The 71,595-nt window shown below is 42.7% G+C and overlaps 3 protein-coding genes across 4 annotated transcripts in view; 2 read left to right on the forward strand and 1 right to left on the reverse strand.

The window, feature by feature from the left end:
• The first annotated feature begins 1,863 nt into the window (after positions 1 to 1,863).
• Positions 1,864 to 44,331, forward strand: LOC147905091 (coatomer gamma-2 subunit, putative / gamma-2 coat protein, putative / gamma-2 COP). Its single transcript, XM_087390121.1, has 18 exons — positions 1,864 to 1,995; positions 2,133 to 2,230; positions 2,344 to 2,394; positions 2,480 to 2,593; positions 2,676 to 2,876; positions 3,043 to 3,144; positions 3,256 to 3,363; positions 3,466 to 3,699; positions 3,855 to 4,105; positions 10,989 to 11,160; positions 11,325 to 11,480; positions 11,609 to 11,659; positions 35,849 to 36,217; positions 36,329 to 36,457; positions 36,694 to 36,864; positions 42,175 to 42,243; positions 43,652 to 43,822; positions 43,919 to 44,331. Exons 1-18 carry the CDS (start codon positions 1,947 to 1,949, stop codon positions 44,111 to 44,113), a joined length of 2,691 nt encoding a protein of 896 aa, XP_087246247.1. The 5' UTR covers positions 1,864 to 1,946; the 3' UTR covers positions 44,114 to 44,331.
• Positions 44,332 to 50,839: 6,508 nt separating this feature from the next.
• Positions 50,840 to 51,681, reverse strand: LOC147905092 (17.4 kDa class I heat shock protein-like). The gene is made up of 2 exons (XM_087396791.1): positions 51,471 to 51,681; positions 50,840 to 51,179 (listed from the first exon to the last, which is right to left on the reverse strand). Exons 1-2 carry the CDS (start codon positions 51,679 to 51,681, stop codon positions 50,842 to 50,844), a joined length of 549 nt encoding a protein of 182 aa, XP_087252917.1. The 3' UTR covers positions 50,840 to 50,841.
• Positions 51,682 to 61,896: 10,215 nt separating this feature from the next.
• LOC147905093 (RPM1-interacting protein 4-like) overlaps positions 61,897 to 71,595 on the forward strand; it is a 17,040-nt gene continuing 7,341 nt past the window's right edge. The window contains exons 1-2 of one of the 2 annotated variants that reach the window (XM_087390134.1): positions 61,897 to 62,425; positions 63,112 to 63,678. In XM_087390134.1, coding sequence (XP_087246260.1) covers positions 62,420 to 62,425; positions 63,112 to 63,678 — 573 coding nt within the window. In that variant the 5' untranslated portion in view covers positions 61,897 to 62,419. Of the gene's footprint in view, positions 62,426 to 62,497; positions 62,701 to 63,111; positions 63,679 to 71,595 lie in introns of those variants that run through there. The other variant, XM_087390141.1, reaches the window with a different exon arrangement.

Here is a 71,595-nt window from a genome sequence, read left to right on the forward strand (position 1 = left end):
AGTATTGTCAAAGCCCTATTGAATATTCAAAGAAAAATAAAGAAGTAATGATAAGAAATAAAATACATGAATATAAATACGTACGTATATTCATAAATGCAACATTATCTCGCAATTTTCATATATGCAACATTATCTCACAATTTATATAAGGGGTTAGATTAGTTGTATCGGTAACCTTTGATGGCTTAGATAAATCTTCTATCATGGCTTGAAATATCCAAACCTTCTATCATGGCCTAAAATCACTAGCCTTATCATTCAAATCAAAACCATCTACCATTACATGCCTACTACATCCTCATCTTACATTTACTAAGTGACTCAGCTATCATTCCTTAACCAGTCCAATTGGTAAGTCCAAAGCATCTAGGTGTTACTAAATGGTCATGAGCAATAATGCTATCTTGCTATAAACCTCATCTCTCCCCAACTTCCATGTCACGATGTTAGTAAGTCTTAACCAGGACATTGTGACAAAATATGAAGAGGGGAGAGGAGAAGAGTGGAGATAAGGAGAGAGGGCACAGCTAGAGAGCACACCACAAATGACTAACTGTACACTAGATTTAGTTGAAAATGTAGAATATATACAAACCCATTTAGGGTTAGGGTTAGGGCATCTAACCCTTTCCTTTATAGCACTCTATTAGGTTAGTGCTATGCACATATGATCACATGATGATGCTATGCACATGTGACCACATGATGTTGAGCATGAACTCTCAACACCTTCTCTCAAGATCAACATCACGAAGTAGGCCTTCCCTCAAGATGATGATTCTGGGGAATCGAAGAAGGACTGAGCATTACATTCCATCACACCCATTTAATGGGAATGTCCTTCCTCTACATCAAACCAAGAGCTAGTCGGTGTTTCTCAAAAAGCTCTTTACCGAGTGGTTTGGTAAAGATGTTTGCAACGTTCTCTTTGTTATCACAATGCTATAATGTGATGTCACCAAGCAACACTCTTTCTCTGATGAAGTGCTCTCTGACATCAATGTCTACTGGATTCTTGGCCAATGCTTGAGCCGATTGGTTATCACAATATATTGTTGTTGGCTTTGATTCATCAAAGTAATTTGCACTATGTTGTTCAAACAAAGATGTTTACATGTGACAAGTGGTACAAAATAGCTAGGGACTCTGCCCAATTGGTAAGTCCAAAGCATCTTGGTGCTAAATGGTCGTGATTTCTTGTTATGAACCTCATCTTTTCCCAACTTCCATGTTATGATCTTAACCAGGATCTATGTTGTTCAACAAGGATGTTTGCATGTGACAAGTGGTAAAATAGCTAGGGAATTTGTGTGATCACCCTTTCACTTCTACTTCTCCTTCATCCTTCACAAACAAGCATCACTTGTCATGATGTTGGTAAGTCTTAACCAACATCTATGTTGTTCAAACAAGGATGTATACATGCGACAATTGGCACAAAATAGCTAGGGAGTCTGTGTGATCACCCTTTCACTTCTACTTCTCCTTCCTCCTTCACCAAAAAGCATCACTTTAACACATGTATGATCTTGGGTCCTAGTAATGAGCCCTTTGGCTATTCCTGAGGGGAAATTGATGGACCACGAGGTAGTCTTATTTAAATCGAGCTCTTGGCGTTTAATTGAGTTTTAGCATGGTGAGCCTAAGGCAAGTCTCACATGCCCGGGTCAATCAAGGTCCTGGTATCTTCTCTACTCTTTGGTTAGAGGAATCCACACTTGAGGTGGAATAAGGCAGGGGGAAAGAATTCTCCATGAGATGTGTGGTGAATGCTGACCCTAGTTAGCATGGCGCCTAGTTGCGTTAGAAGGACCCAATGCCATGGTAGGTTTTATTCAGATGTGTACGTAGAGTTGAAGTTTTTGTGCATTCTTCTTCTTCGTCTTCTTCTTCTTCTTGTGCAGGAGCTCTGCCTGCCATCGCCAAGCTCAGATCCAGCCACCATGCTCTCCCAGCCCGCCATGAAGAAGGAAGACGATCACGATGATGAAGGTTAGTACTACTCCTCGCCCATCCCTCAATTTCTCCGTGTCGACGCCTGGATCTCTGCAGATCCCTACAGTTCTGTTGCTCGCAATGCCGATCTCCCTAGCTCGCCTCCCGTCTAATCTGTCTTTTCCGCCCGTCAGAGGAGTACTCCCCGTTCCTTGGCATCGAGAAGGGTGCTGTTCTCCAGGAAGCGCGGGTGTTCAATGATCCACAGCTTGATGCAAGGCGTTGCGCTCAGGTTCGTGTTTCGCCCTTTTCGCTTGCGGATCACTCATTTAAATGATCACCGCCACCAGCATTTTGATTCGAGAAGCAACTCACTCCATTGATGGCTGTCAATCGGCGATGCAGGTCATCACAAAGCTTCTTTATCTCCTAAATCAAGGAGAGGTTTTTACAAAGGTGCTGCGCTGAACCTTGGAACCAAACTTTTTTTCGAGCCTGATCCCACAAAAGGCAGGCTAATGCATTCTTCTATTTCCTGTAGGTGGAGGCTACCGAAGTCTTCTTCGCAGTGACGAAGCTTTTCCAGTCTAAGGATGTCGTGTTGCGTCGCATGGTTTATCTGATGATCAAGGAACTTTCTCCTTCAGCCGATGAGGTCATCTCTGGCCTTAAATTTGTTTTGAGTGTCTTGGCGTTAGGTTTCTCGTTTGACAATTCCGGCGGAGTTTGTGCCACAGGTCATCATAGTGACGAGCTCGTTGATGAAAGATATGAATAGCAAGACGGATCTTTATCGTGCAAACGCAATCCGAGTGCTGTGCCGAATTACCGACGCAGCATTATTGGGTCAGATTGAGCGCTACATCAAGCAAGCTCTAGTCGACAAAAATCCCGTTGTTGCAAGTGCCGCGCTTGTCAGCGGAATTCATTTGCTGAAGGTATGAAAGGGCCTAATAGGATCTGTTTTAGTGGAAATTGAAAATTTGTATGATTGGACATTCTAGTCTTACAAAGGTATATCTGTTTTAGTGGAACTTCAAGGCATCCTCGGAAAATTTCAAGCTTTTTATAAGTTGAATATCTTATTTCTCCCTACACTGGCAGACGAATTCAGAGGTTGTCAGACGCTGGAGTAACGAGGTACAGGAAGCAATTCAGTCAAGAGCTGCACTCGTCCAGTTCCATGCCCTTGCTTTACTTCATCAGGTTCGTATCCAATTCAGGGAAGAAGTTGGAGTTCTCTTGGTTAACCTTGCCTAGAAGCGTAACTCAGTTTTCAATCTGCCTTTACAATAATTTAAAACCTGATTTTATCAGATACGCCAAAATGACCGACTGGCTGTCAGCAAGCTTGTAACAAGCCTCACTCGTGGTTCTGTTCGATCTCCACTAGCTCAATGTCTTTTGGTTCGATACACGAGCCAGGTAAGTTACTAACATTTTGAAGACAATAAATGTACTTTTTATAGGAAGAAACGATGTTTGGTCTATGTTTGAAGGTTCTTACAATGATGTTTGGCCTGCAAGGTTATTCAAGAGACAGCTTCACATACTCAAACAGGCGATCGTCCTTTCTATGATTTCTTGGAAGGTTGTCTACGCCACAAGAATGACATGGTCATATTGGAGGCTGCTCGTGCCATCACTGAATTGAATGGTGTGACTAGTAGGGAGCTGACACCTGCAATCACCGTTTTGCAGCTGTTCTTGAGTTCATCAAAGCCGGTTCTGCGCTTCGCTGCTGTTCGAACCTTGAATAAGGCAAGATATCTAAGACTGTCGTTGTTGGACATGCTGCCAATTTTTGTGTGTACCAACACGTAGTAGGTAACAGTATGTATGTGCCCCGCCTCCCCCCCTTCTCTCTCAAAATATATATGTATGCTGGGTCTTAATTATCTACCATACTGCTGCAGGTGGCGATGACTCATCCTTTGGCTGTGACAAATTGCAATATTGATATGGAAAGCTTGATATCAGATCAAAATCGCAGCATTGCTACCCTTGCTATAACTACACTGTTGAAGACAGGCAACGAGTCAAGTGTGGATCGATTGATGAAGCAAATTACAAATTTCATGTCTGACATAGCTGATGAATTTAAAATTGTTGTTGTGGAGGCAATCCGATCTTTGTGCCTAAAGTTTCCACAGAAGTATCGTACATTGTAAGCTTCTGCTGGTGTTTTCACCTTTGCAGTCAGTCTGATTTATGTTATTAAGATGGCAAAGGAGGGAAAGCCGGTTTTGTGATTGTGACTGTGACTCTGTGTGCTCATAGTTGTGACGATAAGTATGTGAGCTTCGTCCTCTACCATTTTGAGCAACTTGCAGACCCTTTCTTCTTGGTTGTTCTTCCATTGGCCAGTTTCCACCTCTCTGTATTCTTATGTGCCATGGGCTTGAACGCAGTACATAAACTGACTCCAATGGAATCGTCCTCTGTGGCTGTCCATTGTGTGCTTAGTTCTTGAACCAAGGGTGCCACCTGCCTTAGTCTTAAGGGCTTTATATCTGGCTGAATCTGCTGTCTGCTCTTACTAGAAGCTTGAAGGCTGCTTTGGCTGAGGCCTTTACAGAGGCTGCTGCCACCCCCTATGTTAGGGTCTAAACTAAGGTTGGACTATCTTGGGTCAAGGCTGGACATCGAGGATTGGATCTAGGCTTAGGGCGCGTCTAACCTGAGATTTGAAATAACCTAAGGAGGGGTGGGATTGCAGCTAGCATGAAACCATGGATAGAGCTGATCCAAGTAATGTAAGCCTTCTCCTTTAGTGCTAGCCTTTGTCACGGCTGAGGATGCCCTTCACCTCCGGAGTACTGACAGACGAAGACCTTTGTATAAATTGATGCTCCAGTATGTGTGCGTGTGTGGATATGTATCTATGAGAGCATATCTTTATACGATGGTCTACACTGACCGTTGGGTGCTAATGACGGTGCGGATGTCATAGTGGCTAGTCGCCATGCGTGATGAAGTTCATGGTTTTCAACCTGAGTGACTGTCAGGAGATTGAATTTGCTTTCTGTTGTTTTTTTAGAGGATGAGTTTATGGAAGTAAAGCTACTTTATGCATGAAGTACTAAAGTTAGGGCTAGTTGCTAAAGAGGATGTAGATCTGTTGAATGATTCTGTATGTAGGATGGTCGATTAGTGCAGAATGTATGGGTGAACAATGGATGAATTGCTTGCAGTGTAGAGACAAATTTATTGCGATGTGTGGACAAACTCATGGCAATCTATGACGTTGCTGACACAGATTTGTAGGGAAGTACGCCTGACTGCCATACAGTGCACGGTCAATTCAATGCAAACTGTACGGGCAGGTCACGTTTGTAACAGTAATTGTAGAAGTGCAGTGATGGAGAACATGTATGGCTTGTATGACAGTGATGTTCCGAATGCAGTCTGGAGCAGCAACATGACCACTGTTGCAAGACACTGATATGCAGGCACAAGAGCAGTAAAGTGATGATTCAATTCTTGTAGGTGGGGAAATGGGGAGGAGGCTGGATCAACTCCTGATACCACTGTTGGGTGTAAGGAGCGAAGATTTTTAAAAAAAAAATGCATTCCTATAAGTTTATGGATAGAACACGGAGTACTTGCAAATGGATAATGAGAAAGTACGTACTAAGTGGTGGCCAATATATTGCCTCAAAGTCAACCACAAGAGTTGACCAATGAAGTCAAGCTTTGACTGAATCCTAACTGGCCTACAAGACCATACCAAGGCTAAGTGCGAACATCCTTTGCATGGTTTTGTCCAAAAATGGCAACTCCACTGTGTCATAAGCCTTCTCAAAATTTAAGAAGAGGACTGCAATAGGCTGAGACACTTCCTGTGCCCAATCCATTGTCTCCCAATAGGTGAAGGTGTTGTCCAGGATGCTACGCTTCTAAACAAAACCAGTCTTGAGTGTCATATGATGTCAGCAAGATGGGGACAGCGCTATAGGCTCAAGCCCTTAGCTAAGATCTTGTAAGGGTATCCAGATTGATTAGGCACCACTGGCGGATATCTAGCTGGCCTCTTTGTTTTAGGATTAGACAGACGCAGCCGTGATTGAGTGATTGGGCGAGCAAGCCAGAATCCAAAATCTCCCGGAAGGCCAATCGCAAGGAGCATGAATGCACTCCCAAAAGCACCTTAGAAGGCCGGGGTTAGGTGGGCACTTTTGCGGTGATAGGGCCTGAATGCCTCCAAGACCTCCTCATTTGAGAATGAGGCATCTATCTATCTCCTCACGCCTTGGGAGAGCACTAGAGGAGTATGTGCCCACATTACCTGTGGGGTCTCCTCCTTCAACTGGAACAACTAGTGGTAGAAGGACGTGTGGCTTCTGAATCTTTCGAGGGTTTGAGCGGATTTGGCCAATCTGGTTGCGTAGCAGCTGGACCTAGGTCCTTGTTGATTGTGGACGAGTGGTTTGGAAAAATTGCGTAGTCATCATATCCCCTATTGGACCTGGCGTGCTTTGGAGGAGTGGTAAGAGAACTCTCCTTGGCGGATCTCTGTGGCTTGAAGGTCCAGGTGCGCACTCTCATACTTGTCCGCAAGCCACTGGGAGGTTGGATCCAGCTCCTCGAGTCTCTCTATGGAAGCCAAGTCATGCCTCTTAGCTCTGTCTCTCTCACAAAGGGAGTGCCATGCCTGTGACAGTAGCTCCTTGCTACTTCTTTGATCGTTGCTGTTGCCCAACTGGCCCAACTTTCCTAAGGGGGCAAGACCTGTTGTTGCCGAATCATCACTCCTATGACTTGTTGAACAACCTCCTCCTGCAACAGTACATTGGGGATTTGCAACCCCTTTTGCGGGAGTTCGCGATAGGGTCGCTTTAAGTGAGGCATTATCGGGGAATGATTTGACATCGTCGTCTCGGCTAGGATACATGTGGCTCCTCCTCTATCCATCACCCAATATCCCAGATAGAATCTGTCAAGTCGCTCTAGCAAGTCATCATGCTGCCTTCTCTTGCAACAGTGCATCAAGGATTTGCACCCCCTTTTGTTGTAGGGTCCGCGACAGGGTTGCTTTAGGTGAGGCATTATCGGGGAATGAGTTGACATCGTCGTCTCAGCTAAGATACATGTGGCTCCTTCTCTATGCATCACCCAATCTCCCACGTAGAATCTGTCAAGTCGCTCTAGCAAGCCATCATGCTTCCTTTGACCAAAGGAATAGCGGAGGCTGACCGAAAGTCTAGAAATCTGTGTCCTGCCGCGTCTATTGTAGTCACTAACCGTGAAGATGAACTACTTCCACAAACTCTGCTCTAGTGAGGGCATTGTTGAAAAAGAGGCTTCGTCTTGCTTATTCTCCTCACACTCTAGAGTCTAGATTGTTGAGGCCTCCAACAACAATTCACAAGTCCACGGCTTGGGGTCATTCAGTGAGACGTCTCGAAAAGGAGGGCCGTTGCTATTGACATGTGGGTGCATAGACGTTCACGATCTCAATTGGACCCTCCCATCTTCAAGCCAATCCAAACTGCCAGTTCTATGAGCTCACCTTGATCATAAATGCCCGTGGCCAGCTCCTTCCCCTCCTGTCCCAACTACTACTTTGTCATATGGAACATCTGGTCCTGCATCATAAGGTCAAAGAGAAGGGGGGTCCGCTTCTTCTCTCCCTCGGCTGCAAAGTGGAAACTGCAAAAAGGACAGGAGGGGCTACCAATTGCTCCAATGGAACCTTTTTTTGAAGTTGTTGGATCAAGACCGACGTCTCCAAATCCATCAAGTGTTCCAAGGCCCTAGCTCCCTCGAAGGAGGCTGTTTGGATGATCTACCGGTGACTATCTCGATTAAGTTGTAAACCTGGAGTGATAAGTCACTCGGATCTGAACTAAAATCGAGAGATTTATGTGCTATGGCAATGAATGAAAAAATAATTGGTTACCTTTGATGGCGTCTATGGATTAGTAGCCTTGCATGGATATGTGTGGCTTGGACTCATGTCACAATTGGCATGCTTGAGAATCTTTCCAGTATCTTGAGGATACAAGGAAAAGATTGAAATTTAACCTTGTGAACAAGAATACTCATGTGAAAGCATAGACTGAGTCTTATGTCGGGGTGGAAAACCAGATACCTCGAGTTTGATTGGCAAAAACTTCTTATGATTTTAAGGTGATCATATTGATCCAAAATCAGGATATCCAACAAAATTTTTGATTATTGCCTACTCAACCTCAGATGAGAATTGACAAAGGGAGTCATAAACGATGTCGGAGACTTCTCAATATATATCTCGGGTGGTAATTGAATAGATTCCAAGATTTTTCAGGATACTACATTATAGATACTATTATTGAATGAGAAGCATAAGTCATTGGCCATTGATTATTTTTTCTATGCTGAGCATTAAATGAGAAATATAGTTTTGGATGAGAAGTACAGTTTGAGGATCTTTGATTATTTTTCCTACCCTGATTGATATCACATCATAGATGCATTTTTAGGGGTGTGGAGATTGTTTTATTTATAATCGGACTGGCTAGGGTCTAACCAAATGACCATCTAGGTTCAAGGTCCGGCTAACCTAAGATGTAGGATTGGATCTAGGGTTAGGGTGCAGTCTAGCCTGAGGTGGTTAGGTGGAATTGGAGCTAGCATGAATGCGATTTAGATCCCGTGGATAGAGCTGATCTGGGAAAAGCTAGGCTTTAGTAGAAAACTAGAGGCCCTTGTGGAAAGTAGAGCTATTTTATGCAAGAAGGCTAGCTGCTAACTAGGCTTATAAATACAAGCCTGAAATGCAGTTTTGGGAGGATGCTTGGAGTTGGATGTAGACCTATTGGCATGGGAGTTATAGCTAGGGGAAGGGTCACGTGGTATGCGATGCATGATACTGGCCAGCTCTTGTGGTGGTCTAGACCTTAGGCCCGGGGATGTCTCAAAGTATGCAGTCCAAGTCTAGGAGGTGAGCTGCTAGCTCAAAATCCTAAAATCCAATGGGTTGCTATTCAGTGATTTGCTTAGTGATGATTCTAGCTCAAGGGCTACATCAAGGGCTACACCTTATCGATGTTAGAAGTGACTTGACCTGGTTGGGGTTGTTCCACCTTGGCTGCTGAACGATTGCATAGTTTGCCTGTTTGCCTTAGTTGTGCCAGTTGTATTGCTGCTCCTGTCCCTTGAGTTTGTGTCCAAGTGGCGATCAGCTGTTCAACTATATCAAAATATCTTATGTGGGTTCAGAAGCCCCCATAGCTACAAATTATTTGGTCTTTAGAACACCAAAATCTGAATTTGTACGATTGGATGTATTCTAGTCTTACAAAGGTATATTTTTCTATCACTTTAGCAAACATGCAAATTTGAATTTTCATCCCAGTGGTGATCAGCTGTTCAACTATATCAAGATATCTTATGCATAAAATTTGTACAATTGGATGTATTGTAGTCTTACAAAGGTATATTTTACTATCACCTTAGTGGACATGCAAATTTATTGAATTTTCCTCCAAGTGGTGATCAGCTGTTCAACTATATTGAAATATCTTACACAGGTTCAGAAGCACCAACAGCTACTAATTATCTGTTCTTTTGAACAACAAAATCTGAATTTTTACAATTGGATATATTATTGCTTACAAAGATATATGTTTTTGCTGCTTCTATTCTTGCTCCTGTGTGTGGTTGTGTGCATGGTAGCCCTGTAGATCTTCATGTTAGTTTCCTCTAGTCAGTCCTGACACTGCATCCAAAAGAGGATTTGCATAATGGGCGCACACATGCTTGTGTGCATAGGCACATAGACATATTTTTGTATGTCACTTGTGTGTATCTGTACAATAATCCCCCAGATGTGTACATATATACATATACATTGACATAGCCTATGTATGCATAACACACACGCACACGCACACAGAGAGAGAGAGAGAGAGAGAGAGAGAGAGAGAGAGAGAGAGGTCTCAATGTCTGCAGAAGGCCAAAAGGACCTATGAGACCAATAACATAATGCATTGTGAGATCTCCACTGGTACAACTGGGAATTAGAATTACTTAGTGCACCTCTAAAGCTGTAACAAAATCCTATCATCTAGTGCTCACATGGTGTGGTAGAACAACAAACATACTAAAAATCCACTTCACAGACATCAGTTGTAGCCTGAGTGTTCGTAAATAAAACAGGTTGAACTTTGAAGTCTTTGATAATTGCTGATCTGTTACAGTAAACAGCCCATAGTTTCTGCTTTCAGTTGAGCTTGGGTAAGATCATGTGATATCTAGACCTTTGTGCCTTTCAATTTCTTAGCTTGTTTCTCGTGATTCAAACGTAACATTGGCATGCATATTGACTTGATCGGTGCTTAACTATTTGATTGGAATCCACTGTTATCTCTGGTACGACCTCCCTTGGATGCAAGTGGAGAAGCTTTCTCTGTTGTATTGATCATCTACTAGGAGGCTTCCCATCCTGCATTGAGTGCCTTCCACTTCCTTCCAATTCTTCTTCAACTTCTTTGTGTACTTTCATGTCCATTTCCTTGTGAGTAGCCTCCATCATGTTTCCATGATTGCATCTTCTACATTTTTTCCGATTTGAATAACTTTGTGCTGAATAACTCAGTCAAGGTGAACTCTAATTGGGGTGTTGTAGAGGAAATGCATTCTTGGACCACCTCATATTTGTATTAAACTAATTTGCATCCTACATCTTCTTGCTTTCTTGAGACTTGCCTCCAGTAGCATGTCGCAAAGAGAAGAGCATCGACACAAACCTATCGACCCCTTCTTTACTAGCTATAGTATATGTGTGCTCCATTTTCTTCTCTATTTGTTGTAGACATGATTAAGGTCTGCACTCCTTGTTGCAGTGAAATTATATATTCCTGCATACTGAGTAGACTCATATTGTGTATGTGGAATTTTGGGGGAAGGCCTCAGAGCTTATGTCAAGCTGCATGAGATTTGTTTGAACCATCAATTTGCTTGTGTTCTATAATTTAGTATACATTAACAATAAAGGAACAATTGCATGCCCCTTTTATGTGAGGGAATTATTTTTCTCAAATGGGTTCTTGCTTTATGTGATGCAGGATGAACTTTCTTAGCAACATCCTTCGGGAAGAAGGGGGTTTTGAGTACAAAAAGGCTATTGTTGATTCTATTCTAATTCTCATTAGAGATATCCCTGATGCGAAAGAAAGTGGTCTATCCCACCTTTGTGAGTTTATTGAAGACTGTGAATTTTCCTATTTGTCTACACAGGTAATTTTAGGGATTTCTTAAGCTTTACATACTTTTCTGCACAATTTGGTCTTTGTCAAGCTTTGGTATGTATTGCTAATGCAAATAACTTTGGTTGCTGTGGATGGCAGGATGGTGACATGTCTTGTGCTAAGTTGACAATGCTGTCTCTTTTGTTTCTACAGATCTTACATTTTCTAGGAAACGAGGGACCCAAGACAATGGATCCAAGCAAATATATTCGTTACATACATAATCGTGTTATTCTTGAGAATGCAACAGTAAGGGCAAGTGCTGTTAGTGCATTGGCAAAGTTTGGTGCTCTTGTTGAGGCTTTGAAGGTGAGGCCATATTTTTGAAATTTGGAGTGTCTCTTTTTATTTATAAAATAAGAAAGTGATTTTTTTCCTTGAGTTGGTCTGGTGTGTGCTAGCTAGAATTGATCTTTATGTACACCTTGCATGAACAGCCTCGCATATTGGTGCTTCTTAGGCGGTGCCTTTATGACAATGATGATGAGGTTAGTTACTAGAACTACTTTTGTTACTGATTTGAAGTATTTTTACGTACCGATTCTGTAATTATATCAATGGCAGTGTATCTGCTGTGTTTAGGTGGCATTATATTTACCTATCTGTTTTTTGGTAGCATTATATAAAGGAGTGTATCTGCAGTGTTTTCTTTGTACTCTATTCTATTTTCATTCCATCCGGTTTGGATGCCACAACTGCTGTATTCTTTATAACACACTGCTGGCACATGTCTCATAGTTCAGGGGTAGGACGTGTGAAACCAGCCTCAACAACGTAAAGGGTGGTAGGATCCACTTAATTACAGCATACACAGTAAATAGACAAGTAAATATGCACACAAAACAAATCACAGGGGAGCTAGAGCGCTCCTACTCAGAAACAAGGACACCGATTGGCCCCAAACGTTGGCGCTCCTTGCGGTATTTATTTAACATTCATTTGAAGCTAAGCGGCTTATTACAAAGGTCTCTGGGAAGCTACACCACAGGCAAACCAACGCTCGCAGACTCCCGTCCAGCCCACCTTGTAATTCCCTGCTCAACTTCAAACGGTGAATGGCATCCAATCATTGGACAATCCTGTATCCTCAGCCAACCAAAGTATGCAACAAAGACCCCAATAGCATCCACTGTCTGAGCCACACCTGCAATCGCACAACCAAGTGCCCAACCAGCCAAACACGGTTGAACAACTGCAAGACAAAGCCCTCAACAGCTGAACTTTGGTGCAATCAAACAACCAAAACACTTCCGAGCGGGTTACCTCAATCTATAGCCTCCCTGGCCACTGCCCAACAGCATAAATCGACCCTTCTTCGCGAGGAAAGAAACCCAAATGCAATAACTAGCCAGCAACCAATTAGGGAACGGCAAAAGTAGGCAAAGACAAGCCTTCTTCTACCCGGAATCCATAGCAGAAAGGTCACCTTGGCTAGAAAACTCTAGATCCTGCGGAGATAAGTTGATTTTGCTCTGGCATAGTCCCAAAAGTAGCTTAGAAGCGAACACCCACGCTTGGAAAGGTTAAGAACCTTAACTAGTGCTCCCTAACTGGTAATGGGAGTAGGCCCTAACATAAGTTGCCACCTCATTATCCATCTAGAATCGGATGTCAAAAAGAGTGGCAGACTCTGCCATACAAAATTCTTTTTACAAGTACTTGTATACCGCGCTATACAAAACCAGCCGTAAATAACCCGCTTTGGAATTAGGAACTCTTGCCCTTTGGAACATTCAGTGGCTCATCCATGCGACTAGCCGGCTCCTCCCTCTTACGGTTGGGACAATCTTTGGACCGATGTCCCTCCTCTTTGCAAATAAAACATTTGTCAGCTTCATATAAAGCGCGTCGTTTCTCTGGAGACACATCCTTTTGACGATTGGCTTTCCTATCAGACTTATCCCCACGAGATCCATTCATAGATTCCTGCTTATGTCCACCTTTGAACCCAGAAGTCCTCCCCTGCATCAAAGCATATGCCGTGCTAGCATTCTTGATAAGCTGAGACATATTGGAGACTTGAGTCTTCGTGCAATAGTCCCTCAACTCCCCCTCAACTCCTTAGGCAGCCCGCAACAATATTTCTCAACTTGCTCAGTGAAAGGAACAAGCCGGTAAGAGCTAACGGGCAACAAAGCCGCCCAAAAGTTGCTGCTATACTCCTCTAAATTGCGGCAATTAATGCAATTCAGCTCATGCCAAGCAGTCATGATATCTACTTCAAAAGTCGTGGTAAGCCACGTAGCTGAAAACACCTGCTTGAAACCTACCCACATGTTTGGTGTAGTGTTTTGCATAAGCATAGTGGTCCATCACTGAAGTGCATTCCCCTTTAGGAAACTTGCAGCCCGGCGTACTTTGGATGACACTGAAATTCCCTCCTGTGTAGGCTGCATCCAACATTTGCATACTTCATCTTCTGTCCCGTGGGCTGTAAACTAGGCTGAAATCCAACTGTTTGACTAGTAGGCATACCCGAAAATTGGGCTTGTGGGCTGACCATAGCCTGAAACACTGTACCACCACCAAAATAACCTGGCTGAACCGGGTTTGCCAAAACTCCTTGCTGTCCGGAAGCCATGGACTGAAATTTATTAGCTTGAGTCGGCCCCAGAATCGTATTAGATTGCTGCTGACCATAGGGGATTTGAGAGGGCTGATCCTGAAAAGTGACATGTGGTCGCTTGTTAGCTTCAACATCCCTATCCCCATCATCAGGCTTCCTTTTCTTCGGCTGCTCATTTGAGTTCATCATCTTCTGGAAGCGAAGATCCTGTGTGAACTGTGTAAAAGCACTCATGAAGCTCTGCATCTGTGCCTTGAATAGTTCCACATCCTCCTCATCCGTCCAATCATCCTGATGCGCTGCAACATCTTGGGTCTCCTCTCCTTCACCCTGGTCACCTCCCAAGAGACTGAGACATCTACTCTTCCTCCTCAGTAAGGCTCATGGATCTCTCCTTGTGACATATTTACTGAATAGTATGCTGTCTTCTTCACCTAGTCTGCTGGACTTGCACCAAGCCAACCACAGGCTCCTCTCTTGAAGAAGTTAGGTGGATCCCGGCAATGGAACCACTGAAACCAGCCTCAACAACTTAAAGGGTGGTAGGATCCACTTAATTACAGCATACACAGTAAATAGACAAGTAAATATGCACCACAAAACAAATTACAGGGGAGCTAGAGCGCTCCTACTCAAAAACAAGGACACGCAGTTTACCCGGAGCAGCGTGGTCAAGTCCAGAACTCTTGGAACAGCCCTAGAACCAATCGCAGGCACCTAGAACAGCCTGGAAGAGCCCAAAAGCAAATTGCAAACTGGAACAGACACCTTGCAGAAATCGCCACCTGCAACAAGCTCCTGGATCAATTGCGATTTGCTCTGGCAGGCCCTGGATCACTTGGAACTGCCCCCTGGGTAAAAACGAATTTCCCTGGCAGGCTTTGGATCACCTGAAACTAGCCCCTGGGTAAAAAACGAATTTCCCTTGCAGGCTCTGGATCACCTGAAATTGACCCTTGGCTAAAAACGAATTTCCTTGGCAGGCCTTGGAACCTCTTGGTAAAAAGCGATTTGACTCTAGTAGCACCTGGTAGGCTCTGGCAGCTCCAAACTAATGATTTGGCTCCTCTGGAACTGATTTTGGCCAACTCCACCTAAAAGAAGGGCTCCTCCTCCCCTTTTAAAGCCCTATGCTCCCAAAAGCAGTGTTTTTTGCCTAGTAACTGAGTGCACATTCAATATTTCCAAGGGGTTTTGTTCTATGTAATGTTCTAATAGGTATGCCTCTCTCTTTGGCTCTCTTTGATCCAATATGTTTGCATTGTTAAAATGATCTTGGGGTGCACCTTGTACCATCTCAAGTTGGGGTTCAATGGAAGCTGCATGGGTATCTTGGTGAGGACTTGGGTGGTTGGGATTGTTGTAAGATTCTTGTAATATGGCTTCAGATTTCAAACAAACTTTCCAATTCGTTTCTTTATTTAGGGATACTCCTTATATTTGACATGTGTTTATGCTTGTTTGCCTACTCAATGTACTTATCTATGTCTTACAAACTCTAGCCTCTGTTTATAATATTAGCATCATAGACTTTGTAGTTCGGAAGTTAAGCTGGCAGATCCAATCATCCTATTTTAATCTTAAATCAACATGGTTTTGATACCATGTTGTTGCAATCATCGTATGTGAATCAACATTGTTTTGATACCATGTTTTAATCATTGAGTTTGAAAGTGTGTACAAGGCTAGACTAGTTCTGTAGATAATGCCGTGGCTAGGACATCGTCTTTTCACATCGAAGACACGGGTTCGATTCCGAGATAGCCTTAAATTGCCATGAATATCCCAAGCTTGAAACCTCAAGACATGGGTGAAAACGGAAGAATAATTACAGAGCCAACACCTCAAGACATGCGCGAAAACGGAAGCATGGCGACGAACACCAAAGACGATGAACTCAAAATTGATCATAAAGATACTATTGCAAAGCAGTGTGAAGTACAAGGTTGAAGATATCTACTGCCTGCGAGGTGAAGAGTAGCCGCGAGGGAGGCTCATCATATAAACCACACGCATCCCCTTTGGCTACGCCATGACCAACTTGGCAGAGGAGCCCAGGTGGTGAGCAGACCGCAAAGGTGCAGAAGGGAAGCTGACAGATTTTTTGGGATTGTCCCATCCTGAAGTCCTCAACAGAGGTGTGTAGCAGAGGGAGAGGCAGTAGATGAGGGCAACATCTTGTGTGGTTTCAATTCAAGCAATAGTGGTTAGTACCCCACTGTCCACGTATTGTGGTTTGTGAGGTGCACCATTTTGAAATACATTTTGGTTCCTTTCTTGGACGTTTTATTCAGCTATTGGTCGCCATATCTTGCTATCTATTCCAGATCTAAGCATGGTTTACATTTACATGTATGTCTACACATCTCTGAATAGGATATATATTTCCAAATGTGATCTCGTGAGCAACTTAATTACTTTCCACTACATGTTCTTACATGGCTAGAAGCTAGGGTTTGAGCCAGAACTACATGGGCAGATACTCTAATTCCAACTCCAACTACTCTTGGAATGGGCCTAAAATGGTTCTAGATGGATCGCATTTAGTGGACCTTGAGTGGAAAATAATCCTCTCCAAGATGTCCCATTGTATCTTTTTGGCCCACAAGGTATTAACTTCAAACAATTAAAACACGAGGTTTCATGGTAGAATGGAGGACATGGCAGGTAACTTGTTAACACTGGACACAACCAAATAGATCCATTCTAGTGTGGAGCTCACCACAAGCATGATTAGAAACAGTGTAGGTTAGCTACATGTGTGGAAGAGAAGTTTGTATTGCTGTGAGTACTAAGCCTAGGATAGAGGCTAAACATATTGATGTAACAAAGCCTCTCATGCCATAATTTGGACTTTTCTTGTCACTGATTTTGTAGAAAAAGGTCTTCTTAAATCCCTCATGCACCCAATAGTGATAGTCTTTGAATTTGATTCTTCATTATCCTCCTCCTGGTCCTCTTTCTTTTTTTTGCAACTCTTTGCAAAGTGGCTAGGTTTGTCTTCTTCTTCTTCTTGCTGCCGTCTTCATCCCCTTGCCCAACTTATTCTTATGCTTGCCTTTGTCGTCGCTTCCATCAACATCTTCTTTGCGACTTGCTCCCACAGTGGCATTGCTCTCATCATTTCAAACATGAGTGGCTTGATACACTCTACTAGTGCCATTGTAACAAAACACAAAAGTGCTAGCCTTCATCATGGCTGAGTTTGCCCTTCACCTCCGGAGTTTCGACAGAAACTCAGTACAAAGACTTTGTATAAATGGATGCTCAAGTATGTGTGGGTGTGTGGATTTGTATGTGTGAGAGCATATTTTTATACTATGGTCTACACCCACTGTTGGGCGCTGATGACGTCAGTGGGGATGTCATAGTAGCTAGTCCCTGCTATGCATGATGGAGTTTATGGTTTTTAACCTTGTGAGTGACTATCATGAGATTGAAACTGCACTATGTTGTGTTTTTAGAGGATGAGTTTGGGAATGTTCTTGGATTCATCTAGGTATATGCTTCTGCCGTATTAGCGGACATGCAAATTTCACCTTGTGAAGTTTTCGTCCAAGTTGCGGCCTGCTGGTATTGTGATAATTCTTTCTATCTTAAATGGTGCATTGCCCTATCAGCTAGATTTAGATTTAGATGCTCGTTGGGGAGAGACTAAAATGAAAATGTTTAGACTTCACAAGCAGTTGTAGCTTGAATGAAGAGATTTTGGACTACCTTTTGATTAGCCTTCTCCTTTAGTGCTAGCCTTCATCATGGCTGAGTCTGCCCTTCACCTCCGGAGTGCCGACAGAAACTCAGTACGAGGACTTTGTATAAATGGATGCTCAAGTATGTGTGGGTGTGTGGATTTGTATGTGTGAGAGCATATTTTTATACTATGGTCTACACCCACTGTTGGGCGCTGATGACGTCAGTGGGGATGTCATAGTAGCTAGTCCCTGCTATGCATGATGGAGTTTATGGTTTTTAACCTTGTGAGTGACTATCATGAGATTGAAATTGCACTATGTTGTAGAGGATGAGTTTGGGAATGTTCTTGGATTCATCTAGGTATATTGAAAGTTTTGTTTTGAGACTTACTTTTATGTCAACAAGGTGGATATAAGCAAGCTAGATGCAAGGAGCAATAAGTCCATTGTAGGGAACAATGAAGAGTCCAAAGCTTATTGATTTTACAATCTAGAAACAAGGAGATTGCGGTGAGCAAGGACAGTGTCTTCTAGAAGATGGGTACTAGGTGCCATCACCACCCTTGAGAGCATGTAAATTGGTTTCTGAAGAGAAGGAGGTGTACCAAATGAGGACTAAAGAATTAGCAAGAGAGAAGCCAGAGAAGACTCTTGAAAGGTAAAGGAAGAATCCAGAATGTATTTGGAGACCCTAGAAGATTCAAGGGCTAGGGGTTTCCTTCTCTATGTATTGATGGTTCACCTTTCAGAACTCAAGGGCCTAGGATCTTTGATGAAGCAATGGTCAGCTAGTATTGAGAGTTGTTGTGTGTAATGAAGGCCAAACGTTGGCGAAGTTAGTGGGGGTTAGGATTATTAGTACTTGTGGACGTTTGCAACCCACTGTTGGGTGTTGATGACGTCAGTGGGGATGTCATAGTAGCTAGGCCCTGCTATGTGTGATGGAGTATTTAAACCTTATGAGTGACTATCATGGGATTGAAAGTGCACTATGTGTTGTGTTTTTAAATGATGACTTTGGGCATGTTCCTGGATTCATCTAGATATATATATGTGACATGTCCTAGTTGGTGGATAGTACCATTATTGGCTTACTCATCAATTGTGAATTGGGGTTGATATGCCCAGCTCTCATCCAGACTTTTGTTATTTTCAAAGGCTATTGATTGGTATACATACAATCCACGATAGGATATTGTTTTTTGATGTGGTCAAGTGTAATTTGTGGCATGGTAATCGGTTGATCTTTCTTGGATAAAGGCGGAGAATACAAAGTGGCTTACACAGCACTCAATGAGTTTGTATGGATTAGATGATTATGAAGGATATGGAATGGCTTTCAAGAAGATCCAAGATTGATCTTGGTGACAATTAGAGTTGCATTATGATCTCCAAGAATTTGGTGTTTCATCCTCGGTTGTTGCACATGGAGGTGCAATATCATTGCATTAAGGTACTGATTCAAGTTGAATATGCTGAGTTGGTTTCTTCTTTGATCGCTAAGAAAGCCTCTTGTATGTTTAGAAAGGTTCTTATGATGGGCAAGTGGAGCTTCTCATTTGATGCATGGGGATGGGCCTATATTGATGTTAGTGAGAGGTCGTCTTGGAAGTCACTGTCCCACTTTGCAGCCCCAATATGAGGACATAGTATCCTTGGGTAGGAGCACGTGCTCAGTATAGGGCTGTGTGGCTGACAATGTTTTTGAAGGCAGGGAATAGGGCTATATATAGGCCATTGTTTGGGACTAGATTTTAACCAAATTTGGCCACTTGGAGACTTGGACACCCCTATAGGTTGTGAAATAACTCCATGTAGTGGAGGTACATGGAAATTGTGTAAGCATGTTAGAATGTTGGGAAGGTGGTAGAGTGTGTGCTTCATGAATCATGAGCGAATAGAATGACATTGTGAGTATAGTGCAACAAGAGAGATGCATCAATGCTTGCATGAAAGGTTACAAGACGTATACGCTATCCAACTAGAGTGGGACTTGTCCATTTAGTAGGCACCCCTTAGGGAAGAGGTGTTAACCTCGCATTTACGACCTGGTTTTTAGCCATTTTAGGCTAAAATAGGGTCTCTCGATCATGTATGCACTGCTGATACCTCCTAGGTGCCTAATGCATATGAGTGCATTCTTTATTCATTATAAAGTGCCCTTAAATGTTCACTGCACTAATGGTTCAATATCCCATTAGGGCCATAAGGTCTCCATCAAAACCTTAGTCAAAATATATTGATAAACGTGAGTGAGAGAGAGAGAGAGAGAGAGAGAGAGAGAGAGAGAGAGAGTCTATTAACGTCCACTAGAGACCAAAAGGTCTATGGGACAGCAAGAAGCCCTCTAGTACATCTGCTTTAGGGAGGGCACATGGCAGCTCCCAAGGAGTGCAAAAGCAACCCCCATTATTTAGAGTAACTACGTAATAGTCTGAAAGACTAAACAGCCATACATCAGTTTAAGATTGAGACTCTTTTGGTTTTGATTTAAACTCTCTGATTAGGGCTACGCCGTCACAGTAAACTGCCCATTTTCCATCCTTTCTGGCAGCCTTGACTTTAGTTATAATTCAGTTGCCTTATTCTTGAGTTGAGCTTGTGTCAGCTCTTGAGCTATCCATACTTTGGTACCCTTCAGCCCGTAAGATTGTAGAAGAAGCTTGGTCCGCATATCTTTTGCTTTCAGTGTAAGGATTGCATGACCTTTATAGTGCGTAATAGAAGCTGCTTGGAGTCGTCATCATCGTGCTCATCATCATCCGTCCATTCAATGTTGGGCAAGCCTGCTTTGATCTTTGTCAATATTTCACTATATGTGTCCTCTTTGTACCAATCTTTTGGGAGTCCCCCTATTCTAATCTTCAGCGCATTATCACATCTAGCTTCGTGTTCTCTTTAATCTTTGCTTGAATATCAGACTTACTTGAATCACTTCTTGCTTAGTAGTTTGTACTTCTATGTGAACAAGATCTTTGACTGTAGAGACTATCTGTCGCGTAGGGGGGGGAATTTTACAGCCCCATCTATTACTGCCTGCTTACTAGGCCCTTCCAGAATGTGAAGTTGAGCCTTTATTTCGGCCAGTTCCAATTGTAGCTCTCTCACGGCTTGCTGTAGATAAAAAATCTGACTTGTTGCCCAAGGATGGGTCGTTTTGAGCCTTCTTGTTGGTAATTGCATGCATATGGAGAGGGTGTCATGGCTGCAATTGTAGAGTACCGAGTCTTGATGGAGGTTGAAGGAGTTGAGGGTAGACCAGCCATCATTGGCTGTCTGTTGAACCCCCTAGTTGAACCTAATCTTGGGTTGGGTTGGGGGTTTAGCCCAACTCAGGATTAGTTTGCTGCTAGCTGAGGCGACTGGCTGACGGGTTGCTGATGGGATGACGGATTGCTAACTGGTTGACGGGCGACGGGATGACAAGCTGAGGCTGCGAGTCGACGGACTGAGAGAGAGGGCTACGAGTTGACGGGTTGTACGGATGTCGGGAGGGAGAGGTACGGCCGACGGGAGAGAGGAAGAGAAGAGGAAAGGAGAGAGCAGAAAGAGGAGAGAGAGAGAGAGAGGGAGGGAGGGAGACGTCCTGGGGAGGCTTCGTGGGCCTTTGGGACCAAGTACATCAAGCAGACATAACTCATACAAGCCTCGGAGGGCTGAAGCAAAGGGCGCGCTAGGTGGGTTGCGAGGACGTCCTGGATCTGCGTCTGTGGAGCTGCCTCGCGCTGTGGGGGGGACGTGGTCTCCTTGATCTCTGGATCTGATGGGCTATGTCAAGAGTGATGCCTCGTCTCTATCGGTCCCCTTTGAGGAGAGCTGAGATAGTAGTCCAGACACACTAACACATCACATCACCACACTGATATCTCCAACACCCCCCCTCAGATCAAAGAGTGTGAGACCCAACACGCAAAGAGTAGACCGATTCCCCTTCCACCGCAATACTGCAAAGAGCAAGTCCAACTATCCCCTCAGTCAGCTTGTGACCGGCAAGGGCAAACCATCCCTCGCCATCCCTCCTTACTTAGAATTGGGTGGTCAATACCATCAACCAAAGTAAAAGACAATACATTCATTTTTGGGGGACAACCTAGGGAAGAGTACCTCTTATTGACTCCAAATACATGCAATTTAGAGGGACAACTCAAGGCTGAGGACCTTTTTTTAGAGAGCTCCGTGATGTCATAGTGAATAGTCTCATATGGGTTGTGCCCTTCCTTGGTGACTTCTCGAGCATAAGATGTATCTGGGGGGGAAGTAACAACCGCAATGAAAATCAGACGTGTATCTGGTAGCTGAACTCGCACCCACATATGTCGTGCGTGCTCCTCTCTCTGGATCACATATATGAGTGGTCTCAGGTGTGCTCTAAGAAGGACAACCATGCCTCCCTACCCCCGTATTCCATTATCTCCCCTCATCTCCTTCCTATGGGCTGATTCCCAGATATATCCCCTCATCTCGGTGTAGAAGATCATGTCTCTGTCAGTGTATGTTTCCAAGAAACCCCCTGGATCGGACGACAGTTTACCATTGCAATTCCACACTGCTACTTTCAGCTCCCTTTGTGCACCAAGCCTATTGGTTTGACATCATCATAATTCACAGTCTTCTTTTTCCCCCCTGTCTACTCTCTCCCTGATGATCACTCTACCATCTCCGTAGGCAGCCCATTTCCATGATGTCCAATTGATTCCTCATCTCTCCTTGGTACAGCAGCCCTCTTCCCTCCCCCATCTTGGAGCAGCCAGCCTCCATTTCAGGCCCTCTTGGTGGTACAGCAGCTGCTGCCAGGCTTCTCTCTCTACAGCAGTTTCTCTCTCTACAGCTCAGGCTTCTCTCTGTGAAGAAATCTTCCCCTTCCCCTCTCTTCACCTCTGGAGCAACAGCAGCACCTCTTTCTCTTACCCCTGCCTCTGAGCAGCATCAACAATCTCTCTCCAAACCATTACTCCATTCTAAGTCTTTCTCTTTCTAGCCTGCATCACTTTTTTTGAGTTTCTCCCTCTCCAGCTCCAAGATCTCACCCATCCAAGAAAGAGGGGCTGCAACTGCACCAAGGGCTCCACAACCAAGGGAGAAAAAGTGGAAGGGGAGTTGGATTATGAGATTTGCTTATGTGCAGTACATTTTTTCATTGAAAGTTCTGCCTTTTCTAAGGATCTTGTGCATGCAACTAATGTGGGATGAAGTTGTGATTATGCAGGCATCTTCCTTGTGGATTGAGGTGCCCCTGGAGTCTGATTCTCACTAGCTCTAGTTTTTGAGTCATTCCTTCTATATAGCTCAACTTGAGCATTCCTGTCTTGCAGTTATGTCTATGTCCTCTCTTTCAAGGTTTTGAGTCCGAGTTTGTAAGGTGCTCTGCACCTTGGTTTTGTATCTCCATTTGAGCATTAAAAGAAGCTTGGATAAGGGGGGATCCATCTTCGCCCCTCAATCTCAGTGCAAGTTTAAAAAGTTCTGCACATGCAAAATTGCGTTTATCTCTTTGTTATTACTCATTATTGAGCAATCTATGAAGTTTTGCAAATTCTTTTTTTTTTGGGCAAAGAAATATTTGATTATATTATAACCATATCATTTGTACAATGAAGTCCCAGCTGAACAAAATATTCTCCTCTAAGGAGGAAGATCTATTCTGAAGACAAAACTTCCACTGCTCAGAGGGAGGAAACAAAATCTCAGATTCACAGATCTGATCAGTAGTGCTTTGAAAACAGGCTCTGCCCCATTTGTTGGTAGGAAAAGTTTATTGCATCACCTAGATAGAGAGACATGCTCAGTGTATTGCAGTCAGTTTTCTGGTTCCTCCCGAGTCCCCATACCCACTCCATCTGATGGCACAGAAAAGGTGGTATCCATTCTCAACTCAAGATGGAAGCTCTCTGATAATGAGAGAAAATGGAATGTCAGATTCTCTTTGATCTAGGAAAAAAAGATTCCAGAAAAATGTCAACTCTCTTGTGGTTAATTCTCCATAAAGCTGTTAACTCTCTGGACCAACTGCAGGAGCTTGGTAAGGGATAAAAGAAGACATTTTTCACTTATTCATTACCTGTCCCAGAGCTAGGAAGGTCTTTGATTGCAAGAAATGCCTTTCAGTTTAATGATGAGTACTTATGTGTTGAGTAGTTATTCATAAATTGGTATGGAAAGAATGCAATTGTACTTGCTAACTTTTTTTATCTTTTGTGGACCAGGCTCATCCATAACTTTAATGATCAGATTTCTCTCTTTCCAGTTTTGCAAATTCTCATTCATGAAATCTTCATTCGAACATGCATGTATGAGGATCTTGAAAGTCTGCAAGATAAATCTGCAAATTCCTTTGGTCCAAGTTGTTAAGAAGCACAGAGAGGTTGCATTGGTATCAAAGCCTACGTAGTGGTCCGATACTTTGTGCTTTCTCTTATCGAGTCCTTTCTTATTCGTTCCCTATTGAGTCAATCCGCCATCATGGCAACTCATGGTCCTGATCCTGCTTCTAACCTCCTTGAATTGAGTTCTCTCTTGTCCAAGATAGCCCAACAAATTCGAGTTTCGAAAAGTAACCAAGTGGGAACTCATGAATTAGGGTCCCAATTGCGGCCTTGCATTTGCAAGACGGTGCTGCAGTTTGGTGGGCCGCCATGGCAAGTACTGGAGAGCAGGCCCATACCTGGAAGAGCTTCAAGAAGCAGCTGCAAGACCACTTCTTGCCCAAAGAATTTAGGAGGGACATGATGGTCTAATGGGACATACTCCGCCAATGACAGGAAGAGAAAGTGAGTGAGTATGTTACTCATTCTTGGGATACTTTGTTAGCACTGCCTTCTAGGCAGCGCTCTACTTACACTTTCATAAAAAAGTGTCCCACACAATTTTTTGCCACATGGATTCTCTCTCTCTCTCTCTCTCCCCTCGCCCCCCTCTCCCTCGTGCACTACCAGCAGCGTCACCTTCGGCTCGCAGTCCTCCCCACTATAGAGAAACGATAGGGTTTGCAGTGGAGCGATCAAAAATAGATAATACTCAGACACAACTGAAGAACAGAACTCAAAAAACATAGTGCCTGTCGGTAATATGAAAAACTGAATACAAGAACCTCAAGCTGTCGTGTCTCAAGGACCGTGGCTGAGGTGAATCAGAAAGATGATTCCATGTAGAGAGACAGTAGAAAAGATAGCAGCAGAGGGAGCGTAACGCAGTCCTCGGCGTAGCTTAATGATGACGAGGATGATGAAGGGCTGGAGCTGCCCTAGGAAATGGCTGAAAACCAGCATGCTCTGAGGAAGGAACCTTCAGGCTATCTGGAATAGCAACATGATGAAGAAAAGGAGCTGATCTGGGGCAGAAAGAGCTGATCTGGAGCAGAGGAGCAGAAGGGGACAGATCTGGAGTAGGATGGGACAGATTTGGAGCAGAAGGAGTTGATCTGGAGTAGAGGATCAGAAGGAGACAGATCTGGAGTAGGATGGGACAGATCTGGAGCAGAAGGAACAGAGCTGAAATAGAGGAGCAGATCTGGGCAGAGGAGCAGAAGTTGGGACAGATCTGGAGGAGAGGATGGAGCAGCCAGGAGGCAGGAAGAAGAGGCAGAAGAGGAGGCAGCAGAGGAGGCAGCAGTGAAGGCAGATCTGAAGAGGAGAGGCAGATGGAGCAGGCGGGCCTGTAGCAAAAGATGGAGGAGATGAGGAGCAGCTGCAGGTCCTATCCTGTCCCATGAAGTGTGAGGGCAGAAGCCTTTTATAGGCCAGACCTAGCTGGTCGGCCAGCTGGTGGGCCAGTTCTGGTCGGCCAGACCAGTTGGACTTTCTGGCCATTTGTTTGGCTGAGATGGCTGGCCTTTTGGCTGGCCTGTGATCTATTTGATTGCCCCGTAAATTGGGGATTGCTTAGTTGCTGAATACCCCCTCTCAATTGCCAATTTTGAGGGGCAAACATTGTGTGCTTGGAGCTTCGTGTAGGGATGTCGATGGTGGTGCTGGCTATCCCTGTGAAATGCCCAAAAGGAGATCGCAAGAGGAGTGCCCTTGCAAGGGAATTGTTCACTTCCTCAAGTGTCGGAGTTACACGTATGATACCATATAGAAATAAGAACACTGTGAAGCTTGAGAGAATAAGCCACCCCCTCTCACCGCCGAAAGGTGGAGGAAAGAGCAAAGGTAAAGAACAAATTTGTCGTAGCAGTACTGCTAATCCAGAGAGGTCGTAGCTGAACAGTGAGCCAGTGTGTGTCCGATCTTGGACCTCGGGAGAGAGGAGTCTATCCCCGCCTCCATGCAGGTAGAAGATTCGAAACAACAGTCATCTAGACACATGTGAACAGAAAGGGTCCCGCCTAGGGAGAACTTGTAGATCCTGGAAATCGATGCCGATGGAGGTAGAGGTAAAGGATCATGACCCCCTCTTTCGAAGGAATGGGGAGTGTCAAGCCAGAAACCTATAAAAGGAGGGAGGGATGGTAGTAGAAGATGGAGGTAAGAAAGGGAGGGAGGGATGGCAGTAGAAGATGGAGTTCTCTCCCTTAGTGCGCAGCGGAATGAAGAGGAAACTGATATGTTCATAGGAGTGATGCTCCCTGTACCTATGGCCTCCATGAAGAAGCAGGATCTTTAGATCACCATGGCTCTGATACCATATAGAGAAACGATAGGGTTTGCAGTGGAGCATTCAAAAATAGATAATACTCAGACACAACTGAAGAACAGAACTCAGAAAACATAGTGCCTGTCGGTAATATGAAAAACTGAATACAAGAACCTCAAGCTGTCGTGTCTCAAGGACCATGGCTGAGGTGAATCAGAAAGATGATTCCATGTAGAGAGACAGTAGAAAAGATAGCAGCAGAGGGAGCGTAATGCAGTCCTCGGTGTAGCTTAATGATGACGAGGATGATGAAGGGCTGGAGCTGCCCTAGGAAATGGCTGAAAACCAGCATGCTCTGAGGAAGGAACCTTCAGGCTATCTGGAATAGCAACATGATGAAGAAAAGGAGCTGATCTGGGGCAGAAAGAGCTGATCTGGAGCAGAGGAGCAGAAGGGGACAGATCTGGAGCAGAAGGAGCTGATCTGGAGTAGAGGATCAGAAGGAGACAGATCTGGAGTAGGATGGGACAGATCTGGAGCAGAAGGAACAGAGCTGAAGTAGAGGAGCAGATCTGGGCAGAGGAGCAGAAGTTGGGACAGATCTGGAGGAGAGGATGGAGCAGCCAGGAGGCAGGAAGAAGAGGCAGAAGAGGAGGCAGCAGAGGAGGCAGAAGTGGAGGCAGCAGTGAAGGCAGATCTGAAGAGGAGAGGCAGATGGAGCAGGCGGGCCTGCAGCAAAAGATGGAGGAGATGAGGAGCAGCTGCAGGTCCTGTCCTGTCCCAGGAAGTGTGAGGGCAGAAGCCTTTTATAGGCCAGACCTAGCTGGTCGGCCAGCTGGTCGGCCAACTGGTCGGCCAGTTCTGGTCGGCCAGACCAGCTGGACTTTCTGGCCATTTGTTTGGCTGAGATGGCTGGCCTTTTGGCTGGCCTGTGATCTATTTGATTGCCCCGTAAATTGGGGATTGCTTAGTTGCTGAATACCCACCCCTTACCTTTCCCTCCCCCTCCCTCCCAAGTAGTAAAGGCTCCTGTAGTAAAGGCAGTGCTCTCGAGTACTTGTACTCGCTTGTTGAAAGTACAAGCATTCAGTAGAAAGGATAAAAAGGAAGAGCAAAGAAAGTTCTAAGCTTGACTAAGGTATACCAGTCAGTATGGAGTAGATATCAACTTTCCTATTTCTCTGGAGGACACCATCAATGTGGCTTTGAAGGTGGAGAAGAAGCAACTCTTCTCCAACAAATGCAACCCCAGAGACAAGAACAAGTTCCAGAGAGACTCTTAAATGGAGCATAAGGGGAGAGACTTTCTAAAGGAGCAGAAGGGGTAAATCAGCCTCCTTCCAAGAAATTAGAAAGATCCTTCTTCTCAGCAAAAGCAAAAGTACTACTCCGAGGGAGGGTGCTTCAAGTGTGGCGAATGACCTTCCCTTGGATACTTATTCATGCAAGGAAAATTATGCATAACAAAAGTGTTGGAAGAAAGTCATAATCCACCTTGTGATGGCCATAGGGGCATTGTTGCTACGCTTGCAGCCATGGATAGACATATCTATCGCCCAGACATGAAAAAGGACACCGGTGCCTACATTTCAGTTTATCATGTAAAAAAGCCAAGCATGACAGAGAAAACCCAAAGGCTTGCTACGGCCTTCATTCATTCCTGAAAGACCTTGAAACATCACCATGGATTTCATTACTGGAATTCCCAAGACAAACCAGGGTCATGATATGATTTGGGTAATAGTGGATCGTTTCAACAAGCAAGCTCACTTTATTCCGTGTAGAAAGGACGTCAAAGCATGTGAAGCTGCACTTTGTTTTTTCGACACATCTTCAGGCACTACGGGCTGCCCAAGTCCATAGTTTCAGACAGAGATTCTAATTTTACAAGTTTGAAAATCTTGGAATAATTCTAAGTTTTTCTTCAACCTTCCACTCCCAAACTGATGGCCAAACTGAAGTTACAAATAACACCCTCTTGGATTTGCTTAAAATTTATGTTCATGATCAGCAAACCATGTAAGAAAAGTATCTCTTTGTGTAGAGTTTGCCTACAATAACACTATTCATTCCTTCACTGGAAAGACCTCTTTTGAGATTATTTATGAAAGATCCTTACCAACTCCTCTAATGCAAACTAAAGAGAAGATCTTTGCTACTGATCCATTCGTTGAGGACTATGACGATACTTGTGCCGCGGTCTGTACAGTCATTCAGAAAGCTCAGTAAAAACAAAGGGTAGACATCAATAAAAGACGGAGGGCTTTGCTATTGATCAATTCGTTGAGGACTATGACTATACTTATGCCACGGTCTGTACAATCATTCAAAAAGCTTAGAAAAAATAAAGAGAGACGCCAATAAAAGACGGAGGGCTTTTGAAGTCAAAGAGGGACAATGGGTGCTACTAAAGTTTGATAAAGCCAAGTTAAAAACTAAGACGGGCCAAAAGAAAATATACCTAAAACTCTCTTTCAGATATTAGGGACCCTTTAAAGTGTTGTTGGTATTCAATAACGTCACAGTTCGGTTGAGCCTTCCTGCCCACTGGAAGATTCACAATGCTATGCTTGATTAAAGCCTTTGTTGGGGAACCACCTCGAGAGCCAAGTCTTGAAAACCCACCCGACAATGAGATACTTTTGATTCTAGAACAGATCATCTTCCACAACTTCACCACTCGAAGACGAGAGCAAAATGGATAGACAGAGCTATGTTTTGGGATTTTTCTCACATCTTGGATGCTTATGAGAAAGCTGTTCAATTGAGGACAATAGAATGAAAGACAGAGGATTTGTCACTCATCTTTAAGCTTTATCTACTTGCTTTATTTTACAATATTATATTTTGCAAAAGAATGAAAATGTTTTCCTTCTATTCAGTTTAGTCATGGGGGCTAGATCTAGCATTTGAAGGTGGACCCCCTTGCTTGGGGCATTAACGACCTGCAAGAGTGATGTCCTTCCTTAAGAGGGACATCAGATATCACATCCCACTTAAGTATCCATTTGTGGGACCAATCAAATGCACAGATTGCAGATCGACGAAGCAACCATCCAAGAGAATGTCTCAGGGCCTTGGATGTGAGCTAGGAAATATGCCAAGATGCATGTGCCATGGAGATACAAGGTAAGATGACAAACCAAAAAGTTCTTAATTGAGGTGAATTAAACTAAAAAATGAGATATCAGAGCGTGCGCCTTAAGCTCCAAGATAAGGAGGTTAGGCGGGTTGAGTTCTCCTACCACTCCACTCGGGTCTTTTGGGTACGATCGGCAGGCACATAGTTACATCGTTCATGGGATCCGATGGGCATTATGCACACCGATCCATAGAGATTCTAGAGTTGACCACAGTTTTCTACAATCAGCTCTTTCAGGCGGAGAGGGTGACTCCAGCTTGCCTTGTGGCCCCTGAGCTAGTTTGGGACCACGTTGCGAAAGTAGTCTCGTGGGATTTGTGCAGGAGTCTGGAGGAGCCTTTCACGGATGAGGAGCTCTAGGAAGCCCTCAAGGGCTTCTCGATCAGAAGTGTCTTGGCAAAGATGGTTGGACTTGGAGGGCACTATGCAGAAGTTGAGTTTCTTAGACAGATGGATTAGAGGAGTCTTTGCGCTATGCGGGGAGTTCTAGTGAGATGCTTGTCAGTAGACACACAAGCAAGGCCTTGCCTCTCTCTCCCTCGGTCTATCAGGGCTGTTCCCTAGCTCCCTTTCTTTTCCTTTTTGTGGCGAATGCATTGGGCTACCACTTGAGATCGCAGGTGGCGGGTCTCACAGGGTTGAGGCTCCCAATCAGATAGTAGGAGTTGCTAGACTCAGAGCTTGCAAATGACACAGCCTTGTACGTAAAGGGCACCGTAGTGATCTTGGAGAGAGTCGGGGGAGCCCTGGCTATCTATTGCGAGGCCTCAAGTGCACGGATCAACTGGACAAAATCCATCAGGTTTTTCACAGGCTTTGAGGAGACACATGAGATTCAAGAGTAGGGGAGTGCCTTTGGCTTTTGTTGGATATCACGGAGCCAGACAGGGAGATACCTCGGATGCCAAGTGGGTATTGATATTACAGTAGAGCTTCAGATCTCGCCCCAGTCCTCGAGAGTGTCCGACGCAAGCTTCTCTACTGGAGCTCAGTCAAACTCTTCTTAGCGAGCTGTGCCTTAGTGGCAAACCAGGTCCTTTTTGCCATAGCCTAGTACATTGCCTTCTGTTGGTGTTTTCACAGAGGGTGGATTGGATAGCTCTGACGTTTGGTTCAGAATTTCCTTTGGGCAGGATCGGACGACACGAGGAATACCAGAGCTCGGGTCGCTGGGCAGACGGTGATCATGCTGCAGGCATTGGGAGGCTTGGGTATCATTGATCCGGAGATGAAGAGTAGAGCCCTCTTCGGCCTCACCCCTGGCGCAGAGCCTTGGAAGCTCCTCTTACAGCGAGGGCTTCTCGGAAACACCCCATGCATTGGGGGATAGTGGTAACATTCACATAGATGGATCTTTTCAGAAGCCCCCCTAACGGGGAAGGGTTCCCCCCATGATGAGGAGCCTCCATAGGGTCTGGTAGAGATTAGCAAGGGGCCTCATCCATGCTTAGTCCCGTTGTGTGTAGAGAGGAGTTCGAGCATTAGTCTCTCATTTGGCACTCGGAGATCAAGGATCAAGATGGACGTATGCTTGGGAAATGGACTCACATTGAATGGGCACAGTGGGACAGTGGCCAGGACGGCTTCTTTGGCAGATGGAACAGATTACCCATGGAGGCAAAGGTGAGGCTTGGAGCCATAGCGCATATGCAAGGGGTAGGGCAGCGGATGAGAGAGATTGACCTAGCCATCCTTGAGTCTTGGTGGGAGGGACTCTGCATGTGGATGGACATCAGATGGTTGGGTCAGTTTTTTGACACTGAGGTCTCCTTGAGGATGATGATTCAGTGAGGCAACACGCATCATGTTTTCTTCCGTGTAGGGCCTGGAGGCCATCTTCAGGCACTCACTAAGAGAGACAGTGAGATGGACAGGAGTCTGGATGGCAGATGATCAGAGTTGTGGGCCGATTGGGGAAGTAGTGGCACATCCATCCTCCTAGCATCCTAGAGCAGGATGCCCCCAGATGGCGCCTCTGGCGTTGGGAAAGTAGGTCCCTAAGGGAGGTCCACTGGGAACTGAGAGAGTTGTTTCGGCCTTCCAGAATCGGCCTCACCGAGCAGGCGGGCGAGGTGCCTTTCTTTTCCTATACCACTTGGATTGGCATGAGGCTTCACATGGACTCTTCGACTTGGACCCCTTCGAGGAAGAGGCATTGGGTGGCCTAGAGGGTGTCCCAAGAGGTCCGTTCCAGGTTTTGGACACGTCTATGGTCCAGTTTGCGGCCGAGGAAGATCTCCTACTTCTTTTGGCTGGCCGCCATGGAGGCTTGTGCATAGGCCTGTGGTTGGAGTAGATGTAGGTGGAGGGGCATAGACGACCCCTCATTGCCTCTGAAGCTCTTGTGGCGCAGTGAGGATCTGGGTGGGAGCCCTCACGATTATGACCCACATGCATAGGCCTTCAGAGGGACTACACCTGGGGGATGGTGGCCTGGTTGACCAAGGGTGGTCACGCGTTCGAGATTGATGAGGTCTCTCCAGCTTAGCGGATAAAGGGTCAGAGCATTCAGAGGATAGAGCTCTATGAGGTGGTCCCTCTTGATATCTCGGGTCCTCATTCCCCTCCGGAGGAAGGATAGCGTGTGGGAGGTAGTAGCCAGTATCATGGCGTGAAACGTTTGGGTTGTTAGCTGTACTCTGGTGATGGGGGAGCATTCGGTTCCACCTGTAGCTTAGTCGCCCATCTAGTAGGACATCATCTACACCTTGCGCTCCACCTGGGAGCGGGGGACCTTGGGCTCTAGGGTGACTGTCGCGAGGCGCACACATTTTTGCAAGGCTTGGCCTTGTAGGAGTTTTCTACATATTCACTCCGTGAGGCATTCATTGGTTGTATAGTCCTCCCACGTGATGTTCGCCCCTGTACTAGAGATTCCCTAGGCAGTGAGCTTGGTTTCTTTGGAACAGGCTAAGTTTTCTTCTTTCAGACTAAATCCCGACTACTCAACACCTTTGGGGCTGTTGTTTTGTATGAAAGTTTTTCAAGCATTAATAGAAAGTTCCTTTCTTTGCAAAAAAAAAAAAAAAACGCAAGGAGTAGACCGATCCCCCCTCCACCACAATACTACAAAGAGCAAGTCCAACTATCCAACAGCTCGCATGTGATAGTGACATCTCAGTTAGCTTGCGGCCTGCAAGGGCAAACCATCACTCGTCAGCCCCCCTTATTCTGAACTGGGTGGTCAATACCATCAAATTTGTTTTGAGAGCCGGCTTTGCTGTGTAGGCACTTGCACCCACTAGACATCTCATGGAGAACTCTTCGCCCCACCTTAATTATTCGGCACCACCTCAAGTACAGCAAAAGACAATACATTCATTTTTGGGGGACAACCCAGGGACGAGTACACATGCATAGCATAGAGGGCCTAGAAAGCCCAATCCGTGTCATATGGATCCTCAAGAGAGAGAATCGTTGCTGTAGCTGCATGTATCTCCTCAGGAGGCTCTTGAGAGAATCAGGGACGAGTACACATGCATAGCATAGAGGGCCTAGAAAGCCCAATCCGTGTCATATGGATCCTCAAGAGAGAGAATCGTTGCTGTAGCTGCATGTATCTCCTCAGGAGGCTCTTGAGGTTCAGCTTGTTCTTCAGCAAGGAGATTGGCATGTTGCTTCTCTTGTTCCCGTTACTTTTTCTTGAAGCAATGCTTCGATGTGTTCTTTCCTTGTGCAAAACCTGCAAATAATATCTTGTTGGTCTTACATTTGCATGTGGAAGCAAATGCTATTGGATAAATTGATGTTTAGGGGACACACTTATGGACATGGTCATGTGGTGTGTGTGTGTGCCAGTGTGCTAGTGCTTGTGTAGGACATGGTGTGAGTGCTAGTGAGCACCATGGTAGGTGTGTTAGGTGACTCATCAGTTAGGTGTCACCCATCTAGGTGTGATTGAGATAAGTTAGGGACTTGGTGGCCAGTTTGATGGAGGACTTGGGGGTGTTACTGATGGAGACAATCAGGGAGATAATCATGGATCTAAAGCCACCTACCCAGGGGCATTCCACTATATGTAACTCTACTCATGAATGAAATCAAACTTGCTATTGCTCTTGCCTTTGCTTCTATCTCGTGTACTCTCTTCCTCTACAATAATCTCCATTATGTTCCTACAAGTGGTATCAGAGCCATACTACCCTCCATAGCCTCCCTCATCCTCAGCCTACGTCTCTTTCACTGCGACATTCCTTCCAGCAACCTCTTCATACTGGTGTTCCTTCTACTGGTCACCATTCCACCCTGATTCTGCGTGCTGCACCCGTGATCTACAGCAGACTATTTGCTCTACGTAGCTATGCTCCAAATGTAGCTCTACTAAAAGAAGCGCTGCTGCCTACGTAGGTCTGCTGAAAGCTGCGCTGCTGCCCACGCCAGCACCTCAGTCCACCATTCTTCTCTCCCTGTCATTCTACCTCGTCATTCTCCTGGCTGGTTGAACCATTGTCCAAATCCTCTAGAAGCTGGGCGACTACAAGCAAAATGAGCCACTTTGCAAGGCATTTGGTAGAGAAACGAGGGAGATATCATCATTTTTTCAGTTCAGCTTGAAGGAGTTCTCCCGGGTACAGCTGCGCGACATTGCTGGATTTGCCCGCTTGAAAGCTTGGTAGTGCCGTCTCATCTGAATCAAATCCCTGATGCGGATTTCTCGTAAGCAAATAGCAGAAGAGGAGTGTGCAACCAAGATACCATGGAGGAATTGATCCACTACAATCGAAGTGGTGGTGATTTGTTCTAGACAATGGGGCGTGTTGTGTACAGAAGTGCTGTGACGAATCTCTATAGCGGACTTCATCTACAGCCTACTTTGAGCAAAAGTTTCCTTATTATTCATTTTTTACTTTTAATTTTGATCATATCCTCATATCATGTCTTCTTTGCATCTATATGGAGATGATGTAATGATAGTTTTGATGAGTGACCATGAGGAGTCACAAGATTGGGTGCCTAAGAAAAGGCATGGTCAATTCAAGAAGAGCACGAAGACCTTAATCAAGGACAATTGCAAAGGGTCCAAGACAAGGAAGAAAGACTACAGCTCCAAGAATATTGATAAGGAGGCGGACAACAAGACAAGGGACAAGCACAATGGGTCCTATACAATGGTGGCATGGAAACGAAGACGCAAAAGGACTTCCATCAAGGGGGGAATTTTCCCCATATATTCAAATTAGGCATATTTATGTGTGTGTGGTCAATAAGGTGCTCTGCCATGGATAGTCCATCCTAAAATGATATGTTATTTCCATTTTAGATAGTCATGTTTGCTTGCTTTGAGTCATATGTCCTATTGTGATACCCAAAGACACATATTCCAAGTGGACTCTCTTATGGTAAACCGAGGTAACCTGATTTGGAGTGAGATCATGGTGGAGCTAGGGTGTCCACATGAGTCTACTACCGATGCAACTAGAGTGAGAACAAGGTCGAGAGCATGAAAACCCATGTAGTATCCCATTGTTTACTGCCAGGGTAGAAGGTCAACAATTTAAGGAGGGGTATGTTGGATAAATTGATGTTTAGGGGACACACTTATGGACATGGTCATGTGGTGTGTGCGCGCCAGTGTGCTAGTGCGTAGGACATGGTGTGAGTGCTAAAGTGACTCATCAGTTAGGTGTCACCCATCTAGGTGTGATTGAGATAAGTTAGGGACTTGGTGGCTAGTTTGATGGAGGACTTTGGCTATGATATCTCCAACAATGATTATGTCAGAGACAAAGATTATTAGTTGGAAATATTCATTTGACACAAGATAATTGGTAGACATTTTCACTAAAACATTACCACAACCTAAGTTTGAATCTTTTCAACAAGCTTTACACTTGCTTCCCTAAAACATTAGCACGACCTAAGTTTGAAGCTTTTCGACAAGCTTTACACATGTCACATAGTGACACGTGACTATGGGATAAGTCTCATAGTGACACGTGGCACTCACACATGACTCACACAAAGACTAGTACTAGATCTCCTGGTACAACACACCAACACATCACATCAACACATTCTTTGGCTATGATATCTCCAACAATGATTATGTCAGACAAAGATTGTATGTTGGAGATGTTCATTTGACACAAGATAATTTGGTAGATATTTTCACTAAAACATTACCATGACCTAAGTTTGAAGCTTTTCGACAAGCTTTACACTTGCTTCCCTTTGTCACTAACCCTTGTACTTCCATTGGTTGATATATTTTTTATGGAGGAATATGTGCAACCATGGTAAATATACCAGGTACATCTAAGACTTTTCTAGTGCAATTCAGCCCACCCTGGTATGGCCTTACAGACCAGTTAGTGCATAAATAGAACGGCTAGTACTGTTAGTCAACGTATGACTACTATCTAGTCTAGTCCCAATAGAGTTTTATTAAAACCCTCCTACTAAAATTTTTTACCGTCCTACGAAGTAGAGATTTGATGCTTTGCTTCAGTTTGACCATCATCTTCAACATTTCATTGTTAAGAAACTTCAATGTTCATTATGCTTGTAGATGATGTGTTTGGGCATGTTCTTGTATTCACCTTGGTTTATGATTTGCAAGCTACAGAACTTTCATTTTGATTCGGGTGTAGTGCTGAAAGGCTAACTTAAGGGCAATCTGTAAGTTCTATACAATTAGGCAATTTGATGACTTGCTATCTTTGTTTGTTATGTCCTCTATTTTAGTTTGTTATGTCCTCTATTTTAGGTGCGAGACAGGGCTACTCTTTACCTGAGTGTTCTTAGTGGAGATGCCCCTGTGGAAGAGAATATTCAAGATGATAGGTTTGTTTTTGAAACTATGGATGTGCCTTTGTCAAACTTGGAGGCAAGCTTGCAAGCGTATGTAAGTGGGGATGCCAGTGAAACCCGGTTTGATCTCTCATCAGTTCCAAGGGATGTTAAGCCTCAACTATTTGCAGAGAAGAAAGCACCTGGTCCCAAGAAGCCTAGCAAAGATGCGGCACAGCCTATCACAGCCAATGGTGGCTCACTTGGAGGTGCTGGAGCAGTGGATGCGTATGGAAAGATTTTAAGTTCAATTTCAGAATTCTCAGAATTTGGAAAGCTTTTCAAGGTTGTCTTCTATTACTGTATCATGTTCAGGTTTCTTTCAGGTAATGTAAGACAGGTAACAGATTTGGGTTGCTTAGTTAAACATCAGCATATGTTGTTGTGATACTTGCAGTCATCACTGCCTGTGGAGCTGACCGAAGAGACAGAATATGAAGTAAATGTTGTCAAGCATATCTATCGTGATCATGTGGTCTTCCAGTATAATTGCACCAATACAATTCCAGAGCAGCTTCTTGAGAATGTGAACACCCATTCCTTGAATTGTTACTATTTGTGAATCCAACAGGACAGTTTATGATCTTATTTTGTTTTGCTGTGAGATGTGCAGAATATTTGCATCTTAGGGATGCCTCTTTTTTTACACTAAAAGCGGATCAATTGATGTGCATGTATCTGTTTATCATCGAGTTCTCAAAATTTTTTTCTGGCTGGTGTCTTGCCATGAAGGGTGATTTCGTGCATGTTTTGGTTTAACAGGTCAGCATAATTGTGGAGGTTGTTGAGGGAGAAGAGTTTGGAGAGATTGTGTCCAAACCGTTGCAATCTCTACCATACAATTCACCTGGTCAGGCATTTGTGGCTTTTGAAAGAACAGGAGTCTTTTCAACTGGAAAATTTGCAAATACAATGAGATTTATTGTAAAGGAGGTATATCAACTTTAAGGTCCTTCTTCTTTAGTGTATATTTTGAAGCCTTGGTTTGTTGTGAAGTCATCTTGTGTTTACTAAACTCATTAAGGATGGGCAGATGAATGATTAGGACTGTCTAGGTGGCTGAATGATGTAAAATTGTTTTTTGTTTTCAAGGATTCTCAGTAGAGTATTTGAGTTAACTTTTTAAAGTTGTTCTCATTGAGCTCCTGTTATTTATTGAAGGAGTGTAGGGTACCAAAGACTGAGCCTTCCCTTTACATTAGGCGTGCTGACAAAAGCTCACTTACAATGACCTTGTTTAAATGAATGTTCATGTGTGTGTATATGTGAGAGCATATGTTTACACTATGGTTAGCACTCTCTGTTGGGTGCTGATCGCCATAATAGCTAGTCTTTGCTATGCACGATGAAGTTTTTGTGGTTTTCAACCTTGTGGACTGTGGTGATTGTCATGCCGTTAAAACTGGACTAGTATAGGATGAGTTTGGGCAAATGTGGACAAATGTTCCAATAACTTTGTTTTTATTTGCAAAAAGTTTTACTTAGAATGTCTTTTAAGAGAAGTGAACTCGTTTGCCAAAACTTACGCCCTTGCCTTAGTTTCTCAAAAGGATTTGATCTCAAAACATCAGAGTTTTTGCAAGTCTTTTGGGTTTGTTTGCAATCCAAGCATACGTTTTCTTTGTGCTGCTTGGAAGTTTCACACAAAACTCAAAAAAAGCCAAGATTTATTGCAGCTGCTTGTGAGACTACTTTGACGAATGTCTCTAAATGGCTAAGCTACTGCTTCAAAGCCATGTTGCTTAGTGTCCATGAACTTTGGAGGGACTTATTAAAAGAGGCAGATGTCCCCTCGAACTCAAGCTGGATTTTAAATGACTCTGTAGGAGTGATTCCTGTTGTAAAATTTTTTAATTCCTCTCGAAGCATTCAGGAAAAAGAGTCTTCTATTCTCCTTCAAACCTATGATTTTACGACGCTTTACACAAAGATTGAGTTGGAAGACCTGAAGTTTAGAATTAAAAAGCTAGTGGCTGAAGTTTTCAAGCTGAGATTTGACAAAGATAGATGCAAAGTGCTAAAAGTTGAGAAAACAGCCTTATGCTTTGACTTTTTGTGGCTAAAAAATAAAGATCATGACATAGGTTCTAAAAAGAAAAGATACACAAAGGTAGTAAGTGTAGAAGATGTTTGCTCTTGGATAGATTTTCTTTTAGATAATCTTTACATCACAATAGGTGATTTATTGTTTCAACAAGTTATAGGAATCCCCATGGGCACTAATTGTGCCGTCTTTTTAGTAAACTTTTATCTTTTCACTCATGAATTTGAGTTTATGCAACGTCTTATTTCTATCAATACCTGCCCTATCATTTTACATAAGCTTAGTCAAGTTAGGCGTTTTATAGATGATTTATTTGTACCAGATGTTCCTAACTTTCAAGACTTTATGTACAAAGACGCTAGAGCTTTTGGAGAAGGAATCTATCCTCGTGACTCTTGTGAACTGAACTGCACTTCAAGAGGGGATTCTTGTGTTTTCTTAGATCTTAGACTTTCTCAATCTACCATAGGATTAGAGGTTGATATATACGATAAACGTGAACAACCTGAATATAGTGGTTTACACATTATAAAAATGCCTCACATTGACTCAAACATTTCTGATTTGGCAAAATATGGAGTCATTTCTTCCCAATTCCATAGATTTTCCCGCCTTTGTACAACTAAGGAGTCTTTTATCACTCAATGTAGTAATTTGATAACTTTACTATTACACAAGAGGTATAATCCAAGGAAAATAATGAAAAAAGTTAGCACATTCTTAGATATGAAGTCTTTTATCTATGGTGTTTCGGCCTTAGGTTTGTTTAGAATGATTGAACATAAGCTGAAAACAAAAAGCGGGGAGCTGAATAGCCCGTTTTTCTTTTAGTTTCAAAAGAGATTTGAGTATACTTGTGCTTTCTAAGTTAGAAATGTATTTTTGCCTCTTTGTAGAAACGAGACATAAGTGTAAAGTGCCATTTAACTTTTTATGTTTTAAATAAGAGAGAGAGAGAGAGAGAGAGAGAGAGAGAGAGAGAGAGTTTCTAGTTTTTTGGAAGTTTTTGTTTCTTGACTTGCTTGTTTATTTTTGCTTAAGTCACCTGCTTCGTTTCTTCTTTATTTCTTGTTTTCATTCTCTTTTGTTTTTTTGACGTATTTTAGTAAGCATTGGGTTTGCCCAAGAGACTCTGCGGGTCTTTAGAAACCCAGTATAGCTGCTTATGCTTGGGTACTGATGATGACATAAGTGTTGCTTTGCTTGCTAAGTATGTCTCCTTTGGCTTTTCATAAAAGTTTTTGTTTACCTCTTTTTTCTTCTCTTTCATTTTCTCTTTTATTTTCTTTGTAGATTTTTGATCTTTAGAACAACAAAAATTCTAAATTTGTATGATTGGACTTATTCTAGTCTTACAAAGGTATATATATATGAGTTTGGGCACGTTTCAACCTTGTGGGTGACTGTCATGAGTTGAAACTGGACTAGTAGAGGACGAGTTTGGGCACATTTCTGGATTCATCTTAGCTATACGTTTTCTTTTGAATCAGGGGACATGCAAATCTCACCTTGTGAAGTTTTTGTCTAGGTTGCAGCCTATGGTATCGAGCATTTTTTCTAGTTTCAGTGATGCATTGCCTTATGAGCTATCTTTTTTGCTTGTAAGCTTGTTTCGGAGAACCAAAATGAATCCAAGTGTAGAGGTGACACTAACACTCCATCCGCAAGAGATTGAGGGCTTATTGCAAAAGATGTGAAAGTGCATTGTTAGAGTATGCCCTTCACTTCTGGAGAACTGAGAGGGACTCAAGCAAAGGCCTTAACTGGATCCTCAGGTGTGTGTGGTTGTTTCACGTGTGTAGATATAGCATATGTTTATTCTATGGTTTACACCCACGGTTGTGGAACAGGATCCTTGGTACATCGACAGCGGTGCATCATCTCATATGACAAATCATCAGGAATGGTTCACAGAAATGAAGCCATTAGAAGGTCAAAAGAATGTCATCTACACAATAGATAATACACCGAATCCAGTTCAAGGGACAGGTGTTATCCCTATGAACAATTTCACTGATACGAAAGGATTACTCAAAGATATGCTCTATGTTCCGAAGCTCAGTAAGAACCTTTTGTCAGTAGGTCAAATGATGGAACGCAACTACAAAGTCATCTTCGACGATGATGAATGCACTATCAGAGACAAATCCAAAAGAGGTCAGCTAGTAGCAAAAGGTGTCAAGGAAGGACGCTTATACAGGATGCTAGCTATAGCATGAAGTTGGTGAGGATGGCTTAGTAGCTACTCCCTGCTGTGTCAGTGGAATGCCTGAAAGAGTTTCAGCTCAACCAGCTGCATCCCTTGCTTCTTGCTGAGCTATCTTCAAGGTAGTGAATGCTTGCTATGTATAACAGGTATCGCTTCTGCAAGCTGCAACACCAGGGCAACTGCTATTCATGTTCCAGGTCCTGAAATCTCTAAACTTACATTCTTTGGGCCTGTAATTCTGGGGCAATTTAGATACACAAATTGCAAACAGATGGTCTGCAGGAGCTCATGTCATTACCTATTCTATGGAGACCTCCGTATGGATTGCAAACAAGAAGTGACCTCAGAAGCATGGCACGCGTGCCCTATCTGTGGGTAAAACTTGTCTATCTGTGAGTTCTCTGCTCAGGGCCTTGTCTCAGTGACACAAAATAGGTTGACACTTGACCCTTATGGTGCACTACTCCCTGTAAGGGAAGACAGATGGATCTTAGCATTTAATGCACAAATCCTTTCGGTTGAGCTTGTTATGGGCTATGAATTGCCTATCATGTTTGTGGATGTTGGATAGTAGCACTGCTGAGGCCCGAAGAGCCTGAATAGTTCTCTTGGTTTTTCTACCTTGTTGCTTTAATACAGAAGCTTGGAGGTATACGAAGGGATCTATGTGCCACTTGTACTGTAAATTGAGGAAACGCCAAGTACTTTGTTTGTTCAAGTAATGAAATAGATGTATTAGTCATCTGGATGTGGGTGGTATGATGTGACAGGTATTGTTAGCATGTAGGCTGGCTATCAGGTATAGTGTAATTGCTTAAGCTTTGTTGGTCTATCGGACACATGCAGTTTAAATCCAGGACACCAAGCTTGGGAGGCAACCTTATCTTCTTGTTCAACGGCATCATTGTTTGTGAAAGGCTGTCATTCATAGGATGCATTTCGGCAAAGAATTGAAGTGAAGTTCTTTGAGTGAACTATTGGGAGGCTTTGATACACGTAGCTATGAGTCTCCTTTCAAATTTGAACATCTCAGATTGTGTGCACTTCTATTTTGGTTTGGATGTTTACACAATTGCATTAGCTATGAACTGATTTGGGCATTTCCGATTTTACACAATTTCACATGCACTCTTCCTCCAAATCCATTTCATGCAGCCCCACTTGGCCACAAAAAGACGTCACCCAAAGAGCTACATGTATATATAGATAGGTAGACAGATGTATGTAGGCTGCCCAGATCTTAAAATAAGCATCATAAAAATCTCTGCATTTTCAATATCGCGTGTCCAAAACAGACTGGTAAACATGTGCTGCAAATGAAGCTGCATACCTATGTAAGGGTGGAATCTGGATGTGGCAACTAGATATAAATTTGTACTCAACAGTAACATGGATGCAGAAATGACAGTTGTTAAAGGAAAACTTTAGAGGCCTTGTGAATGTTTGGGTCTGACAGCATTTAACCATCCAAATATAAGTCCAAATTCTCAGTCTGTATCTCTAAAATGCTTATTTTGGAGCCCCTTGACTCTGCAATACGCTGTAAATTGATCTTCAGCTTGTCTCCAAAAAACAGTTACAAGTTTCCCATAAATCTAATGAAGTTCCTAGAGTTTACAGGCCACTTGTTTGTCTTGTTGATTGGCATGAAGTGTGTTTTCAGACCAGTCACCTCAAATTTGGCAGTCCTTCAGAGGCCATCTAGGTCATGTTTGAAGATTACAATTCTACAGCAACTTAAACTTACAAGAATAGTATGGCTGTTCAAGCTCTATGTACCTTTTAGATGAAGTGGCAATTCGTTTTTCCCTTAACAAAACTTGCCAATATATTCTACTCACAAGGGTTGATGCACTAGAGGTGGTTTGTCCTTGAAGTTCTAGCTCTGCACAGTAACTGATGCCTGCCATTGAGTTGTCAATGCTTGTGGTGGTATTTTTTCTTTTGTATTTTTTGTGGTCAATTTAACGTGATTGATTGTGGCTGACAGGTGGACAAAGACACGGGGGAGGTAGAAGAAGAGGGTGTGGAAGATGAATACCAGTTAGAAGAGCTTCAGGTGAGTGATATATGAGTCTTATCCATGTTAAGGTGCTTTGCTCATTGACTTCAAGCGACAGGAGATTTTCTGTCATAATGGCTAAGGGGCTCAAAATATTTCTATATCATGGTCAACATTTGAACTGATTATGTAGGATCTGAAGCAATCTCAAATTGTTAAGTATGTCTACCTTTTGTTTGTTTTTCAAAAAAAAAATTTGTAGCCTCATTTTTTCTCTCTTTCGTTTCTCTTTTATTTTTGTTGTAGAGTTTCGGACTTTAGAACAACACAAATCTAAATTTGTATGATTGGATATATTCTAGTCTTACAAAGGACCTCCCAGCAGGCCCTTGTGCGCCCCCCCTGCAGTCTTCCCGAAATTGTGTAAAATGGAAAAAAAGAAAATAGAGGAGAGGGTCTTGTCTTATCTCAGCCATCGACATTCTTTCAGTCACAATCTCCCTCTCCTATCTTTTCGCCCCATTGTCTTCCTATTGAGGTGGTGTCTTCAACTTAACTAGCGGGTCTGCATTAGTGTGCAGTCCTAGGATTTCTTCTTTGTGCCATGCTTGAAGTAGGAGTGCTGCATGGAGGCACCTTTAAATCCATTTACTGAATCCGAGAGGGCAGATCTTATAATTGTATGTATGATTTGTGAATAGAAATGTCCATACTTGTGTACTTCTGGCGGTGGATTGATTCCACTTGAGCCTTGGACCTGTCTTTCTTTTCTATGGGCGTTCAGCCTCATGGCAAAGGCCAATTTATATAAGCTTGCAACTTGACCAGAAGGCACAGATCCCATTTGTCTTTTATCTAGATTCCCCATCTGTCAGTCTTGTTGTCATGCAGATGGCTTGGCATGGCAATTGGTTCCTAGGTCTGCTAATCTATTGCAGATGTATGTTGTCATATCTTATGATGATCCTCACCAGCCTACCTTTGTGAGTCCTGGTGGTTGAGAGTCTACCAAGATTGGAGTTCTGCCACCTCGAGTTATCAGCCTAAACTGGTTAGCCTTGGTGATGGGTAGCAAAGGTAACTGGTTCGTGTCATTGTCGAGGCTCCTTATTTCCATTGTCCTCAAGGTGACTGCTTACTTACTGTTATATAGTGAAGAGGGTGACCTTAGGACTACTATGCCAATGTTTGTTGTACACGAAGCAAAATGTGTCATATGGTAAGAGAATGTTTATTGATGCATGTGTGTCTAGCTATTGATAATGCCCTAAAATCCCCCCTTCCTTCCCAATTTCTCCCTTGCTCTACTCTATATGTTGGTAAGGCAAGAGCCAGACACAGATGGAATAGGAAGATACTTTCTTACCAAAAAAGTAAAATAAAAAGAACAAGGTAAGTTTGTGTCGTTGGTAGGGTCCTGTAAATCTGATGGATATTTATTCTTACTGCAAATTGTTCCTTTCAGGTTATTCCAGCTGACTATTTCCTGAAGAAAGCTGTTCCAAACTTCAAAAATTTTTGGGACGGACTCGGCTCTGAATTTGAGCGGGTCGATGAATATGGGCTTGGTGTGCGAGAGAGTTTGAGTGAAGCAGTACAGGCAGTTATTGATATTCTTGGTTTGCAACCTTGTGAGGTGATGTTTCAAGCTAATACAGTGTGGTTGTGTATATGCTTTTACAAGGTAATTTCTACTAATACTGCATTTCTTGGAATCAAATCTCTTATGCAGGGCACTGAAGTTGTTCCTAGTAATGCTCGATCGCATACTTGCCTTCTGGCAGGCAAATTCATTGGTGATATCAATGTTCTTGTTCGACTTTCTTTTGGAATAGACTCTCAGAAACAGGTTGCTATGAAGCTTGCAGTCAGATCAGAAGACCAATTTGTAAGTGATGCAATTCATGATATCATTGCAAATGCGTGAGTCATAGTTTCTGCATAGCACAAGCTGCAGGTGAAATGAAGCCTGCCAGCTTATTGAGAGGAGTTTTATGAGTCGAGTCTACTCACTCACGAGTGTAAATATGAGAGCACTTGTTGCATTTGCACGTTGGCAGTAATCTCCAGTGTGGTGTGAGGTTCACATTTTATTTCTCATTCTTTATGTCAAACGTGGATATAAGCTCATTGGTACTTTCTTGAGCTGAGTCTTGGTAGCATCCTCTCGACGGATAACTGGTTTTTTAAAACTCTGATGTCTCTCAAATGGATGTATGGTTTGAGTTAATGTGACGGGATTCATCATCCTGTTTAGGCTCTTTTTCTTGATTTTTTCTGTTTATTATCCATGCTAGTTTAGCCTCTTTCCTTCTGAAATGCATGTTGCTGTTTTTTAAGAAGTCACGAGTCAATGCAGTTCTCTCTCTCTCTCTCTCTCTCTCTCTCTCTCATGGATACGTACCCGAGTCATGAATTATGCATGAAAAATTCGATAAAGATTGATTGGTGCTCTTCAAAGCAGCTGACATCAGAATACACTTTCTTTTGATCCCTTTAAATTCAACACAATGGAAACAAATCTTTTGCTTCTCACAACTCATGTTAATTTTTTTTCAAAGATCACAGCTCATGTTAATAATTAAAGTCACATTTGTTGTGCTTATATGAATGTTTTTTGTGATGCTTGCAAGTAAAGTTATTTAGTTGCACTTGACACAGTGTGAGCCACTCTTTCTATGAATTATTTGTGATGCTTGCTAGTAAAGTTATTTAGTTGCACTTGACACAGTGTGAGCCACTCTTTCTATTTGAGCATGCTCTATGGATTTTGTCATGGCATATAGTAAATTTATGATTCATCATGTATTGCAAGATAGCAGGTTCGTCCCCTTAAAAGAATTAAAAAATTCTAATAATTAATGAGTGCGACTCAAAGGTGGTTCTAGGGCTACGAATTTATTTTAAATAAGTCTTACCAAGGCCTTCCCTCATTGTTTCCTCCTCAGATTCCATGTCTCTGGCTTCCCCTTCCAAGCATCTTACCTATATTAGGCTAGTTCAGTAGCCTATATTTGTTTATGTCAATCCCACCTAAGGTTGAGCCTGTCAAAGGTCAACTACCACATGAGCATAGTATAATCGAAATAATATTCTCTAAAGTCTAAGTGTGGAAAAGTTATTTTTGACCACTACTCTCTAATCGAGCAATTGTGTAAGAATCCCAACAAGAAAATAAGAAAAAAAAGAACTTGGAATGAGCCTTGACACTCTTAAGTGTCGACGTGATGAGCAAGGTAGAAGGGCCAAGCTAATGTTGGGACTCTTACAAGTCCTATCCTTTAATGTCTCACATTGATTGCCTTCTTAGACTTTCAATGAGAGAAACTCACAAGAGTTCATTGTTGGATTCTCACAATAGACATATAATGATGAACGATCATAATGCACATTGATTATTTACACAACATCTTCAACATTATCAAATGAGAAGATTATAAAATAGTTAAAAGAACAATAAAGAATTTGAAATAGATGCTATTTGATTTGATTGCAAAAAAGGGAGAATTCCCTTTGTAAAGCTCAAAAAATGGTTGTTGAGGATTAGTTGTACCTAGCTTTTGAATCCTCTCTTGAGCAAGTCATTCTTCTAGATGAGTAGTTCTTATCACTACTTTGATCATTTGCATATAGAAAGGATTTACACATAGAAAGGACTTGCATATACCAAGGACTTGCATGTAGGGGTTTGTCATTGAAATGCCATAGATGAAGTTTGTATTACAACATTTAATATCCTCAGGTGTAGATAACCCTCATAATTGAGATTCCTTAAGTCAATAGACTGTGGGGTTGGTAACCCTCGGGCTTGCTCAATCTTACTCTATTAGTAGTTGGAATAGCAAACTTGGTTGATTCAATGAAGTGTTCCATAGGTCTAATCATATAATTGTTTCACTTGATCTCACTTGTACGCCACCTAGATCAAGACTTGAGCATTGTCCAGGGCCTCTGTTTGCTTTGGCTAGCTAGCTCGTATTGCTAATGACTAGGGATTGTGTTGGATTTGTTTTTTGGGATACCTAGTTGCGATGTAGGTGGGCTTATTGCTTGGGGCCCTCTGTTAGTTGGGTTGGCTCTTTAATGACCCATACATAGGCCTCGCATCTTTGACCTACCCAAAGAATATATGTAGCCCGAAGTGGGAGTTGTGAGAAATGTTGGATATTTGCCTTCTAAGAAATGTTTTATATATGCATGAGAGAGGAACTCCAGAGTTTTATGTGAAGAGGATTTGAGTAACACAAAGTGGACCAAATCTTTTAAACCATTGTGTCAAGGTAGTTCAAGTATGAACCAAACCGGCATCAAGAACATAGGAATTGATCCCTTCTTGGAGTCGTTTGGTATACAGTACGGTGCATGCATGCCATGCTAGCTTGACCAATGTGTCTTTGATAAGGAAAGAGTGTTGAACCCCCAAAACTAAGGGGTCCAACAAGGTGAAGCACTAAATGAAGCAAATGACAAAAGACGTGACCCATTCACCAATATACGAGTCATCTAGGTTAATTGATAATGAGGGCGAATCACGAGGAAGCATCGCACTGAATGGAAGATACTTCAAGGAATCACCCAAAGAAATATGCCATGAAGGTTGGTAAAAGTGGAGCCCAAGTATTAGGAGACTTTCCCATTGCAGTGGAAGGGCAACATGAGAGCAAGATGCTAACGTGGAGTGCATGACAAGCATCAAGGACAAGGACTATATATATATAAGTAGTAGTCCATTGTAAAGAAGGGTTCTAATTGTGACTTGTTAAAATAAAATTGTTGTTTTGAGTTTCAGAGTTGAGTTGTGAGTTTGGGACTGTTTAGTAGGTGTTGACATTGCTAGTAGTGTGTGTTAACATTGGTAGTCGTGTGTGTTGTGCATTGCCACAAATGGTTGAGAAAACGAATTGAGGGTGTGAGTTTGTAAGAGGTGGGTGTGTGGAGTTTGGTTCATGCCATTTGTAATTGCCTTGCTCAAAGTTGATACAATAAATTGAACACTTGTGTATTCAAGAACTTTGAGCAACGAATGCATTGTCTACTATACCAATTCACATTCATCCATCGGTTTCCTTTGGCTACAAACAAGCACATTGCATGAGGAATCATGAGCATGTATAGTAACTGTAAGCAAATACTTGTTTAGGAAGCTTGGAAATAGGCATATGGCCTCCACATAAGTTGAGAGCACATGCATCTAAATGCACAAGATAGCTTTGAATTTGAATTCCAAATTCATGCATGCCATTTTTGCCATGGATTAGTGCTAAAAGGTTAGCCCTCCATAGTAGCCTATGTAGTCTCTCTTGCAAACAATAGTGATAAGAAAGTTTGGGACACCTTGATACATGGTGGAGAGGTGGATATTTATGGCTATCAAGATGCTTTAGGCTTCCAAATCATGTAACTCAATAAAAAGATGTTGTTCTAGGTCAAGAATGGCTTTATACTTGCATAATAATTTTATCATATTTGAAAAGCATGGTAGAGTCTTTTAGATTTAGGGGGAACATGATGTACCTAATCTCAGTCGGTAATTCAATATTATTGGAGCGATTTCCACACCAATAAGAATGCGAGGTATATTTGTGATTACTTAGTTTGTGTGATTGTGATGATTCGAATTGCCCCTGAACCAAGCAAATGTTATGATCAATGAATCAAGGGGTATGGAGGGGGTATGCATGACTGTCCCTTAAGTACTATCTTTTGAGCCAAGTCCGTCCTTCAAAATACTTGTGTGATTAATGCATATACGGAATGTGACCTTCAAATGCTCTTTTAAGTGGTTTTTTAAAAGGGGAGAGCACTTAGGTGGGGTGCTTTGAAGGGCGATGTAGCAATCCGAAATCGGACAGGGCCCTATGGAAGTCGCCTTCCCTCAAAATAACACCATAAAGGGACATGCACAATGAGGCTTGGGTGAATCAAATACTCTCTCTCTCCCACCCCCCATCTCTCTCTGCAATTTCCCCTCACTTCATCTCTCCTTCAGGTTGCATTGGTGGAGACTCTTTCTAGAGAACACACCACCAAAACAAGAGTTGAGGTAAGCTTGGAGCAACTAACCATATGGTAGAAAGTGTCATACTCATGTGGTAGAAAGTGTCATACTCCTATGGCTCCAGTTGCATTATGCAACAAATACGTGTGTTAGTGTGGTCATTGACTCATTGTTTAGGCGTAAACATGTTATAAGTTGAAGTAATACAAGGTTGGCCGATGTTTTCAAAGCTTCAAATTGATCGAGTATGTTTACAGCTTATTTTCGCCACTTTATCTAGATAGAGGACAGAGGATGGAGGATGGAGCACCATAAGAGTTTGCTAGAAAAAATCAAGATATTGGAGGGGAGTGAGGTTGCCTAATGTATGAGGGATCTTATCTGCGATCACAGCAACACATCATGTATACTGCAGGTGCTCTGCCCTAATCATTAGCATTACCATAGCCAGATTGCTCATGGTAGCAGCAACAAGAATTCTTCATCGACATCAAGTTTGTTTCTATCCTCATCCTTTCCTCCCTACAACATTCCTTCGTAGCAATCCTCCAAGCTCTCAACATCATGACTTGCAAGAATCCAACTCACACCCTCACCTCAGGCCGCTACTTCTCTGAGAGCTTTGATACATACTAAATCAAGGCATATCCTCGCTCTTTCTTGAAGCTATCCATTAAGAGTGCCACTCATGATGAACTCGACTTCAAATTCTTGGCAACTTTTCTGGCTAGCCTTATATCTTAGAGACCAATGTCTTTTCAATGGTGTGGCAGGGAGCACGAATCTACTTATGGTTCCTACTTCCACACGTGTTGTGTGCTCTAGAATCCTCAGCACATCGTATAAGCCTCTTTCGCTACTTAGGTTTACACTCTTCATTTACAAATTAATGTTGGTTGCATTAGTAGTTTGTTGTTCTCTACCAATATTTGCACTAGATAATGCCCTTCTTTATCTTGAACTAAAGGTTCTAACCTCCTATCCGAACGTTCACTGGTAAGACCCTTCTATAGGAAAAACTCAAACCAAAATTGATAGTCATCATCTCCCCTTTCTAGCTTCAATAAGAAATACCACCACCAAAGCCACAGCTTAGGGCAGAGACCAAAGAAAACACAAGAGGATGTGGAAGATAGTCCAGTCTTCTACATACATTCGGTTTCAAAGCCAACTTGCAATCAATAAAATGTGATGGTAGATAAAACAAAAGCGGCCACCCTTGGATCGTTCGTTCTTTTATATTTATTTCATATGAATCTTTAGAAGGCCATGAAGTCCATTGAAGGCTACAAATCACAAGATTGACATGGAGCATGAGGTTGACAAGACAATCATATGCACTCTAGATTCCCTAGCGTGGGACAACCCCCCTAGTCAGAGGAGGTTTGACAAGGCGGGACTGAAGCAAACACGTAGAGCAACAATAGATAGCCACTGTGAATAGTAGAGTGCTGAGATGTGGCGCTACAAGGAGCAGAATAGAAGCATCGCGAGAGAGACACATAAACATCGCGACACACACACACGCACGCACACATGTTTGAAAAGAAAAGCTAAAAAGGAAACATTCACAGTGTCACATAATTAAGGCCACGTAAAAAACACGTCTTTTTTTACTTCTTTTATTAGGAAAGAGTTGCCATGTAATAGCCGAAGGGGAGAGTGAGCCTAAGAACTTTAGTGCACGCGTGCACCTCCTAAATTGTGTGTGTACATGTTGATGCCTCCTAAGTTTGTTTGTGTGTGTGTGTGTAGAGAGAGAGAGAGAGAGAGAGAGAGAGAGAGAGAGAGAGAGAGAGAGAGACTCCTAAATTGTGTGTACACATGTCATGCCTCCTAAGTTTGTGTGTGTGTATAAAAAAGAGTGCTCACAAAAAAAAAAAAGTGTGTATAGAGAGAGAGAGAGAGAGAGAGAGAGAGAAGGGGAGGGAGGGGAGGGGGGATTTCGTGTGAATGTTGTCCTTTGATAACACCGAGCATATAGCCAAGCCAAGTAGTGAGGGGGTCTTGAAACTTGAATTTCAAATTTTTTTTGAAATTCAAGACATTTTAAGATCGCACCTCGAGACCCAGCGAAGTGGGGTCTCAAACTTGTGGTATGTTACTCGTGAAAATAATAGAGCCAGTTGCATGAAAAAGGTGACTCACCAAAGTAGAGTGAAAGTAAGCTGAAACATATCTAGCACAACAAAATCACCGAATTAACAAGAGCAACTTCATGTCCAAGTCAAGAATTGCGGGGACTGAGCTTCTAAGCTGAGGACGTTTCAATTTGCAAGATGTAAGCGCTACCTAAAATAGCTTCTCCCTCATCCTAACTATAAAAGTGTTTGAGCATTTAGCGATTTATTATGTTGAGGATGATGTAAGCTTCACTCCTGGACTCTCCAAGAAAGCATAAATTGAGAGAGAGTGTAATTACTCCTTAGAATACAATCTCGTTGCAGTTAAATCGAAGTATTGTCTACGTGGCCAAACATGAATCACACCCATAAGCTTTCTGAAACTTTCCCTTACAAAAAACACTGGGCCTATGTTTGTTTATACATTTTGTCATACAAAATAAACACACGACGTACGTATATATATTGTCACCTTGTCTTTTCTAACAAACTCACGTCGGGAGTTTACACCCGTGTCTGCGTCTGCGTCTGCGTCTACGTCTCCGTCTCCGTCTCCGTCTCAGTGTGACCCTCAAGTGGGGATGGTACTGATTGACCTCCCGCTTCGCCTATGTCAATGGCTCTGGGTTCCGCTCCCTTTGCTTCTCTCTTTTTGGGTATGTGCACAACCAAGACCCCATTCTCCAATTTGGCGTTTATATTCTCCACATCGGCGTTATCTGGCAAGCGGAACAGCCTCATGAACCTGCCAGTGGCTCGTTCCACCTTATGCCACCTGTCAGCCTCCTTCACGTCCTCTTTCCGGCGTTCACCGCTTATTTTCAATATGTTTCCGTCCTCCAGCTCGACTTTCACGTCCTCTTTAGAGAGACCTGGAGCACAGTCGCGCCACACAGTTGTGAGCCCCCTTAGGAAACACCATGATTCTTTGATGAAACTCGCGTCTGAGGAGGCGTGCAGGTGCATTTATGGGAAGTTAAAACAATCACTGAAGGAGTTTCGTAATGAAATTGTTAACAACGACTGGACAGCTTAGAATCTAAACTCCCGTCTTTAGTTTCATTGGTTCGAAAAGTTTAGATGAGTACACAACGCGCATAACTGATCAGGATCGAAACACAAAAAATCAGCTGAAACAGACCAATACAGAAATTTGGTTCTACCGGGGAGATCCACCGTGATGATGTGCGCGTCGTCAGTCTCTCTCCAATCGGCTCGAGTGTTCACGACGGCCTGGACATCCTTAGCGAAGGAGAAAATGGGATCTGTGTCGAATTCGAAGATGCGCATGGTACTCGTGGGATCCCAGAAAGAGGTGGCGAAAGGGTCCCAGAGAGAGGACGAGCGGCCACCAAAGAAAGGGCTGAGGGCCATGACGACCGAGCGAGGGTCGATGAGCGGCTAGTGCTCCGACTGAAGGCTGGTTATTCAAGACGAGAGGTGGTGACTATACAGGGTGGTTTCTAGAGGGCAGCATGCAGTTAGTAAGGGCATGGGCTTTTGGAAGCCACTCGACGCGCTCCTTGGCTATCCCTCGCATCATGATCATGCATCAAATTAGATCCGAGAAAGCAACTATTTTGCGAAAGAAGATTGCATTATGTTCTTTGATTGTACGAGGATTGTCACATCAAAACTTTAATTTGTGGCAATTTGTGGCACTATCCTTTCCACATATAAAGTTCATTTACTCACACTAGAATTTTGCACTCGGAGTGGTTAAAAACAAGGAAATATAAATCAAATATTGCTTTTTTCTAACTTAATAAATCAAATAAATAAAAAGAATTAAGAAAAAACAATCACTATTTAATTTAAATATATAAGAAAAATTTAACAATTACATGTTCTGTCTTTTTGTTCCGTCTCCCATTTATTTCTCTCCTCCTTTTATTTTTTCCCCTCTATTGTCCTTTTCTATCTCATTCTTTTTTTTCTTTTTTGGGATTTAAAAAGTACATTCTTTAAAATATAATACGTACTTTTCGAAGTGACCATTTGATTGGCCAAATACCGCACGGTATATCTGCGAACTTATTGCACTATAAATAGAACTACGACATGGTATCCTAAACACTGCACAATAAATTAGTATGACGCATTGAATCCCACGTGTCACATTTGGGTTTTGTCTAGATAACACCCATTAACTCGATTTATGACGCGGTTATTTTGCATAAAAGTTATAAAGAGCCCCCTTCTTGATTTTTCGTCATTCGTTGCCAAAATCCTACGTCGCTATCATTTTCCCTCTTTACGTTTTGGTGAGTTTTTCACCTTTTCTTGCTCTTTTTGCGTGTGTAAGTTGGGCTAGGTGATGGCCCGCTTCGACGAGTCAGAATGAGGTCGAAATCACCTCGCCCTAGTTGACTATAGGATGCGAGAGAGAGAGAGAGAGAGAGAGAGAGAGAGAGAGAGAGAGAGAGAGAGAGAGAGAGAGAGTTGCATGTTTGTGTATTAATTGGGTCAGGAGATGGCCCACTTCTGCTGATCGGAATCGTCTCGTCTTGTCTGATGTGTTCACTTGAGAGAGAGAGAGAGAGAGAGAGAGAGAGATGCATGTTTGTGTGTCAGTCGGGCCAAGACATGGCCCGCTTTGACTAGTCGAAATCACCTCACCTTGACGGATGTGTTCATTTGTGATAAATCAGATCGAAGCCGGGTGATGGCTCGCTTTCACCAATCAGAATCCCACCTCTTTGATCTAGTGATATAACATATTTTTTCATTTATTATTTATATATGTAGGTGTAAGTAGAGCCAGGTTTTATTTGGATGATGGCCCGCTTTTTTCGATCGGTTCGTCCCAATAATAACCTTCCCCAACCAGATATGTGATTGGCAAAGCTGATCTAGAGCATCTTGGTTATGTGATGCTCTTACATGTTTCCTAAACTAGCCTCTACCACTGTCATAGCTTGATACTAGATAGTGACTTTATGAAGATTTCTAATACATTAAAAATACTTCTCATTATCATAGTTGATTGTCTAGTGGGATGCGGCTTAATTAACATTAACGTTGCATTATTTTAGAAACCAAAACGTCTTTAGTATTTTGTTATATGAAAATTATTTTGCATCATGATAGTCAATTGTGTTGCATATCATTTGAAAGTGGCTTAATTGACATTAGCATTGCATGTGTAATTCTTGTGTTTAATTTTAAAGTAGTTTTACCGCTTACATAATGATTGTTGCATGCCTTAGATCACTATGCGTCGATTTGTCATGGCAACACAAGAGATAGAGATAGCCCAGTTGAATGCTTATTGGGCAATTAGCAATTGAACATATGGTAGGATTGAGCGATGAAGATATTCAGGCCATTGCAACTTGAATTTGCGAGATCAAATGCAAGCCCGAGTATTTGAACATATTTACATGAATTGAAATAAGGTAGCATATGGTGTGATGCAATTTGTCATGGGTTGCAAGAAAGCTAGAGAAAAGATGCGAGATAGAAATGTTGATAAACCCAGTCAAGGTACAAGGAGGATGTTGAAAGCCATGGAACCGACATACAATATCCAAATTGTAATGGAAGATACTTTTACAATGAATGCAGAGGGAGAGAAAACTCTAGGAAAAACGCATCCTCATTGAGTAGCTAGCGTTGGATTAGGCCAGGAGATACACCCATTCAAGTAGTGCCGTCAAAATGAGGAACTCGAGCTATGGTCTCAAAGATGCTGGGACCATTTGAGGCAGCAACATCAGGTCATCTGAGTGACTACCAAGCTCATGTCTGATGTAGCCCATCTCAAGAGATAAATAATTTGATACTTTTCTTTACTAAATTTTCATTGTCCATAGCTAAGGTATTTGGTTTTTCAAGAAAAGGCTATGGCATGAATGTGTTGTATGACATATGGAGAGGAGGAGATAGTGAGATTGTTGGAATTCTTCCTACTATGAGAGAGTAAAACAAAGAAGAATAGTGAGTTGAAATTCTTTGTGGTTCATGTTGAATATGTTATGGTTGATTTGAAATTTTGTGATTGTCTATTGATTGTTGGAAGCTTTCCCATGCCTTAGTTGTGGACATGGACTCAAAAAGCATTTCATAATGCTAAATAGTTTATAGTGGTTAGTATCGTGATTCCAAATAGTTTATAGGTTATTTTTCTAATTCAAAAAGCATCTTACAAAGTGGAATTTGGAAATCAATTTTACAGCTTGCATTGACCTATTTCATGTCAGTTTGCACCCTATTGTCTGATGTGCTTGCGATACTTTTGTGTTTTTGGATGTTGCTTTTGTCTACTATATATGTGTTGCCTTTGTGTTTGACAAGTTATTAATTTTTTGTGCTTCTCTGAAATCTATGGATGTATGATATTTTGAAGATTGTTTGACTAGACTACCAGAATGTGTGTATCGTTTTTAGAATCAAAATACACAAATCTTGATTACACTCATTCTAATGGCAAGTGTTCAATGTTTTTATAATCTTTGGCATTGTTGTTAGTTCGTTTGTAGAAGTTAATAGCTACTTTTAGCTAGTAGATATATGCTACTTTCATTTACTAATAAATACCACTATCATTGGTTGCCACATGTATATTTTAGCAATTTCATGGGTTGTTGTATGTATGTTGATAGTCTTATGTCTCTTATGTACATTCTCATGGCATTAATAGGTGCCACATAAAATTTTAACCAATATATATTATCTTTAGGTGGAAAATAGGGGTGTGGATTAGCCCCCTTTGAATGGCAAGTTTTTAGTGAATTTCTCCTTCCTCTCACATCATGAATTAAATTTTGCATGAGCTAATAAAGGTTGCTCTTAGCTAATGGGGAAGATATACTTTCAATTGCCAATGAATGGCCACTATTTTGTGCTAGATTTCTTTTATACTAGCATGATGGAAGAGTATACTTGGTACAAGACATAACACTTTACTGTACAATAATTTACCTTCTTTTTAAAAAAATCATTTCATATGGTGTCAAGTTGGTTGCATATCTTTGAAAAATGCTAGCAATAAATTTTAGCATATTATACCTTTTAGCATGTCATCTCTCTCTCTCTCTCTCTCTTAGAGAGAGACATGTAAATCCTATAATGATTGTCCTTGTGGAGCTTAAGACTCCCTTTGGCATTTTTCAAATGTTTTTGGGATTAAATATGGCAGTTTAGGAATCATTAGGGGAGCTTTAAATCTGATATGGGACATTTATTTTGGGAAATACGAATGGTTGACTATGGATAATTTTGTTTGTCATCCGTGGCATGATTAGTGATAAGGATTACTAAAAGGTTTAATTGAGCGGACCTTAAACATTTGACTACACGTTGACCTTATGTCATTGGTAGATGTCTAGAGATGTTTGACTGTACAAAAGGAACTTGTATGCTTGTATGGTTGCACTAAAACTTTCAACTATCATAGAAAGTGTAACATATTTCTAAGAATGTGGCAAGTACAAATGTAAGTCATTCAATTCCTTATGCTAGAAACCTACACTAGCATAACTAATAAGCCATGCCAAGCTACATACATTTCTCTATGGACTATCATGTTACTTAAATACAAGAGTATATTTTGATGTTGAAATATATTGAGTGAATGAAAATTTTGTAAGCATGATTAACGATCATTTATAGGCAATTACACATAAAGTTAGGACAAAACCATAACAACAAAGTTTTTTTTGGGGCAGAAAAGTAGAGTGTCTTTATTGCTTTATAACATGTAATACATCGAAAAGATATCCCTTGGAATATTAGTTATGACTATAACAACACTTACATCATGAAATAACACAAAACTATCAACTTCCAAATAGTTTAAGAGGGGCTTCTAAAAGATGAAAGGAGAAGCAAGAGCTTTCCTCTTTGGAGTTTGAAGCAGCAGTAGCAGTAGTATCTGTAGAGTGACCATGAGCAGCAATAGTATCTGTAGAGGGAAAATGAGGAGTAGCAAGGCCCTGAGAAGGGTCAATAGACATAAAAGACAAGTCTCGCCCTAAAATAGGAAGTTCCACTACAAGACCCTGGGTATGATTAAGAAGGGTAGAAGGGAACTGAGTAGAGAAGCCATCACAAGGGAACTGTATGTTGGATCTAGGAGAGGCAGCATGTGGCTGATCTATTGAGTGCATAGCCAAGGAGGGGGATTTGTTGGAGAGCCTAACCATAGTAGAATGGAAGGGAGGGATAGCAGCAGCAACAACAACAAAAGTGGTAGGATCTTTGCTTGAAGAGCCATCAATATGATGAGAGGCTAATCCTAGAGAAGAAGGTAAGGGAGCATCAGTTGCTGTAGCTTTCCTTTGTAGGAAGGGGGGTAATTTGGCATGATCATCTAAAATGAAACAAGAACGTTTGTGTCTGGAGATACCTGAACTTAGTCTCTGGTGTTCAAGGTTGTATGCACTAATAAAGAAGTCAAGTCTTCTCTTTTCCTATCCCACCATGCAGCAAACATAGCATCAATACAAATATCTTTACGATTAAATTGAAAATTATTTCTAGAGACCTAGATGAACCAGAGAGCATGGGCCCTTATTAGAAACCAAGGCTCATGCCTTATTTTGCAAGTATCTCCTAGTAATATGGCTTTCCAGTTTATAGGTTCACCACACTCCATCTGAATGAACTTCCATACTTTTCTGGCATGAGGGCAAGCACACAGAGTTTAAGCATTTCATACATTTGCCATCACCTTTACCAATGCTGAGTCCTCTAGAATTAGACCAAACTGCTTTGTGAAGAATTAACGAAGCAAGACAAGACATTTTCTCAGGCACATTCCTATTCCAAATTCTGTGAAATTTGAGATACCATTTGGATCTGTCATCATCCATCTGTTGTTAAGGGTTCTAAAAAGATCCTCCATATCTACAATGGGAGTTGGAATAGGTAATAAAGAGGAGCACCCTACCCAACTGAACTCTTTGTGCATGCATAGTACTGAGCCTCCCTTCCAAATCACTTCATCTTTCCATAATTCAAGTCTTCCCATGATCAATCTATGATGTTGATTGGTTAAGGAGAACTCCCTTCTAATTTCAAGCCAAGATTTCCACTTGAAAAGCTCTTTATTCCAAAGCTGACAGACCTTTCTTGAATAAGATAGCTGCTACTGTAAACTGCTCATCTTACAGAATGTCAGATCTAAATATTGAGGACACCCAAATAGAATCAATGGCCATAAATGTGCCTTTGCTAGAGAAAAGGAGGAAAGGTTTTATTTCTTCAAAAGCGCCCCAAATAGACTTCCATACGGGACTCCCCTTGGATTTACAGGGTTCAGGGTTAAAAAGAGCAGAGATCATTTTTGTAGTTTGGGGCCCTGTAGGGTCTAATATACCTCATATTTCTCAACAACAACTGTGCCCAATCCTCCTTTGGATAAAGTGCTGCTTTGATAATCCAAGTAGTAGAAAGCTTTTTAGTAGCAGAAGAAATATCTATCACCCCTAGTCCCCCTTCTTCTTTGGGTTTGATACAGTAGTCCCATCTCACTTTGGAAATTTTGTTAATACCTCCCCGTAAAATGATCTGCATAATCTGATGAATCTGTCTAGAACTGTTTTAGAAGGAGACCAACAAGAGAGATAAATGATAATAATGGGGTAGACTCCATAAGAACCATTTTTCTTCTAGCCAAGTTTGCTTGAAAGCTTCTCCATTTATACAGCTTCTTCTGAAATCTATCCATTACCCAGTCCCACCTCTGTTTCATTGTGACCTCAAAACCCATTGGAATTCCCAAAAGTCTGGAAACTATCCCTTTTTGAAATTTAAGGCATCCTAACTGTTCAAGAACACCCTATTCCTTGCAACTGAGAGTGTCATACCATGTTTTGGAGTGGTTGATAGAAGATCCTAAGGCTTGACAAAAAACTTCAAGATAGTCCATTACACATCTAACATCCTGATTAGTGTTTCTAGGAGTGAAAGTGGTGTCATCAGCAAACTGTTGGCATACCAATTGTTTACCACCATTAATCAGCTCTATGCCTTTCAGACTTCCCTCTTGTACTTGACTTCTAAGAAGCCAATCTAGAGAGTCTGCAGCTATAGCAAAAAGAAGAGGAGCTAAAGTGTTGCCTTGTCTGATTGATCTCTTAAGAAAAAAGGGGTCACTCATCATACCATTGGCATTGACCTTAGCTGTAGCATTAGTGAGCAGAAGTTTTACACTTGACACAAAAGAGGGTCCCATTCCCATGTCCTGCAATGATTGAGTTATAAAGTCCCATTCCAGCTTGTCATAAGCCTTGTCTTCAAGAAGGTGACATCCCTTGATAAAGCCCTTTTGCTCTGATAGAATCCAATCTTTCATTTTGCCTTGAATCCTTAGAGCTAAGACTTTGGCAAATATTTTGTAATTGCAGTTTAACATTGTTAGAGGTCTCCAATTTTTTTATCTCATCTTTAGGGCTCTCATTAGGGATCAGTTTGATAATGCCACCATTAATGTGAAGGGGAAGAAAACCTTTCACTGAACTTTCTTGCTATAATAGTAATAAATATGGGCCAACTAGTTCCCAAAAAACTTTGTAGAACTCAATGGGTAACCCATCTTCCCCTAGTGTCTTACCATCTGCCATGACTGCCACAGCTTCTTTCAACTCCTCCGAACGGAAGGGTCTCTCTAAGTAGGGTAGGTCAAAAGTTTTAACAGCCTTCTCCCTTATAATTTGACAAAGCTGTCTTGCTCTTTGAGTGTCATCATTAAGGGGACAAGTGCTGGAGAGTAGTTCATGAACATGATGTTGGATGTATTTAATATTCTCCTCAGGGTTATTTAAGTGGGAGCCATTTGGTCTTTTAAGGAGGGGAATCTCCTCTTGACACCTTTTTCTTTTGATTATTCTGAAAGTTTCTTTAGTGGGTCTATCAATCTTGACAACCCACCAATCTCTATAATAAACTTTGGAGTCATTTAACCTGATCTGTTCTTGTTTTCTGAGCTCTTTTTTTGCCTTATTCAGATCTGCATGGGCCTCCTCATCACTAGCTCTGGCTTTTTGTTCTAAAATACTGATATTATCTTGATGCAATCCATTCTTTGAGATCTAATATGTGCCCTTTTCTTTCTAGCTGCTCTTAGAATGTTTTAAGTATCCTTGATAGCAAGTTCCCAAGCATCTAAGGCTGAGGTGTGCTTAGAGAAAGCACTATGCCAAGCCTTATTTATTAGAGTTTGCACACTCTTCAAGTGGAAGAGTTTAGGGTTAGCTTTAAACCAGGAGGGACTTCTCTCACTAGAGCCAAAATCACACCTCAACAAAACAGGTTTGTGATCTGACAAGCTTAAAGAGGAGTATGTTACCACTCTCAAAGATAGATGATTGTTTAATAAACTTTGGGAAACATAAAACTTGTCTAATCTAGCCTCCCTTCTCTTATCTCCAACCTGACTGTTGCACTAAATAAAATCCATGCTTGTGCTCACATCAATCAGCTACTAGTGTTCTTTGCACTCTTCCCATGAAAGCAGTTCAAATCCTCTGATGCATGTGCCCTTTTCCATCCATATGTTTGATTTTTTCTCTACCATGTTGAAATCTCCCATTAGAATGCAGTTGACATCTACACACTATAGAGATTCCCAGAAAGCCCTCCTTTCTGAAGCTGAATTAGGAGCATAAAGGGAGATAACTAATGGTAAGGATTGGAGTTAGTGCGAGGATACCGATTGAGGTGTCACACAGCGCATCTTATACGGCCATGGTCCAGTTTTGTATTTGCCCAAAGAGGCTATGTAATGTAAATCCCTATTTTTGGAAGAGAGGGATAATTTTGGCTCCTTAAGCTTTATTGAAATATTATCAATGCCCTAAATGAGGAAATGTGAGCCACTCATCTAGGGGGGTAGATTGTACCCATACTACTTGTTGTCATCTTGTGGATTCTATTTTATCTCCAATTGATTGAGTGGTGTTTTTGTATTGGAGAGTACCTTTTGGTTTTCATTATGAAACCCTTTCGAGTGAGCAGTGCTTGTAAATTCTTATCGCAGGACAAAAAAACAATGCTATTCTTGTGCCTAGAGAGTAGCATTCGTGGCGTGAAAGTGTTTGGAAGTGGGATATAAAAGGAATCATGAAATCAAGGTATAAATGTAATGAATGAAAGGATTTACCTTGTGATTAGGAAGAAACTAAGAGTAAACTTATTTCGATGAAGATTACATAGGAAGAAACAAGGGAAAATCTAGGATATGGTTGAATGGTTAAATTTATATTGCCTTTGTCTTAGACTTGAGCTATCTTAATGGATATATTCTGTGGTTAAAAGTTATTTTATACTTGCATTGAATTCAATGGATATATGCATTGGAATTGCTTTCTACACACAAGCTAGCTAAAATATCATCTTGTTGTTCAAGGCTACCATAACATTATTGGAATATTACCAAACCAGATTGTGTAGTAGATATTTCATTGTAATGCGTCACCCCCTACTCTTGTGTGCCATTAGAAATCTAGTGTATTTGCTTCCAAAAGTTCATAAGGACCATGAACATATTAATCTAATTGAATACAGATGCAAATTTACATCACAAATTTGATGAATAGCTTGATTGGACCTACGTTTTAAGGAAATCAACCATGGAATGCATTCAATGAAATATTCCATGAGATGCTTTGTGGGCCATTACAACCTTCCATTGATTTAAGATGGCTTCTCAGTTGCGCTCAGGTACGCAAATCTATAGCTTCTAGGAGCAAGGTCACGATTCGAGCACTGGTGTGCCACACTTTGCCGATTGGCTCTCCAAGCCATTTTCACCTCTAGATGGAGGTTTTCTCTAAGTGCAGGGTATGCAGAACCAGGCAGACAGAGGATGTACAATAGTAGTTGGTTACCGATTCTTCCTACAAGTGTATCGTGTGAACAAAACGTTTCCCCTTAGAAGCTCCTCGATTAGCGTGCAGTGCATAGTTGATGTGGAGACCATTCTCGCATTTTTTGTTTACGTATGGAGTGGACCTAAGTGGCATGGCTTACTTGGAGACGAAGGTCAGGATTGTGGCATGAAAGATATATATTGGTTAGATAGCATTTGACTTATACGGTAGAATTAATTGGCTTAGTTTATAACATGTTGATTTTTGATTAATTATTGTTTTGATGGAGTCCTAACTTGTTGTTTATCTTTTTGGAGAGAGAGACACGTAGTGAAATTTTGCAGAACTTGTGTGACAGCCTACAAGGCCGCTTAGGAGGAGGCGGCGGCGGCTGCTACTCTTCATGGGAACGGCCGTGTGCTTGCTCATGCTTGTCAGCTCGTGCCTTTGACTGAGCTCAGTGCTTGGCGTTGCCGCCTTCAACGTTACGATGTAGCTATGAATCATGATTGATGTAATACGACAGAGACAGAGAGAGAGAGAGAGAGAGAGAACGATTGAAGCTTTCTACTTCGTAGCGCACGCCACCACGCCATCACGCCACATGTGAGAGAGAGAGAGAGGATGCGAGTGAACTCAATTTGACGATGCGAAAGAGGTTGACTGGGGGGGTAGAAAGCAAGGATGGCGACGTGAATTGTTTGGCAGGGAGAGAGAGAGAGAGAGAGAGAGAGAGAGGCGGGAGGAAAGAGCGGGAGAAATGAGATGCGCGAGTGGAGTAGGAGAGGACGGAGGGACTGGGGAGGAAGAGACACGAGAAGAGGAGAGTCATTGCTGTAGCGAGAAAGGCCCTGTACGAGACTCATTCCTGTGAGAGAGAGAGAAGAGAGAGAGGGGGGGGGGGGATTCTTGTTGTGTCCGCTAGCAGACGAAGCATAGCCCCACACGCATTTACTCCCTCGCAGCACAGCTCAGCTCTCCCTCGCCATCCCCTTACCCATCTTCATGGCGGCTCATTCCATCCCCTTCGTTCGTCTGAGTCAAACCTCGTCGGTCTCCACATATCTTTGCCTTGCTTTCCTCCTCTCTGGCATCCGCCTCATTGCTCCATAGAATCCATCTGGCAAGCTACCCCGCTCTTTTCCCTCGTTGTAGCTCGCAACTTCCCGCTGCCTGTCGTGGCAGGCAGTGCTCTGTGCCCAACGTGTCTGCGGATCCAGGGACTCTCTTTCTTTGCGAGCCTAACCAAGGAGCGGATTTCCTCGCACTTCTCTTAAAGTAAAAAAGCTGTTCCACCGATGACGGTATGCACCTATACTTTGTTTCAACGCCCTGCCCTAAATACAACGTTTATGTTGATTTTACGGAGACTCCCGCCTCGATATCTCTTTCACTGGGATCGCACTCTGGATTACGATCTTGAGTTGTAGTTTAGAAACTTTTTGTTTGAAGACTAGCAACGGGAATTGAGAAGAGGAAGACATACATTTGAATATGGATGGAATCGCCTTTCTCCTCTTGCTAAGATCGTTTAGGCGACGCTTGCCTTGAGCATCATGACTTGGATCTGGACCAAATGGTGAGTCTCCATGTCTTGTAGCATAGCCAACGCTGCTGTCATGGGCCACTTAAATCCCTGCTTACGCTTAAACTTCAGACTTTTTACATGCGTTCGAAAACATCTTTACGAGTATCGACTTCTAGTTGCCATGCATCTCCGATCTGAACGTCAACGCGTTGATGCTGGCCATCAGCGTGCCTACGCTTTTGCTTGACTGGGATCGGCAGGGTGTACTCATTACGCATATACATAGTGCTTTCTGGCCTCCCGTGAAAGCAAATTTATGATGCTTGTAGCATGCGCATCTGAGTTTTATATATCACAAGGCTGGGAAAAATCGCGCCGACTTCTTGATTTTTTCCCAAAGTGGAATAATGAAATAATTGTAGTTATAGTTTTATAATTGTATTCCTTCTGGAATTGATGCAGCAACGTCCAACTCATGTTCCAAAGTTTGGGAACTGGGATGCCAATGATCATGTTCCTTTCACAGTAGTTTTTGAGAATGCACGGGCTGGTAAAGGTGGTGGTGGTAAGATGATCAATCCCAATGACCCTTCTGAAAATCCCGCAGCATTTGGTTTGAGAAGTGACGAGCTGCCTCCTCAATCTCGAGATGAAAGAAGGGGCAATAAAGAAGAAGATGGGCAGAATGCAGGCCTTCCTACTCGAAGGCCCTCCGGAGATGCACAGGGATATCGTCGGCCAGGCGGCAATGGAGGGCAATCGAGAACAAATGCAGATGGATCCAGACGAGGTTCAGCAGTGGGTGGTGTCAGAGACAATGGTGCAACAGGGACTGGACTTGGGGAAAACCAAGGAGCTGATCAGTCTCCTAACCATCAGGCAGCATATCAAGGTCGACTTGGCAACAGGCCAGCATCAGCTTCTCCTGCGTGGGAAAGGAAAGTCCCTCCTGAAGGAGGGACCATGTTTGCGCCAGCTACTCCAGGGAAATCTCGTCTCCGGCCAGGATCAACACGAGGAGATGAAACAGTAAGTTTACATATTAAAATTCCATGTTTGTAGCTGCTGCTTGAAGTTGTCTGAAGTACATATTACAGAATTTGAAATGCTTTGACATACAGTCTGCATTAGTCGTTATCATATGTGGTTATCTTTTGGTCTTTAATCAATGCTGTTCAGGAATGTAGAAAAGGGGTAGGGAACAGATTGGAGAAAGGGGGATTGAGAAGAGGAATGGAGAGAAGGAAGGAGAAGGGGTTGGGGGGGGAGAGAGAGAGAGAGAGAGAGAGATTGGGGAAGAGAGAGAGTGTAGGCTGCAAGGAGGAGGAAGGAGGGAGAGTAGATAGGATGTTACAGCCGAAAGTACTACAAAACTGGAGGGCTTGGACTTCGCTCCATTATCCCCTCTAACCCTCACTAAAACACCCCTAAATAAACCCCTTTTTCCCTCATTACAGCCATCCCTCAAAAAAAAGTTTGTCCTCAAAATTGCACTTGCCTCCTGCTGTAAAAAGGACACTTTTTATCATGCATGCCACCAGGGTCAAAAGGAAATGCAATATATTCCTTTGCCTTGGGTGTTGTGGCACCTTCAGCGTCATGTGGGTGGTAATCCATTCTCGTAAGATCATCATCCATAATCACATGAGTTCCAGCTGTCCCCATGGGGTTTGTTCTGCACAATGCATTGTGTTTTGCTGTGCACTTTCATCCACATTTGCTTGCTTTTTCATATACCCAACGGCTTAGCATCAATGAGGTTTCTTTGCATTGCATCTCTAGTTATGCTGTCCTTACCAAATGTGAAGAACTGAAAATCGTCTTCCTTATAGCTGCTGTGTTTGGACTCACAACTCCATGAGTTTCTCTAATCCCTCAACATCCCCTAGATCTGGAGTTCTCACATATGAAACAACATAGGGCTCCAATACTTGGATGCTAGCATGTACGTCTTTCGGATGTCTTCTAAAGATGGCACAATTGCTGAAACATGGTGCATCTAGCCTCTGAACAGCCAAATAACCTGAGAGAGACAAATCAGGCCTGCTAGGAGTCATGTAGGCATGGTCCCTTGATCTTTCTATGTCGCTGGATACACCAAAGCTCAACCCCCTGACAACAAAATTATCAAACACATTGTCTGAACCTATTTTGGTAGACCAAGGAGGGGGCAATGGATGAAACAAGAAAATGCTAGATCCCGTTTGACCTCCATTTGCTTTGGGCTGAAAAGGGTTAGCTGTCCATGTTGCTGTGGAGTAAGAAGACAACACAAACATGTACGGAGAACAAAGGCTATCAGCCACGTGCAACCCAAAGTGCATGTGCTGACCCATAGTCTTGCGTATGCATGCCATATTGACTGCATCCGAGCATCATTGAGCAAGTCGTCTCTGCCATAGTCCTCAACAAACCGAGATCCAGTCAAGCCCTCTGAAAAGTACGCCTTCTTTGTTGAAGGAGAGGCATGAGCTTGCATATGTTGATATTGAAGATATGCTGCAACCAAATCTGTAACAGAAGTACCATTCACTGGTTGCATGCTTCCCACACGATACTAGCAGGTTGCATGTAGCTCCTAGTTCTTTTACTTAAGCTCTCCATACAAGGCACAATTGATATCACATCAAGGAGGAGGAAGGAGGGAGAGAGGATAGGATTAGATGTCACATCCAAAAGTACTACAAGAGTGGAGGGCTTGGACTTATATAGTCCCCTCCATTATCCCATCTAACCGGGGACCCCTAAATTAACCCATTTTCCCCCTTCATTACAAGGAAGTTGTATTTGCGTGTTTGTAAAAAGAGGAAGGACTGCCTGTCCAGTTGCAAGACCCAAACAGTTTGTTCATGTATGTGTCAGTTTATGCAATAGGTATGCATGTGTTCATACAATAGTCTACTGTGTTTTTGCTGGGTGTCGTGGAGATGGGTGATAATTATTAACTTTGTGGGTGATTGGCATGGACTTAAAGTCTGCACTCTCTGGTTTGCCATTACAAGATAAGTATGGGCACGTTCCTGGACTATGGTGATGGCCTTTTGAAATTTAATGGTCATAAGACATGCAGAAATTGGTATGGAGTTGTTGGTAGGGAGTTGAGAATAAGCTCACAACTAGTGTCATAGGATAACAATGAGACATGTGGGAAGGGATTCGTGCTCATGGTGATGTAGGTCCTGAAGACCTGCAAAACAAGCTGTCATGGAGAAAAAGTTGCCATGCAGTTTTCTGGATCTATACTGTCAACTTGTGTGAAGGGGCTAGATTTGGCCTCCCATTAGGCCTAGAAACCTCACTATTCTGAAATTGTACCATGTTCTGCCATGCTCAGTTGGGTCAATAGAACCCTGTCAATCAAGGTCAGTAGTTCTGCCCTTGTCTACTCAAAATTTGTACTTTTGCAACCTCTAGTCTTTAGGTTTTGAGCTATATTAGAGCCATTTGTAGATAACTCCGGCAGTGGCTCAAGGGTGGGGCATGCATTAGGGAGAAGACCTTGAGCAGAGAGTTTGTTCAGGTTGAGAAGCAAAACTTATAGCAGCCACAACACCTTTCTGTATCAACATGCCATGTACAAAATGGGGAAGGATGGTTATTGGTTCAAGCAATGACACTATTATACACTACTATTTTGAAATTTATATGCAGTGGAGGCAATTGGTGCACACAAGGCAAGGAGTCAAAACTCCTGGCGATCCATCCTGGAATACTTGGCAAGCTAGCAATATTCCCATTAGCCTGGGTTTCCCCCATTTGTACCATATAGTGTGCTCTGTTTGCCTTTCTTATATTGGCACCTAATCTCCAGTTTTGCAGCGGCGAGGGCAGGGGATTCCCTGTCATGAAGGAGTCGAGGTAGGCGTAGGGAGCTGAGAGGTTGAAAATGAGGTCGATGTGTTTAATGAGGGAAAGGCTGACTGCTTGTATGGTCATCTCCTTTGCCTTTATAACCTTCTAAACTGGTAGCCCTATTAGGCTTAGATTAGTCTCAGCCATCTTCTTGTGAAGGGGAACTGATTGCAAAAGTCATAGATAAGAATGCTTGGATTCTAGTGATAGGAAGCATTTAGGGAATTTTATAGCTGGTTTGTGTTCTCACCCATGCCATGCCGACTAGGACCATTTCTCCACCCTTGTGGAGGCAAACGGAAATCTCCAAACGGGGTGTGTCGGAGATCCCACTGCACTGATCAAACTTCCCTTTCGGGGATGAAGGACCATGAGCGTTACCTCCAATGGTAGAGGATAAGAGTTCGGAACCTCCAGATAGTTCCAAGGTCCTAACCTCTAGAAGTCCCGCGGTAAGGGATGCCCAGGCTGGAGGTTAGGGGCCGCTAATTGGGAAGACGAGCCTCGTCTCTTAGGATCCCTCCCTGAACGGGCCTGCTGTTGCGATTAGGAGGTAGAAGGGGGCGTCATCGTTCCCTTGCCAACTGATAGGGGTGTCAAAGTGGAAGAACTTGTTGCTGAAGTGGAGAGAGGGACAGCAAGAGAGGGAGTGGTGGGGATGCGGGGGATAGAGGGAGGGGGGCGGGTGAGGGTGACTATAGGAGGGGGGACTTGTAAGAAATCCTAGATTTACTATATTTAGAAATGTGCTAAGGAACAGAAAGGAGACTGAAATAGTAGAGAACAAGGAATAATTGTATTGCTTGAATGTCTGTAGGGTATCCGTTGTGTGTCATCCATACAATTGTTCCTCTCTTATATAGAGAGTGAAGAGTCACACATGAAAAGGTGTGTACTCCAAAGGGTATGTGCATGAAGAGGTGTGTACCCCTTGTGAAGGGTGTGACCCTTGATGAGAGGGTACATTACAATAGAAATGTCTCTTCAATAGAGTGTCTCTTGTGAAGGGTTGTGCCTCATAGGAAGTGTCCCGTCGAAAGGGCAAGGGTTGTGCCTCATAGGAAGTGTCCCTTCGAAAGGGCATACCCTTCCACAAGTGTCCATTCATCAAACCATCCATAAGTCTAGAAATAGAGAAAGGAATACGTCACAGATCGTGACATCCCCTCCCACTCAAAATAAGACCCTGGTGGAGATAATGAACTGATGTAGAAAATATCACTGTAAATCTTGAAAATACTGCTGTAAAATGTTAGGGTACTGCTGTAAGTCTTCATCAGATTGCCAAGTAGTGTCGGAGTCGTCCAGATCTCGCCAAAGAACAAGGAATTCCGTGATAAGTCGATGTCGAGTCTCTCGCTGTCGATGGTCCAGAATACGCTCAGGAATAAGGAGAACATAATCGTCTTCGATTTTTGGGACATAATCTTCTGCAGGAGGAATTGCTTCATCGCCTGGAATGTACGTCTTTAGCCAAGAAACATGAAATGTTGGATGGATTTTACCCCATGATGGTGGTAATTCCAATTTGTAACTTAAAGGTGAATTTTTCTTGACGATCTGGAAAGGTCCATAGTATCTTGGTTGCAACTTAGGAAACACAGACTTAACCGTCTTATAGCGATGTGGGGCTACAAATAATAGCACCATGTTGCCAGTGTTAAATTCCAGGTGACGTCTATATTTATTGGCAGACCGTTGATATCGCTCTTGCCCTTTTCGCATATGATCCCTGACTTGGAGTAGAATGTCTTGTATTTCTTGAACCAGTTGATCAGCTAGGGCCACTTGATGTTGAAGTACAAAATTCATTGGTACAATCGGAGTGTGTCCATAAGCTGCTTGGAATGGAGTCATGCTGATGGCACTATGGAAAGAGTTATTATAAGCAAACTCAAGGAGTGGTAGATACTCTTCCTAAGCTGCTAGGCGTGACTGAATATAATGTCGAAGCATTTCTTCCAGAACTTGGTTGACTCTTTCAGTCTGGCCATCTGATTCTGGGTGGTAGGCTGAACTGAACAGTAGAGTTGTACCCAAAGATTCGAACAGTGAAATCCAAAAGTGACTGGTAAACTTAGGATCTGTGTCGGATATAATATTCTTGGGCAATCCATGGTGTCGGAAGATGTGTTGTATAAAGAGTTTGGCTATGTCCGGAGCCTGTGCACTGCTTTTGCAAGCAACAAAGTGTGCCATTTTGGACAATCGATCAACAATTACCATAATTTGAGTGTTACCTCTGGAGGATCGTGGTAGTGTTGTAATGAAATCCATGGAAATACTTTCCCACCTTTCAGTTGGAACTGGAAGATGCTGAAGAAGTCCGGTTGGAAGTCATCGGCTTGCTTTCATTTGTTGACAAGATAAGCAAGATGTAACCATTTTGATGACGTCGCTTTTCATCTGAGGCCAGTAGTATGTTGCACTGAGTAACCTATAAGTCTTGTTGATGCCTGGATGGGCAGCATAAGGAACTACATATGCTCTTTTAACAAAAGACGTCGAACATCCTTGTCATGTGGTACACAGACGCAATCTTGATAATACAGAAGGTCGTCCGTATAAGAATAGGATGAGAAAATCTTATGTTCGGAAGTCGAAGGTTGATCTTTTGAAAGAACTTGTACTGCTGTGCCGAAGTCTTTATCATTGAAATACTTCCCTTTGAATGAATTCGGAACATCCACAGATAATGCAGAGATTACCATAGCTGATGCTAGAGGTAACCTGGTGAGAGCATCTGCAACTACATTGCGTAGTCCTGGAATGTACTCAATGGTCATGTGAAAGTTGGCCAGAAACTCATCCCAGCGTGCTTGTCGAGCGTTCATAACTTTAAAGAGTGATGGTTTGTCTTGACCACAGAGTCGGCTTCCATGAGATAATGTTTCCAAGAGCGATAAGCATGTACAATGGTAAGAAACTCCTTATCATAAACCGGGTATCGGGTTTGGATATCGGAATGTTTATGGCTGTCAAAAGCAATAACTCTGCCTTCTTGCATCAAGACTGCTCCTGTAGCGATGTCGGAAGCGTCGGTCATGACTTCAAATGGAAGGTTTGGGTCAGCAAGCCATAACTGGTGTGGTAGTGAGTGCTTGCTTGAGTTCGGACATAGGAGCTGCGATTTTGGAAAACTGATAGACCTTGGTATGGTAGAAGTTTGCCAATCCGAGAAAAGAGCGGACATCATGAACATTCTTAGGAGTAGGCCAGTTTTGGATTACCTCGACCTTCTTGGGATCCACAGAGATGCCTTGAGCTGAAATAACATGTCCCAAATATTCGAGTTGGGTCTTGAAGAACTCACTCTTCTCAATGTTGATGTAGAGAGAATTTGCGCGGAGAACTTCAAAAAGTTGGTGAAGATGTTGTTTGTGCTCATGTAGGGATTTGCTGAAAACGAGGATGTCATCGAGGTAAATGATGACGAACTTATCGAGGAAAGGCCTGAAGATGTCGTTCATTAGTGTCATAAATGTGGCCGGGGCATTGTTTAACCCAAAGGGCATGACCAAATATTCATAGTGTCCATACTTTGTTCAAAAAGCTGTCTTGTACTCATCGCCTTCTCGTATGCGAATTTGATGATAACCTGAACAAAGATCAATCTTTGAGAATTGTGTTGCATGTAGAAGTTGATTGAAAAGGTCATCGATGCGAGGCAATGGATACTTGTTTTTGATAGTGAGCTTGTTGAGGGCTCAGTTGTCGATGCAGAGGCGCATTGACTTATTCTTTTTTTCCACAAGTAGTACAGGAGATCCGAAAGGGCAGTGATAGGGCCGAATGTGACCTTTGTTGAGTAGCTCGGTGACTTGTCTTTGGATTTCTTCATTTTAAGTGTAAGAAACCCGATAAGGAGGTTTCGATGGTGGATTACTGCCGGGAATAAGTTCGATTGGGTGACCCATTGGTTGTCGAGGTGGTAACTGCTTTGGCAATTCCTGTGGAAAAATATCTAGGTAAGGCTGGAAAAAAGGTTGGTTGAGGTATTCAAGAGGATCCTTTGTTGGACTTCTTTACTTGTAGGGCAGAGGCAACTGGGATTGAAGGAGAGTCCCTAGAACCAGTTAGCTCAATAAGTTTTCCCTGGTGGATAAACTGGATAGTATGGCTGCGAAAACTGATTGATGGATCATAGTCGTAGAGCCACTGTTGTCCAAGTATGACATCGTACCAAGAAAGAGGCATGATGTCGAAGTTCAACTTGTCCATATAATGTTGGATGCGAAAAGACAAGTTTTTGATCCTGGTGTTGCACAAGAAAGTAGTTCCATTTGCGAGTTCAATTTGATAGTCTATGAGACTAGGACTGGTGGTCAATCGAAGTTTGTCGACCATAGAACTAGCTAGGAAGTTATGAGAGCAGCCAGTGTCGATGAGGATAGTGACCGTTGTTCCACGAATCGATCCTTGAATACAAAGTACTTGAGTGGCCAGGGAAGGTTCGGGGTTGCTGGCAAGGCTCAGGTGGATGGTATTTGCCATTCGAACAGCTTTGCCTTTCTTGTCTTGTGTTGGGGTAGCATCTTCTCTTTGGGAAGTGCTAGGTTCTATATTGGAATTTTGCTTTGGTCGCTTGGGACAATCGAACCATCTATGGTCGCCTGTACAGATGGTACAAAGTCCTTGTGTGCTGGAGTTGTTCTTCTTGTCAGTGGCCGCACCTTTATGTTGGGGATGTCGGTAATGACTTTGTGAAGAAGAAGAGGCGCGATCCTTGGAGGAGTGCTTCTGTTGGAATCCAGCATATGATTTCTGAGTCTTCTGGGGATTTTGAGAGTGTCGCTGATCTTGATTACCGGAGTTTTTTCGAAGTCTGGTGTTATCTTGAGGGCGAGCACCTTTGGCCATAGTAGAGTTCTGTGTGCGATTAGCACTTTGCTTCCCTGTGTTTTGGAAATTTGTAATGCGCTCTGCGTAAGCAATAGCACCAGCTGTGGTGGTGATGTTTGCTTTAAGGACATCAATGCGTAATGAGGGATTTAGGCTTGAGATGAAAGCATGAAGGCGATCATCCTTAGTTAAACCATCAATCTCCAGCACCAATGTGGTGAATTGAGAGATGTAGGAAGACGGGGAGTCCGT

This window comes from Dipteris shenzhenensis, chromosome 2 (assembly GCF_047967505.1).
Source record: "Dipteris shenzhenensis isolate YYH24624 ecotype China chromosome 2, Dip_SZ_1.0, whole genome shotgun sequence".
NCBI classification, from domain to species: Eukaryota; Viridiplantae; Streptophyta; class Polypodiopsida; order Gleicheniales; family Dipteridaceae; genus Dipteris; species Dipteris shenzhenensis.

Excerpts from the sequence above, each read along its gene's own strand:
- LOC147905091 (XM_087390121.1), top strand. The coding sequence starts at position 1,947 with ATGCTCTCCCAGCCCGCCATGAAGAAGGAAGACGATCACGATGATGAA. Across the intron at positions 2,231-2,343 it reads ATGCAAGGCGTTGCGCTCAG|GTCATCACAAAGCTTCTTTA; the intron begins GTTCGTGTTTCG and ends TCGGCGATGCAG. Across the intron at positions 36,218-36,328 it reads AATTTGGAAAGCTTTTCAAG|TCATCACTGCCTGTGGAGCT; the intron begins GTTGTCTTCTAT and ends TGATACTTGCAG.
- LOC147905092 (XM_087396791.1), bottom strand. The coding sequence starts at position 51,681 with ATGGCCCTCAGCCCTTTCTTTGGTGGCCGCTCGTCCTCTCTCTGGGAC. Across the intron at positions 51,180-51,470 it reads CATCACGGTGGATCTCCCCG|GTCTCTCTAAAGAGGACGTG; the intron begins GTAGAACCAAAT and ends ACTGTGCTCCAG.